The 72089-nt window shown below is 35.5% G+C and overlaps 5 protein-coding genes and 1 pseudogene across 7 annotated transcripts in view; 5 read left to right on the forward strand and 1 right to left on the reverse strand.

Moving 5' to 3' along the window:
• The window catches only part of LOC116306000 (uncharacterized), a 27624-nt gene extending 27056 nt beyond the window's left edge, over positions 1-568 (forward strand). The window contains exon 5 of the mRNA XM_031716023.2: positions 1-568. This exon is cut by the window's left edge and continues 151 nt beyond it. Within this exon, the coding sequence (XP_031571883.2) occupies positions 1-170 (170 nt within the window). The 3' untranslated portion in view covers positions 171-568.
• A 1707-nt stretch (positions 569-2275) lies between these two features.
• LOC116305999 (uncharacterized) lies at positions 2276-9960 on the reverse strand. Its single transcript, XM_031716022.2, has 5 exons — positions 9625-9960; positions 4944-5009; positions 4476-4728; positions 3667-3977; positions 2276-3469 (listed from the first exon to the last, which is right to left on the reverse strand). Exons 1-5 carry the CDS (start codon positions 9731-9733, stop codon positions 2496-2498), a joined length of 1713 nt encoding a protein of 570 aa, XP_031571882.2. The 5' UTR covers positions 9734-9960; the 3' UTR covers positions 2276-2495.
• Positions 9961-13408: 3448 nt separating this feature from the next.
• Positions 13409-24186, forward strand: LOC116306002 (glycerol-3-phosphate dehydrogenase [NAD(+)], cytoplasmic). Of its 2 annotated transcripts, XM_031716026.2 has the most exons (11): positions 13409-13501; positions 13589-13769; positions 14137-14205; positions 15570-15641; positions 17838-17960; positions 20736-20877; positions 21445-21557; positions 22279-22319; positions 22398-22587; positions 22798-22904; positions 23226-24186. In XM_031716026.2, the coding sequence occupies exons 1-11, from the start codon at positions 13452-13454 to the stop codon at positions 23311-23313; spliced, it is 1176 nt and encodes a 391-aa protein (XP_031571886.2). In that variant the 5' UTR covers positions 13409-13451; the 3' UTR covers positions 23314-24186. The 2 variants fall into 2 exon arrangements, with proteins under 2 accessions (XP_031571886.2, XP_031571887.2); XM_031716027.2 differs by lacking the exon at positions 17838-17960.
• Positions 24187-24760: 574 nt separating this feature from the next.
• Positions 24761-34708, forward strand: LOC116306003 (glycerol-3-phosphate dehydrogenase 1-like protein). 2 transcript variants are annotated; one of them, XM_031716029.2, is made up of 10 exons: positions 24761-25021; positions 25091-25274; positions 26715-26783; positions 27064-27135; positions 28643-28784; positions 29129-29241; positions 29668-29708; positions 30098-30287; positions 31025-31137; positions 33645-34707. In XM_031716029.2, exons 1-10 carry the CDS (start codon positions 24909-24911, stop codon positions 33748-33750), a joined length of 1143 nt encoding a protein of 380 aa, XP_031571889.1. In that variant the 5' UTR covers positions 24761-24908; the 3' UTR covers positions 33751-34707. The 2 variants fall into 2 exon arrangements, with proteins under 2 accessions (XP_031571889.1, XP_031571890.1); XM_031716030.2 differs by lacking the exons at positions 24761-25021; positions 25091-25274 and adding an exon at positions 25294-26333 and having other exon boundaries at positions 33645-34708.
• Positions 34709-45958: 11250 nt separating this feature from the next.
• On the forward strand, positions 45959-47541 carry LOC148906888 (uncharacterized; annotated as a pseudogene).
• Positions 47542-71057: 23516 nt separating this feature from the next.
• The window catches only part of LOC116289283 (protein FAM124A), a 4561-nt gene continuing 3529 nt past the window's right edge, over positions 71058-72089 (forward strand). Inside the window, exon 1 of the mRNA XM_031696177.2 lies at positions 71058-71288. The gene's annotated coding sequence lies outside the window, so the exon portion shown is untranslated. The remainder of the gene's footprint in view (positions 71289-72089) is intronic.

A 72089-nucleotide genomic window follows, 5' to 3' on the forward strand; every position in this document is an offset into this window, starting at 1 on the left:
GTTATCGATATGCTTTGGCTATCACGAGGATCGTTGTAGCGTCTGTTCTTCAAAAATACAAAATTAGTTTGGCCGATCCTCTTGGATCTCCTAAGATCAAAACCAGGGGAATGCCTTTCTTTACTCCTTATATATGTACAGATGTGGTGTTTACTGAGAGATCGTCTTAACAAGCACAGTGCACGCAAAAGACAGACAGACAGGCAGACAAAAACACAGAGAGAAAGAAAGACAGACAGACAGAGACACAGAGAGAAAGACAGACAGACAGACAGAGACATCGAGAGAAGGAAAGACAGGCAGACAGATAAATAGACAAAAGGACAAACAAGCGAACCAAAACTACACAACTTGGTAGGGTAACTGGGATTACATAAACTAAATTCCCTTCTAGATCCAATGAGGATTTAGAAGTTAGTCGACTTTTGCCAACCCGGCGAGGAAATTTGAGCAAAACATTTATATCTCTTATCTCTATTTAAAAAAAAAAAAAGACTTTAAGAAAGATAAAAAATACTGTAAAAAATCCAGGAAAATTGTCTGTAAAAATAAAGCTGCCTTGAAACAACTTGAGCAATAAAAAAAAAACCAAGAAAAATATAAAACAGAAAAGAAAATTAAAGGCGTATGCTTCCCGCGTCGCTTTCTTAGTTGCGCATTGTTTTTAATATATAACCATATATTGATATAAACGAAAGAAACAATGCTCAAAGAAAAGGCGAAGATGCACAGACCTTTTTGAGTTCCCAAATTACCGCTGTCTTTCTTGATCACAGACTCATGTACTCAGGGTTAGCCTTATTTTATCGTCAAAATATTCACAAATACCAACGGTAAAATGACAAATGCACAGCTTCGACAATACAAATTCATGCTTTGAAATTCCACGGACTTTCCGTAAATCACATGAATATTCTACGCAAAACCGAGGCTAACCCTGAGCAACAGAGAATAGTTTTACATTGTATTGCCTTTAAACAATTGCTGCATTTATTGACACCAATGCCTCGACTTAAAACTATTAATTGAAAACAATAGAGTGTAACTCTAATATCTGCTATTCAAAGCTGGAGTTTTCTTTGGTTTTTGGGTCGGCACAGAACGCGAGTTGGCTTACCAAACAGGCGTAACTTGAAGCCTCATAAAGATCACGCTACATTTTGATCCGAGGTATGGGAGTTATGACAGATTCCAAGTGATTCTTGTCTTGGGATTGATTATATTATAACCAAAAAGAATCGCTAGTCTTGAGCTTACTTCTGGTGTTACGAAATATTCTTCAAACTGGAACTAGCATTCACGAAGGCGTTTGTGTTAGGTAAAAGAAAACATGGTAATATTTACCACTATTTTCATTGCTATGCGCGGTAAACATATGCGCGCATCAAGACTACAATCACGACAGGGAAATCGGGCAATACACTGCCGTCAATCAGAGTAAAGCACCAAACAATTTATTTGATTCATGGCAGTCTATTATCTGATTTTCCTGCTGCACTGTTGTCTCGATCAGCACGTACCAATGAAGCTCTAGTTGATATATGTATGTTTGGGGAGTGGGGGTGGGGGGATGGGTAGGATGAGAGATGGAGGATATGAGAAGAGCATCATGGTCTGATCTTAAGGATAAAGCTAGCACATACAACCTTTGTGATAGCGGGTAGCGCTTAGAAGATGTTTTATATGGACTGTAAAAATCTAGTCTCGAGGCACAGATACTAGATTTGATGGTTGCTTATAGAGCCAAAAACTTGAAAACGATTTCAATATGAACTAGTCACAGATAAGTAGACCTTTTTAGCGTGAGTGTAATGATTTTTCCATTTCATACCACGTGTCATTCGCTTTAGTTGTTATTTATGTGTCTTTTAATGCGCAACCGTTAAACAAAGAAATCAGTTTCTCTAGAGAATGACACGTGGTCTGAAACGGGAAAACATTACCCAAACTAAAAGGATCTATTTCTATTCTACGTATTCTCGACTTTCCCATCCCCATAATCCTTTGCTACTTTGGCGGGTAACCAGAGGGTAAAAACCCACTTATTTTGCTGAAGGCTGATCAGACAATGTTGAAAATACCTTGTTTGGTATCCAAATATAAAATGAAGACGTAAAAAACAGAAAAAGATAGAAGCTTGAAGACGTTTAAGGTAAATTTTTAAAAAATTTTCGTAAGTCCATACTTTTTTGTAAGACCAAAACTCTTGATGATCTATACACGCAAAAATAACTTGGAATAAACTGATAATCAGTATTGTACAGATAAAAGCAGGTATAGTACAAATTCAATTAAGAAACCTTTTAATTTGGGACAGTTTTTTGATTGGTTACCCCTAAAAACGCAAGGCATTATGGGGATGTGAAAGTCGAGAATACGTTCTTGTACATGGCACCATTATTACTTGTGTTCCATTTTAATCAGTTAATTAATCGATGGTTGAAAACAATTTATTTCCTAGTTATTTGCCAATTCTATCTAAATAGTCAGTAGCTTTAATCTTCTCTATCCTCGTAGCATACCAGATCTTTATACCTAAATGTTTCATCGTAAGACGCTTTGATTTTTTCTTCAGTCCGAACTTCTTGGAGATCCTGAATCTCTTCGTACGAGATTCCCACACAACCGGGTAAGTTTGTTTCATGTACAAAATCTCCTGGACGCCACTTGGATGGACAGCCAGGGAGATGGTCCTTTACTTGAGGGTAATATTCATTCCTTTCTTTATCACCGCGCTCTTGATAATGCACCCAGATCTTGTCCAGAAATGCGTGATGTAACCAGAACTCGGGGGACTGCGACGAAGATTTACCACCCATCGTACCCCCAATTAAACAATGAAGTTCATTGTGGAAGACCTTGCGTACATTTTGTTCAAAATCACTGAACCTCGAAGCAATAGTCTTTCTGATAGCTGTTTTATCCCGTGGCTGCTTGTCGTATTGGAATCTTCTTTTTAAACAGCCAGAACCACTTCTTTTGCTCTGATACCAGTGACCCTCTCGAAATGGTCCTTCCGTCACGCAATCATCTACTTCCCGCCTTCCGTTTCCGCCAAGACCGTGAGGACCTGGGTTCCAGATATCGCGTGCGTGGTTTTCCCGCCAAATGGTCTCAGCAGCTCGTGCCCAGTCCCAATAAGGGATCGTGACTCTGCAGTCAATTTGACGAAGAAAGTTTTCAAACTCGTACAAATACCATCGATGCCACGGGAGAAAGAAGCTAACGTTATGAATTCCATGAAAGAATTGTTCCGTGTGAATATTTGATAATCGTGAAAATTCGTCTCTATATTTTGTGTCAAGGTTGGCCTGTTTAATGGTTTGAACATACCGCACACGTTCTTCGAAAGGCATTATGGTAAATTCTTTACGTATCCGATAGCAGTGGCTCAATTCTCCATCTTTACAGACGCACCGACGTGCACATTCGTCGTAGGTAAACTGTCTTTTACATCGTTTATTTACTCCTGTTTAAGAACGAATTACGTCAGAGATGTCAGTCCACGTAAATCCACCGTCTAAGTAACAAAAAACTTAGGTCATGACTGTGAAAATGATAGGCTGGTAAAATGCGTTGTCATGAAACTGTATTTTGGAAATTTTGATTTTATGTGTAGTATTAAGACATTTTTGAAATAACAGTGTTTAGTACAAGTCTGATTACCTTTATGCTTTATAGCTGAGAGTTTTTTCATCATTGTATAGTAGCTTTTAGCAGTAATAAAGTGCGAATAACGGGGCTTGCTTGCAAATCTAATCAAAGGACTATCAAGCCCTACTCTTGCACCAACTGCCATCACAAACACCTCCGTATCTTCCAAATAACGCGCCACAAAGTCATGAACCTTTGAGCCAAGACCCTGGTGTTCGCTGACAAAGAGGAGTAAGATCTTCAAAGCATCTTTTCTCCAGCCTTCAGTAGTTTCACTGAAAGCATTCTCGAGTTTAGAACTGGAATAAAGTCCACTTGCTGGCCTGTAAATAAAGCAAAAATGTTTTAATATAGTTGGTCATGGTGACGTCTTTTGTTATTGCGTAGTTTATGGAAAGACTCACTTTGCTTCCCGCTTCTTTTTTAGTTTCAAAAGTTTTCAATGGTTATCTGTGTGTACGTCTGCTTGGTTGATTTGTCCTTTATTTGTCTCATTTGTACATAGGGTTACCCTACCTTCGTGTGAACAAGACCTCGTGGAACAGTTTACGTAAAAAGTATAGTAACCCTGATGCTTTGGACAAGTCTTGTTTCGTGGGCATTCCATAGGGGACATAGCCTGCGCAGGGCAAGGGGAGAGAGCGACAATATACACCGGCGAAAGGGGACATTGAAAGTTGGCCTTAGCGCTAGCAGAAGTGACATCAACTGTAGGGGGAGTGGTAGGTGTTTAAGGTGTGTCATTTTATTCAGCACTTACCTCGTCTCCTTTATCATAATCAATTACCTTATAAGACTAGAATCATCAATCAAGGACTTACCTAATATTATTAATCGCTCGGATCGTGCACTCCTTATTCAAAAATTTGCTGAAGTCAAAAAATGTCTGTGGACGGCGAAAGAACGAGACCAAGCTCACTCTTGTCCCTGATGGTGAGATGCTAAACTCACTTACGACTAACGATGCGATTTTCTTTTGCAGTTCGAATTGATGTCGTCCCTGTTGTAAAGCTCTACTGTCAAGAGCGATCATAAGGTCTATCGCTAACGGAGATCCTCTTGCTGGGTCAGAAACTGCAGTGAGTCCACACAAAAAATTAGAGTTAGTTAACTAACGAAATACTAATATGCAGAATTTGACAGGACATATAGCCGTGTTGATACAGTACATGCGGAATTCCACGGGACATGTCTTGCGAAATACCCGCACACTATAGGCTGCATCCAGCATAGGCAATTACTGATACAATATGCTGCATTACACGATATATCGTACACCACATACTCACGTCGTTTAGTGTTTGCTAAATGTACGAGTCGTCTTAGCATCGGGTGCTCCAAGTGTTTTTGTTCATCTATGACAATTATGAGAAAAACTGTTATTATGCAGCTATGTAGACTCTTCCAGAGTCTCTCACTCGTCCGTTCCGTCTCCACGCTTAGAGACTGTAACGGTACAATGACCGAAAGGACTTGTGGGTCCCGAAAACTTGGACCCAGCGTGCTTTGGGAACCAAAATACTCGTCCACAGTCTCTCTCGTTTCAATATTTTCAAGATGGCGGCGAAAACGAGAGAGACTGTGGACGAGTATTTTGGTTCCCAAAGCACGCTGGGTCCAAGTTTTCGGGACCCATAAGTCCTTTCGGTCATTGTACCGTTACAGTCTCTAAGCGTGGAGACGGAACGGACGAGCGAGAGACTGTGGAAGAGTCTAGCAGCTATGTGGTATATGACTAATATTGTGTTGGAGACATTGCATTTCAGTTTTCATCCTGGCCCCTCTGGATTAAAAATTTCCCTCCTTTTCATTAGCTGCACTTTGTTTCCTGTTCTTCTGTTGTCACGCAACGGTTTATCTTGCTCAGTTGTCCTTATGGTCGTCACACAAGGCTCTCCATCTCCTAGTAAGAATGACTTTGTCAATCTTGACCTAGGATCTTCACATTTATTACTCATCTTTAACATCTCGATATGTCGTAAGATTTTCTGTCTCAGAGGTTCTTAACCGGTGGTAGTAGAATTTCCAAAAACTGAAGACGATGTCTCAATTTGTTATCAATCTCATATGGTGAAGTACAACAACTAAGGACTAAGGCAAACCTTACGAGAAAAATTGTGATGCGTTTTGTACACGACACGGTCACTGGGGGTGAAATCTAGACATTCATCGAACCAATCATTTTGAAGTCTTCATCATCCTTTAAAGATTTTTAGCCTAGTTTTCGCGCCACTAAGCCATCGTCAGGGTTTACAATGTGATCAAAGCCTTCTGCTATTAATTTTCCCATAACTTAGTATTTCCTTCGACACGTTACTTTATCCGATATGCTCCTGGAAGATTTGACACTTGCGTATAAATTATGGAGCTATGTAGAGCGAGAGCGAGACGGCCTTCATCCATAACTAAGGAAGACACGTATATAGGGGAAATGTTCACAATTATGTGAATCTGCATGTAGCAAGGAAGACATATACGTATATAGGGGAAATGTTCACAATGTGAATCTGTGTAGCAAGAAAAACATATACATATAGGGGAAATGTTCACAACTATGTGAACCTGTGTAGGAAGAAAGACATATACATATAGAGGAAATGAAGCTGTGTAGCAAGGAAGACACGTATATAGGGGAAATGTTTACGACTCTATAGCGATCATTATGCACATAACTTTCGTCTCCTGATTCTCGAATTCGATGCCTAGTCTTTCCCTTGATTCGAGAGTGATTCTAGTTTTGCGAAACCTAACTTGCTAAATTTTTCCAGTTCCATCTTTGAGTTGATTAGCCGTGCAGTGCCTTTGATCAGCCCACATCGAGAACTTTCCAGTGCTCCACAAAAATGATCGTTTGTTTGTTTGTTGTTATGTTTGTTTATTCGTTTGTTTGTTGTTGTGTTTATTCGTTTGTTTGTTGTTGTGTTTGTTATTGTGTTTGCTTGTTCGTCCATTCGCTTGTTTCCTTGTGTTTTGTGTTGTTGTTTGTTTTGTTTTTGTTCTCTTGTTAGTTCGTTTGTTCGTTTGTTTCTCTCTTTGTATATTTTTTTATGTTTTACAAATGTTTGTTTGTTTTTGCTTTTATGGTTTGTTCGTTTGGCTTTCTTTATATATTTGTTTTGTTTATTCGTTCGTATGTTTTCTTGTTTGTTCGTAAACGACACGTATATAGGGGAAATATTTACGATGAAAACTATCTAAGAAGAAACAACTTGAGTACAACACATTATTCATTAGCTCAAAGTAAAACTTTCCATAAATTTAATAAGGTCCGCAGTACTATGTATACGAGGAGCGAGAACCATTAAGAAATTTCAATTTCTTAAAAAATATGACATAGATAATGCAAGAATTTTAGTTTTTATAGAATTGAATAGTTATCTATTAGATTTTTTTTCTCTTAGTCATTTACATATACTATCCATTATTCGGGTGTCCAGGTTTTTTTTTTTTTATTTCATAAATTATTATATATTTATTTATTATTTTGTAATCAAAATTTATTAATTAATTTATTCAATATGCAGCTTATATAGTTTTTATAGATTATCGATAAAGTTTTTCACATCGTAAACGAAAACGCTATGTAGATGAAGTATTCAAGTAAGAATATAACTGAGCACATAAAGGAACAAAGTTACTCTCCTTGCTTCTATGTATATATATATAACGATAGACATCATATCAGCAATATCCTGTATGGTGGGCTTAAAAACTAGCTTCCTTCAGATCTCACCGACATTTTCAAGCGGTCAAGATATTAATCACTACATTAAAGAACTTCTAGCCGCCATGTTCGAGATTGAGGACGCCTGGTTATCAAGTGTTGGCCGGTTGTTACGTGCACTAATTACAACCGAAACGTATTTCTGGATACAAAGTCGACATGCTAAGCCTCTAGGGCTCTATGAAAACATCCGACTGTGCTGGATGTAATGATTTCCCTCTTCTTTCTTATTCAAAATAATGATAATAATAATAATATTAATAATAATAAACTGTATTTTATATAGCGACAATTCCAATGTTCAACACCGCTTTACAAATGTATTATATAAAAACTATGTACATAAGCGCTCAAAAATATGTCATAAATCGTAAATAATAAATTCTTATACAATATATATCATATAAATTCTGTATACATTGAATTTATGTATAGGCAGTGTAAACTCTAGGATAAAAATATTTAAGAAATAAAAATTGAACTTGACAAAAATTTGAAGATAACTAGGTAATTATCAAAAACAAAGTAAGAAAACTCATGAACCTTCACAAAAATAATGTTGATAAATCTAATTAATTAATCAGGATATGCTTGTTTGAAGAGCCAGGTCTTAAGTAAGCCTTTTAAAAGAAACAAGAGAAGTACATGCCGGATATTGATAGGGAGAGTATTCCATAGCTCGGGGGCTGCGCATGAAAAGGCTCTCTTACCATAGGAAATGAGATTGTAAGAGGGCTTCGACAAAAGATCGTAAAGTCCTTGTAGGTTTATGTGATGTAAGCAGATCAGAAACGTTTCTTCAAAATGTTTCAAAATGTTTCTTTTCGTCTTTTTTTTTTAGCCTTCAGGCTCGAAATGGACGGGAATTGAATAAAAATCAATATTGATTTTAAAAGTTATTCGGGTCTCGGCACAGATCTCATGGTTAATTTGTGTGTTAAAATAGTGTTTTTGCTTTTAAGCTGTTTTTTAAAAATCATTAAGCACTACAAGAAACAAAAAGAAACTACATTTTTGGGTTTTTTCCCCGATAGGCTGAAGTCAAAATCATAAGACCTATCGCCCCACTACCACCCCAACTTGGGTAGGGGTGTGCCGCCAGGACCTCAAAACCCTGACCCTATCCCAGACCTAAAATTTTGATTTTACATACCCTACCCCAGACTAAAATTTAAGAATTGTACACCCTATCCCAGACTAAAAGACGGAAAATACGGTTTTACAATCGATTGCAATCAATATTTACTAACATCTTTATTGTTTTTGTGCCGGCAGAAAGCGTAGCCTATTCGCCAGACAAAAACGACCAAATCGTTAACCCTATCCCAGACAAAAATGATACCCTATCCCAGACAGAATGTCAAAAAATGATACCCTACCCCAGACCCAAAAGCCGAAAAACCATACCCTATAGGGCGGCACATACCCGTATAGCAAATATAGGGGAGTACCCCCCCCCCCCCGGGACCTATCGCCGTCTACTACTTTTAAAACAGTTGAAACACTTCTTTGTGTCAAAAAATAAAAGATTTTGAAGAGGCAGAAAGCCATGTGTGTATCATGTTTATGACGCATCAGCTGATGTATGACGGGTCGTTATTTAGAATTTTAATTGAGTATTAATTATCGTAACAGATAGCTGTACTGACGTATCTCGTCATGGTGTCCAGATCATTGAAACTTGATGTCTATTAAAGTGAAGGACTTACACCAAATCGCACAGTTTTTGCCGATTTATGATGAGCCAGAAGCCTCTTCAGTCAAAGTTCATGTACGATTAATTTAAGATTTTCAGCGCAAATAGTTTTTGTTTTCTTTCTTTTTTTTGTGTGTGTGTGTAAGGAGGGTTGTAATCAGTTATTGTAATCATCATCATCAAATACTTTCAGTATTACATGGCCCAGTGTCCTTAAGTGACTGTGCGGTGTACTTGTGTCTCATATGTTGTTTTACATTGACGGACACGATCGAAATTCGCCCCATACGTACTTGTTGGCTCTGACAAACTTCTACAAACCCCCATGCAACTTCCTGATGCAATGGAACCATTTACTTTACGTTTGGTGAGAAGTTTTCTCATATCAGCCTTAATTTGTCATTTCATTGAGTATACTACTATTAATCACAGTATATAATAACTCTTGACAAGATACAGTAAAAATGGAGAAACGTTACTAAAAGTGGTTCACACAAATACACATCTTCGTTTAAGGGAAGTTAATCAGTATATATATTAGTATTTTTACCTTCATATTCGTTAACCAAGTATCGTTTTATTTCCAAACTTTCTGGCAAATGGTGTTCCGTCATGGTTAAGAATACCAATACCGTTAGGAGTAGCTGCTGCATGGTCATCGATGATCAGAAGTCACTTTCACTTATCATTCCAGTTTTCCTATTTCTTCAGACTCTGTGCGAGAAGTCCGTCGGGATTTATCTTCACCTTCACAATGAAAGAGATTTGAATTACCATTGAAAATTAAAAGTACAATATACATAAGCTTTGGACGGCAAAAAACAGCATTTTCGCACGGGAATTAGCCGGATTATTCGCGATCGATTCTTCAATCCCTATTAGTGAAAATGAGATGTTGGTTTGAGAAAACAGCACTTGTGAAAGGCCAGTCAATATCAGGAGTGTCTTAGATGTCGCTTTTCAAGTGGTTCAAGAACAAAGGAAATATAGACGCTTAGAAATAGCAAAGCGTAAGTGATAATCTATCGATTAAAAGCTTGTGTAAGAGCCGCCGGCTTGACGGCCCACGTTATCCTTCGTATGATTTCTCTTCCTGTTTTTTCTTTTTGATAGAGTAAATGGGCTCTTCAGCACAGTTACATCACTAGTAATTCATTCATTCTACATAATATGTTATTTTAGTCAATCGATCAGAGACAACTGATATCAGCGTCATCCCGCCGGATAACGAGATGCCTGTATCATTGACATCTTGGTGGCATTGTCTTGATATAGAACGGGAAACAGACGACAGAGTGCTCAACTTTAAATACATATATTACAAAACACTTGAAATTTTATACTAAGCAATCTACTCTACAGCAAAAAAAGCTTGGTGTTTATTTAGCCAGAATAACATTTACTCCTACTGCGCTCCTTCTCTCATTCTTCCATCCATGTATATTACCACCTATTCACTCCCATTCACATTCTACTCATCATATCCACAGTGGCCGTTCCAGCAATTTAAAAACGGGGGTTCCAAAATGGCCGCCACGCAGAAAAAGCAGGTAAGATTAACTTTACAAAAAGGGGGTTCCAATTTCATTCTACTGAGCGTAAAGAACATGATTGGCTTCAGAAGATCTCACAAAAGGGGGGGTCCATGGCACCCACGCAACCACCCCCTGGATCCACCACTGATCCATTCTCATCTACGTCACTCTCCGACACCTCATACCCAGTACCTCCTGTAAAAACTGACTATTAAAAAGTCTTCCGTGGAAATAGCATAATTATAAGTGTTAACTGGGTTTAATGAACACACCAAGACGAAAACTCTAGAAAACTCACCCTTACCTTTACTCAGGTCTTATATTCCTGTAAAAAAATGAAAAAAGAAGAGAGGTTGAAATAGAATATTTTTCTTTCATAAGTGAACAGTTGTTAGTTAGTAACATTCTCCTGATGTAACTTGGAGGAGTTAGATCCCAGAGGGTTTTAACAAGTGGGCATATTTTTCAGTGAATACTAAGGATAGACGACCAATGAAATGATATATGGACAAAAAATTCTTTAAACAACTTTTTTGAAAACATATTGAAAACAACAACGACGACGACAAAACTAATGTGAGGGATATGACCGGATTACCTGTTCATCAGATTTGGCTGGCGAGTTCGTCCGTAGAGTAAACAGGAGTTTATAAACTGATGAGTCGACTTCACTGAGTAGGAAGTTGGAATTGAAACATGAATCAAAGGGCAATATTACTCCGATATGGTGATGGTTTTATATTCAGCTCCGGTCTTGTAGTGACTAGAAACTTATCAACATATATATCTTTCCTTAAATAACCTAAGCATTCAATATCATGGTTTCGTAATCTGGACTTCTAAAAGAATATTTTGCAAAGATAACGAGAAAACCCAAGCCCGAAGCATGACGAGCTACACGGCTTAGTTACCGGCGTGAAGCAGCACTTTCAAAGTGCTGGTCTCAGATTTCATTTCTATTCATTGCATAGGGAATACTTGCGTAATGCATGTCATCGTACGGATTAACACAGCATGAGCACATAGCATGCCACTATCAATGGACGGCACATTACATCACTGAAACAATATTTACGTCGTTATAAGATATCATGTGACTCTACTGTGGCGCTTTATTTGAAAGGGTCACTGAGAACGTTTCGATGAACTATTGCCCAAGATCAAAGGATTTCAGGTTTTTCTTACACATTATCACTGCCTATCTAACCCTTTAGCTGTTATTTTATGTATGTGATGTGCGTTTATTGTCTTTGTATTAGATCTGTAGGCAGCATTTATGCTTAGGTACTCGTATACCTGTATAATTTGCATGCTTACTTAGGTCACTTTTCGTGTTATGTATTAGATCTGTAGGCAGCATTTATACTTAGGTACTCGTATACCTGTATAATTTGCATGCTTACTTAGATCACTGTGTTTTGTAATAGATCTGTAGGCAGCATTTATACTTAGGTACTCGTATACCTGTATAATTTGCATGCTTACTTAGATCACTGTGTTTTGTAATAGATCTGTAGGCAGCATTTATACTTAGGTACTCGTCATACCTGTATAATTTGCATGCTCACTTAGATCACTGTGTTTTGTGATAGATCTGTAGGCACATTTATACTTAGGTACTCGTATACCTGTATAATGTGTATGCTTACTTAGATCACTGTGTTTTGTGATAGATGTGACTCTGTTTCTGTTTTGTACATAATACGTCTGTTCTTAGCTTGTGTTGCTGGTGTTGTTCTATTGGGAGCGGGTTAAAGGTATATATTTTCATAAATGTTTATTTCAATCGAATTGTTTCATTGGCATTTTTAATGCTACAGGTAATAAGTGATTATATGACAAGTATATTATGTTTTGGGTGTCTTATTGGGACTTTCATAGCCGAGCGACATGGTTTATAACTCTAAATAGATCGAGTGTAGGCATATTTACAGATGCGTGATGTTTTTGCCTGGCATTCGTCATCTTGACATCACGGAAATCGGATTAACTATTATCTGTAGCAACCAAGACTACATGCTGTTTACCGTAAAATGGGCTCTCCAGCTCGTCATGAGTCGGCTTGAGGACCGCCGAAACGTCGGACTGAAACTTAAAACAAGAATTGCTGTGAGCTACCCTAAACGGCACAATAACTAGCATTCAATAGTATATTACAAAATATTCTGCTTGTTCCGTGACTGCGATGATAGTGAACCCGACTTTGCACTTTAAATCTATGGTTTGCTTCCCCGTTTCGATTTTCTTTGCTTATCCTTTTTTTTTTTTTCCCTTCAGTTTCGGCTTTTTCTTTTTCTTCAATTCTTCTTCTTCTTTTTCTCCAATTCTTCTTCTTCTTCTTCTCCTTCTTCTCCTCCTCCTCCTCCTCCTCCTCCTCCTCCTCCTCCTCCTTCTTCTTCTTCTTCTTCTTCCTGCCTCCTTCCTTTTCTTTTTCTTTTTTCTAGCTTCCTTTTTCCTTCTTTCTTTTTCTTTTAGATTTTTACCTTTTTCTTTTTACTTTCTTGTTTCTTACTTTTTTCTTTATTTTCCGTTTCGTTTTTCCTATTTGTTTTTCCTATTTGCTTTTTCTCCCTATCTTTCCTTATTGTTTCTTTTTGTTCCTTTTCTTTCGATCTTGCTTAGAGATTTCCCTACGGTTCTGACTTTCTTCTAAGCTAGGCAAAAGCAAGAATGAAAAGTTTTCTTTGTGTTATTTTTTTCCTGTTTGACGACCCTGAAGACCAAGCTTGTGATCACATGTTTGTTCGATATCATCACGTGATTCTCTTCAAACTGCGAACCCTATAGCGCGGTCACCCTGTGGTTCACAACGCCTTCAGTTCTTTATTTGACTTGTGCAAAAATGGCTGCTGCTGAGAAGAAAAGAGTAGCCATTATTGGCTCTGGAAACTGGTTAGTCTTAGTTTTTCTATAGTTCTCGTGTCAGGAAAATCTTTATAATTCTTAACACTTGCTTTTTTTGTATGTGTCTATGTTTAGGGGCTCAGTTATAGCGCGAATTGTTGGAGCCAACACGAAGGACCACAACGACGTCTTCCATGAAGAAGTCAAGATGTGGGTGTTTGAAGAGGAAGTTGACGGACAAAAACTCACTGAAATCATCAATACACAACATGAGAACGTCAAGTACTTGAAAGGATTTAAGATACCTGAAAATGTTGTAAGTAATAATGGTAGAATACATGTACTTTAATGAATGCATTTTTAACGTTATCGATATAAGCTTTTAAAAGCTACGTACGTAATAATACTTTATTGTAAACATTGCATATCTGTTTGGCATCCCACCGTCCTCATCCATTAAGCTTAAGTTCCTACAGAATTACTAAACTTAGAGATATGAAAAGAAAAACAATTATGCAGTCAATATCCACTTTTGACAAAGTAGTTTTTTCTTTATTTTCTGCACAAATTCTCAGGTATTCAACTGCAATTGAATGCGAATTAAACCCTCATTTGACATATGCAAACTGTACAAATAGATGTTTTCATTTCTAATGGTTGTCTTTTGGTTTTCTGGTTCTTAGATAGCTGTTGCAGATGTTGCAGAGTGTACGAAGGATGCAGACGTTCTAATTTTTGTAGTCCCACATCAGGTGATGAGTCCTATTCAAACGAAACCATTCAAACCTATATAAATTACTTAAAACCAGTAGGTGATTGAGATTTTTCACTGTGTCGTCATGCTATCAAAAATTTTTATTTCTTGTTTTATCCGAAAAAGAAAATTTTCCTATCAAATCTTTCATAGATACAGTAATGAGCTTCATTAAGGGTTAGGGATCAGAGAATGCTCAGGCTTTGAGTGAGCAAAATTCTCCAGCTAAAAATACCATATTTTATAGCTTATTCATTTGTAAAATGCTCACTAACCACTAATTCGTGACCTTCTCCTATATTTAAAATAATAATAATGAGACCCCTGTAGATATTAGTAAAATTATAAAGCTTCTTGAAGATTGTTCAGAATCCAGAGAATGTACAGCCCTATTAACTTATTAATTTTCACAAAGAAATTAATGAAGTCAAATTTTGCCTGCCAACTTTACATTCATTTATAAAGCTTTATTTTTTCAAAAAATATTCTCTTAGATAGTTTACATGTACATGCAATCTTCATGAATCTAAACAGTTTTACAAATATCTGCATGAAAACTTTTACAGAGCAGCACGCAAAAGTATGATAATGTATTCGCATACTTCTATGCACAGGCTTTTTGCTGTCAAAGGAGTGTTTACACGCCTTATTTGGTAAAACCATCCAGCTTGGCATTGAAATGTGTCAGTTCAACGTACAGAACCTGTGCATACAGTAGAAGTATGCAAATAAGTCATACTTTTGTGCATTGCGCTGTAATATATGAACTCTTTTTTTCAGTTTAAACAAATCTGTCTACAGTGTGACATCACATGAAAAACCTCTATTCCTAGTTTCCTTGTAGTGTTACTAGCTGGGTAGAAGAAGTTAGAGAAAAGCTTTGTAGTTATTTGCTGTCTATTGATAAACCTACACTATCCTTTCAGGGCTTAAAATGACCGCTGGACATCAGACAATGTCCAGCCAGTATTGGGACATGTCAGGTCAAATCTTTGCCTTGCCGGTCATTTTGAGCAATAACCTTCAGTCAGAAATGAGGTATGGCTAAGCTAAAACTCCAGTTTGTAATTTGGCCTGTGATCATGACCAGCGACTGATTTGGCAGTTATTTTAAGCCCTGCCTTTATCTTATGAGCTCATATGGTTATGGATTTACCAGTGTTGTAATTCTTGGGATGCTACCATGTGAATCAAATTTGTTATAAACTGATTCTCTGTAATGACCACCATGTTGGTTGACTTAAGAGAAGCTAATTAGGAATGCTTTGTTAGCGTCAACCAACATAGCACCTAAGATAATTATACTGTAACATGCATTCCATTCCAAGATTGGTCTTTTGTCAACTAACCCTTCTTTTTTAGTTTATCAGAAAAACCTGTGAGATGATGAAAGAACACATGAAGCCTAATGTGATAGCAATTTCTTTAATTAAGGTAATTTGAATGCACTTTATATTTTTAGGATATGGTAAATGATGGGGTTGTGATATTAGACATTATCCACAGATATACATTGATTATCCCACACCCAACACATAAGAAATATAAGAATAGGACGTTTGTACACATGAACAGATCATAGGGCTTGACCCCCACTTTAACTTTGAGACTTACTAAAATTGAGGATTGGGTCATGTGGTGTATTTGTGCAAAAAACCTATTTAATCTTCCTAGACCCTTCCCTCTGATTCCATTGTTTTTACTTAAAGTTGGGATAACAACCCAATTAAACAAAGATCTACATACTGCAATTTATTAGCTATGAAAATTATCTGCTGAAAGTAAAGTGTAAGTTTGTTTGTCTGAGTTTTACCTTTGTCTTTGTTTTTATGACATCATCTGTGCGCTGTGCTATTCAATGCTTAAATCTAAACAACCCTGATAACCCATATACTACTCCCGGGGGGGGGGGGGTACTCTGCCAGAATTTGGGTAGGGGTGTTCCCCCTATTCTGAAAGGGGTACCCTGTTTATGACAAAAAAAAATCGTATTTGTAGACCCTGTTTATGACAAAAGATATAGTTAATTGCACTGAGTTCCTGTTTCAATTATCATGTCATCTCACGTATCGTTTTTTTACAACCATGGTAACCAGTTTCAGTCAATACGAAAGTAGAAATCCTGAATATGACAAGAAACTCAGGAAGAATTTGGACCTTGAATGAAATTGCATACCCTGTTTATGACAAGAAGCTCGAAAAACCATACCCTGTTCAGCAGATCATCCCCGTATAGTTCACATATGGGAGTACCCCCCCCCCCCCCCCGGGATACTACTATCATAAAGAGTAAAGCACATGTCAAATGTCAAACTCCACATGAGCTGTACACATTGAAAACAATAGAAAATAATGCAGTCCTGTTTTATGTCATTTTTGAAGTTCAATGTTTGTAATGGTTTAATGGTTTAAAAAACTGTTCATGAAACTGTTCATATAATTATGATATTTAAGATAGTTGACGAGAAATAATTGGTAAACATTTTAATTTTTATTTCAAGTTTCTTCTGTTTGTAATATTGGTAAATTTCTTTAGCCTGAACATCATCCTTGTAAAGGTTCCTATATTGTTATAACTACCATTATTAAGAACCCTGCTATAAAAAGTAAATTTCAAAAGTTTCTTTTTTCCCCCAACTTTTTTTATCCTTCCTCTGATTAATAATGTATAAATGGTTCCTTCAGATCTCAAAGTACTAATAGCTATATATGTATTACCATATGTTTTTAAGATGGTAAACACCAGCTGTCAGCATGTTTTTAATTTATTGTCATATCATGATCATTAGTTAGCCATCACCTATTTCTTCCTCTCAACATATTATTTTATTTCTCATTATTGAATATACTGATATTTCCTTTGCTAGGATGCCAAAAGATTTAGTTAAATTTCGTGATACGACGTTCTAAACCTTTAAGAAAAATCTTTTAGGCATTAAAAATCAAGACTCTTTACAAAAACTAGTTTTGTCTTTATAGACATTTTCAATCATAATATACGTTTCTGTTGGTAAAGAATATTGATTTTTAATGCGTAAGAGATTATATTAAAGGTTTAGAACCTCATAACATGACATTATCTAATAAGATACCATAATTAGCCAAAAAAATTAATTCAATGCACATCCCTTTTCATATTCAGTTCGTTGAGCTAATTACAATTGATCTAAGTGTTTGAATTTGATCAATTAAAAGGTAAAAACTATTAGATTTTAAATTGCTTTTGCCAATTTGCTAATGCAGTAGAGTGGGTAGACTCACCCCACTTGGACTACACTGTTGATCAAGTGACAAGTTAATTGTGCTGATTGGTATACTGGCAATCATACAAAAATAGATCTGTTAATAACTAAACTCTCAAAAATCTACTAAAAATCTTGCTCATGTTCATTTGGCTGTCTTGAAAATAGTGATTACAAATTTCCATAAAACAAATGTTTTTCATGGTATACTATTTAAATACACTGTATTTATGCAATTTTGCATTGGAAAAAAGACGACTCTATTGATCTAGTCTTGAGACATTCTTTTAAATCATTTAATAAATCTTAATACTGCTATGTCATTTAGTGACAAAGCAAACCCTTCATGACTAGTTCCAATTATAGGCTTTTTTGTTTTGATTGACAGTTCGGAATCCCTTGTTTGTATATGAAAATTGATGCTCATCATGCTCAGATCACAACATGGAAGCAGCACAGACGAGATAGTGTTAACAGAACAGCTGTCCTTAAAAGGCAAAGGAGCATTAGGGCGAGTACAGTAGACTTATCTCTCTATAAATGTTTTATTATTAACATTAATTAGAAAGTATGACTGAAATTGTCTACTTGAAATCTCATACAGGCACTTGTCAAAAAAATGGTTTCTTTCCTTCAGTGACCTGAGTTTTATTTAAATTGCATTTTATTTCTTTTCAAAATGGCTTTTTTGGAAAGCTTTTGCAAGACATCAGTGTTGACAAAAAACCTGTACATTATTGATCCAATTGGATTAAACATGAAATCAAGTGTTAAAATGTTGACCATAATCTTAGTGTGCAGTTGTGACCATGTTAATGATCTGAGTATGCTGTCAATTTTTTCATAACTGGTTGTGGTTTTGATAAGAAATTCTTTACGTGCCATGATATTTTTATCTTAAATTCAAGATTCTTTTACTGTTAAGAATCATGGTACTTTTAAAAAAGGGATTTCATGGAGGAGACATTAACAAAACAAGGGTGTGGTATTTAATGAAGGATTAAAATTTAATTTAATGTCAACAGAAATGTCAAAAACATTAAATATTGTCTTTTTTTTTTAAATATTTTTTTAGCTTTTACTTTGTACACTTTTAATAATTTATTGTCATAATGTTTCTTAATTGAATTAATAGCTAAGAATCTTCTTATTTGGGTTCTCAAAAGGATAACAAACTTCTGCTGTCCCTATTTCTCTCCCTCATTCCTCCCACAAACCGATGGCTCTCATTCCATGATTGAATTGGAATTTAGAAGTTGATCTTTGTAGAGGGAGGAAAACTTGGGAACCAAGAGAAAAACCTTCAAACCTTTGAAAGCAATGGAGAGAACCACCTAAAAATCTAATCACATATGACACCAAGTTTGGAAATCAAACCTGGGTTGCTTAACTGATGAGCACCTCTCTCACCTCTTAAATGCCACCCCTGCTTCCAAACATCTGTTTTTTTTCTAAATGCCCTATGATTTCCAGTGTTTTCATTGCTTAGCCCTGATCAAACAATAGTCATGACAAGGAAAATGGGCGACACACTACCCTCAATCAAATCGTGGAGTAGTTTCTCACAGTTTCTTTTATGCTATATGTACTTTAATCATTTATTTGTTTGTGTATTTCCTAAGTTGCGACTGTTACCTCGATCAGGGTGTAGCAATGAAAACAGTGGTAATATATCTAAAGAAGTTATAAATTATTAAGGACCTAAAAATTAAAGGAGTAATCAAGCTTTAATCAAGTTTATCTTAACTTTTAGGTCAGTTTCAAATGATCAATGAAAACAGAACGATTTAGGAAAATTGGACTTACCAACAAAATCAATCCTGATATTTCCAGACTCCAATCTCATTGATGACTTCACAGAGTATAATTTGTCTACCAGAAATGGTTAAAAAATGAAATAAATAATGAATTTTGTCATCATTATCCCTGCATATTGTTACTGATATTTGTTATCTACAGTACATCATATTAATTGCTATTCTTACGATCATATATTATCTACACATGGCACTAAGTGTTTCATTTGAGAATTGCTAACAAAATCCATGAACAAAAGTTGACAGACATCTGTTTGAAACTTAAAATGATCATAATCTCAAGATTTTAGACCAGAATTCTATTCTGACAGTTTCAAAAGTTGGCAAAAATTGAATTGCCTGAATTGGTGGATTAAATGATTATCTTTCTAAATTCTGCATCTAGTTCACCTGTACATTGTACATTATTATAATTGTTTTTGCCGGTGATTAAATTTGTAAGTGTTAACAAAATCCTTGATCAAAAACAACTTGTCAGATGGCCATATGTAATTCAAGATCACAGGTATTAATTAACAGCTGGTCATTGAATAATGTTCGTCCAGAATTGGTACTGTACTTGTGTGATCAAATCTTTGCTATGCGGCTCATTTTGACCAGTAACATTGAGCCAAAAATGAGGAATGACCAAGATAAAACTAATTTGGCCGGTCATCATGCTGTTTATAAAAAAAGATGAAAACAAGCTATAAGAAATTCCACTCGTTAAAATGTATTTCAAGGGTGTTGTAGCTGAGTACTGCACTTACTTATTATTTTTGGGGCCATTTCCCTCCGGTTTGATTCTTGGACTTGGGATCCAATGTGATTAGAGTTTGTTGGGTGTCTCCCTTGATTTCAGGATTTTCCTCCAGTGTACCTCTGCAAAACCTAAGAAGTTGAATTTTAATTCAATCTGTGATTTATTTTAAAGAATGATTTAGAAGGTTTTTTTAAATTTGAAACTGAACCATTTGCTCCGATGGCTACCTCCCTTTCTTGTGGTACATTTATTAAGTGTGTTTAATTAATAGCATATTACATACTATGTTTTTATTTTCCTGGCTAATTCATAGTAGCATGTGCTGCTAATGTGCCACCTCTCACCAAGGCAACCTGGGGTGGAGCCCTGGTGGGCTTGGCATTGTATGTGATTAGAGTTAATTGCTGGTTCTCTCCTGTGCTTCAAGGGTTTTTCCTCCGGGCTGGGTTCTCTGCTTTTTTTCTCCCTACACAAAAACAAACTTCTAAAATTTAATTTCGATCTATCAGATGCCTTATCAACTGCCTTATCAACTGCCTTATCAACTGCCTTATCCACCAAAGAGTATCAAATAGCACTTTACATACTGTTTTTTATTATTTTCCTGATTCATTCCATTCGTTTTAATAATTGCATTGCCCTCTCTGGTGGTACATTTATTAGGTGTCATATTACATACTGTGTTTTTATTATTTTCCTGACTCATTCCATTTGTTTTGATAATTAGGGTTTAGATCACACAAAGACAGGGCTCAACTTGGTATCCAATGTCATTAAAGATGCTCTTGATCTTTCTGAAGTCAGCGTGTTAATGGGTGCCAACCTTGCTGGAGAAGTAGCTAAAGAGCTGTTTGGTGAAGCCACTATTGGTAATTTGTTTTTAATATTTGTTTGTATTTTTGTTTGTTTGTTTGACATTTTGTCTGTTTCTTTATCTTGTTTGTTTTCTCATTTATTGTATGCATTCAAATAAATTGTGTTCATGATTACACTCTACGTGAAACGTTTTGCCCTTCAAAAATACCATTAATCTGATTGGAAATTTAAAACGTCCAATTAGATTAATTCTTTAAAGGCAAAATTTTTCACATATTGTATGCATTGTTACTGTAATTACACTTTGCCATAATCCTCCATGATAATGTCAATTTTGATCATTTTCTCAGTAAACTTGATCATACTGTATCAGTATATGGTACACAGTGTAGGTTAAGAAATACCCTAAAAATTAATTGATTTTAACTTGAGAATATGCTCAGCTGGTAGAGCATTGGTAGTACAATTCCGAAGGTTGTGGGTTCGATTCCCAGCGAGGTCGGAAATTAATTTTTCTGAATTTAATTCCAAGGGTCTTTCGCCCGGAATAACCTCATTCCCAAGCACTATAACTTTTCTATATCTCTATATCTTCATGATTTTAACTTGATGTTTTACAGGTTGTCGTAATATGGATCACGCCCAAGTTCTCATAGACCTCTTTCATACCCGGTACTTTAAAGTAAAGGTAGTGGAGGATGCTGATACTGTAGAACTCTGTGGTGCTCTCAAGGTATGCAATTAGTAATAAATATAGGTGTAAAATTGTCAGCTAATGATACAAGGTTGTTGATAGGTTTGTGCCCTGGAAAACCTACACTTGCCTCTCTCACTCTTGGGGTCTCCAATTTGATGTCCGTACTCAGCATTATAATGCAAGTTGAGTTTGCTATGTCTCTTTCTTAATTTGAGGATATTTTACCAGGCTTTTATTTCTCTTTCTGTAACAAGCCAAGAATTCCAATTTGAACTGTTAGTTAGCCATACCTTGATGTAAACCCAGTAGTTGTTTCATGGTATCAATGATTGAAAGTAGGTTATTGGTAGTATGTTGCTAGGCTAGGAATGAAATAATATTCTATTATTATTCTTTTCTTTTTCGAGCTCTTGTATATACAATGGATATATATGTTTTGTGGATGCGGGGTTTTCGTGTTTCTGTGTATATATGTATATATTATACTTTATTTTCTCTTTTCTTATATTTATACTTTAATGGTTCTCAATCGCAGATTTTAGTATAGATTTTATTTAGATTTTTATAGATTTTATATTGCTGATCACCGGTTCATACCAGCTGTTCTATTGTGTCCAGCTGATCGTTTTTTTTAAAATCAGGGTAAATAAAGATATTATTATTCTGGTGAAGACTGCTATAGCTTAATTCAAAACTTCATGTTAGTCAGACACTTTTCCAACATGTGTCTTAAATTCTCTTATTTGCACCCATACAGAACGCTGTGGCCTTGGGTGCTGGTATGGTTGATGCCTTAGGGTATGTGTTGTTTTTGTTATATTCATCCATTTAACATGATCAATCATTTACTGAACTTCTCTGGGTTTTAATTTTAAGATATGGAGACAACACCAAAGCTGCCATTATCAGAATTGGCCTTAAGGAGATGATAGATTTTGCGAATCGTTTTTATGAAGGAGTCAGAGTAGAGACATTTTATGAATCTTGTGGTGTGGCAGATCTTATTACGACATGCTATGCTGGTAGAAATCGCCGAGCTGGAGAAGAGTTTGTTAAATCCAAGAAGGTAGAGAGAGAGCACTTAAAAATTATAAGTTAAACTCTTTTTTATTCATTATGGATCTTGTCATCTATCAATTCATCCATCCACTACCTCACATGCATTCCTCCATCCATTTCATCCATCGACACCATATATATCCATCTATCAGTTTGTTCCATCATTATTGATTCCATCTGTACATACATTCTTTCATTCTGTTTGTATTTTTCAAAGTCATTTGATCAAGTGGAACAAGAAATTCTTGGTGGCCAAAAATTGCAAGGACCACACACAGCATATGAAGTCTACCAAGTCTTGAAAGAAAATAATCTAACAAATGAGTAAGTATACTCTGACGAAGGACTAGCGTCCGAAACGTCAGTAAGTTTTTTCATCTTTTCACGGTGTATAATTTACCTTTTCATCATTACTGTTTCATTAGAAACACCGATGCAGCTCACACTAGTTTTTAGCTAGTTATATCTTTTTACATAAAAAATGATATGATTTATCTACTTCATTTTTGGCTGAACATTAAGGTGGTGTTGCAAGAGACAAATTCAAGGATGATTTCTTGCACCACATTGCCTTTATTGGTCTTATGTAACATGGCTCACAGTTAAAATTTATTTATTTATGACTTTCTTCTTTACTTTTTTCAGTTATCCTTTGTTCACAGCCATTTACAATGTGTGTTTTGAGGGACACACACCATCGGAGATGATGGAGGTGTTAATGACACACTTCTAGGTCAATTTTTTGTTAGTAAAAGGACCAAGCTACACCATTCATATTCCCAAAAGAATTGTGTGAAATTGATATCCTGAGAACCAACATTAGGAATGTAGAACAGGCTTGCACTATCATATAATGGCAGCACAGCCATATATAAATATGCCAGAGGGGGAGAGAAAAGGAGGAACATTTATTTTAAGGTTACACAAGTATTCTATATGCCTGGATGTTGTTATAATGATTATTGTTTTATGTTATTTGCACAATATTAAGAAAAAACAAACAATTTTGTATGAAAAATATGTAAGATTTGTAAGACTCCTATTTATTCGATTTTTACTAATTATCATATGCATTATCAGTATTAACTGCTATTAAGTGTTATTACGCATTGATATCTAAAAATATTTTAGAAAGAAGCAATTAATAATGACTAATATTATACTTTTAATATTGATTCTGTATAATAAGTAAATAGTTGAATTGTGAAATATTTTTCAATCAGTTGAGTGTTACATCTTCAAGTTATAATGGTTTAAACTTTTGACTAAGCAAAACATTTTTAAAAAGCATCATTTTACTCATGGTTTACACAATTATGCTTATGTATATTTGATGAATCAATACTGAAATTATTTCTCATTCGTTAGGTTAACCTTAAAAGGTTTTTGTCTGAGATTAACAAACAATATGTTGCTGTTTATACCCAAACTAGAATTACAAACCTTATTTTACAGTGATCTAGTTTTAATGAGTGATGCATGTACCATCTAGTTCCTGGTAATGTATGTCATTTGAAGGATATATTTTTATGACTTGAAAATGACATTTTGAATTTGTTGAAAAAAATGTAAATTTAGAATGGTAACAAAAAATGTTCAGTGTAAAGTTCTGTGTTGTTTTTAATGCTAGATCAATATATAGATGAATGGTGGTTGAGATGCTGGTTAGCTGCTCTGCATTGTTTTGGACGACAGGCATGTAACCAGTCAATTCGCCCATGAACCAACTCGGCCACGCCAAGTCGGCCACACATAAAATCATCGATATTGCGTTTGCCAATTTGCCCAAGCCAGAGGCCCCACCCCAAATAAAAAATAAAAACAGAGCCATCATAGGATTGGCCAGTGTATGGTTAGCCATGTTAAAGAGGAGGAGAACACAAGGGTTTTCATTGATGAAGTAATATATCATGTGAAAGAGTGTTTCACTAGATTTCCAAACACCCAAAGTGATCTGAAAAAAAAGTTGGGTAGGGACATACCCTACCCATCCCCACCCTAAGTGGGGGTCATGCCTTTTAAATGATAAAGACCTTGATGAAGTGTATAGGGATACCTATCTTATTATAGTAATGATAAAAAGGTAAATTATACATAAGTCCATATATATAAGTCCCAAAAGTTGTATGCAAGACTCTGTAAGCACTCTACAACACCGTTATGGGCTTCCTTTGGAACTTTATTCTCTCTAGTAACCACAGGAAACCCAGTAGGAAGTAAAAAGCGCAGTCAAGATGGCGGCTCCATCTGCTGGCAAACATCAGTCAGCCGGTACTGTGTAATGGAAGGTTTCTTCCCTCAAAAACGAATGAAAAATATACAGAGAAGATGATGAGAGTTCATTTGAAAGGGTTAGCAGGTGCTTTGCGAAAGATATCACGAAATCCAAGATGCTTTCACAATTCGGCAAAGAAGGTTGCTGTCATCGGGTCTGGCAATTGGTAAGTCTTACTACAAGATACAAGCAGCTGAGATTACCCTTTCTTACTGTGCTTCTTTGCTTCACTAAGGGGTACAACAATGGCGAGAATAATCGGCAGCAACGTGACGAGAAAGCCAAACTTGTTTCAAGACGAAGTGCAAATGTATGTGTACGAATCTGTGCACGAGGATGGAAGAAGGTTATCAGATATCATAAATACAGAACACGTGAATGTGAAGAACTTGCCGGGTTATGTCATCCCAGAAAATGTGGTAAGATTTTAAAATCTGATTTTGACTTTCTACTCCAAAGGTAGTACTATACAGTGCCTACAAATGCACATGACAATATGAGATATGGAGTATGAAGTACATGTAGCTGAAAAAAATGACTTGTGGACAGCAGTATACCCGTGCGCAGGGTTGGGTGTGCGGGTTATGCGCAATCTTGATATCATGAGAATGAATATGTGCAACTACAGGATTGGCTGTAATTTATACGATGCAAATTAATGTGGGAAATCTATTGTAAGAGGATTGTGGGAAATCTATTAACTTCATGTTTTATTTCTGGCACTTACATGTAGAATAGGAGGAGGTGGTCCACCGACCCAACCCCCACCCCCAAAGCATTGACACCTCTTTAGGTACCAAAAGAAAATCTTGTGAATTTTTCTTTATGTTGTTGTTAAGGAATAGTCAATGCTTAGTGTGCGTATATCATGTTCTAGGTGTATGCTGGAGGTTTATAAGAAAGAAAGAAGAGTAAGAATCACACAAGGCGTAGCCAAGTGCAACTCTAGCTTCTTGAGTGTATAAACAACCTCCCAAGTGCATCTAGAACTGGATATATGCACAATTAAGCATTGACCATTGCTTTTATAACATACCATAGTAAAACTGGAAAAAATATTTGTTAATCAAAAAAAAAAATTGTTCTAATGAAATCTTCATTAAATAGATTCATTAAATGCACGATACTTAATCATGTCAGTGTGCACTATCAATTTCTGGATGCAAGCTCGCTCACGCTAATTAACCAACCAAGTTATATCATGGCTATGTTATAATAAATTATTGGTGTCCTATCGTCCTCCTTCTTGTTGCTAACAGCTTTCAAACCTCACATGAGCTTAGAGTAACTGAGACTTTCTAATTATTCCTGTTAACTATCATACAGGTTGTTGGAGTCATAGTCTGTGTAGCTGAGCACATTGGGGTGGGGGATCCCAATGTACTGCTATGCAGTCTACAAGATCATCTCGGAGATGTCCTCATCCTCGTATATTCTCCAGTTTCAGGGTCCCATTTGTTTACGCCTTACTCTCGGTTGTGAGTTATAATATTTAGCTATTCAATCAAATCAGTGGCATTTAAATCAGCTTGTATTGCTCCATAGTACCTACATTTTTTTCTATAATATGAACCTTAATAAAAGGAAATTGAACACATTTGTACACAATCCAGGCTAAGACTGAGCAAAGGCGAACTCAAAAAGGGAGTATTCTCAAGCATTGCCTGGACCAATAAGGAAATAATACACTGAAAATATAATACCTGCACTAGAGAATAGGTTTAATATCAGTAATAATGATCTCCATGTAAGGAGATCTGAAACCCAGATAAGGATTAGATTTGGGAAAGCAAAAGAGTTTACATACAGTCACATATGGAAGACACTCTAACTCAATACCTGTGTGTCTCTGCTTCCAGATTGCTAATCCAGATTTGGTGGATTCTGTTAAAGATGCAGACATTTTAGTGTTTAATTTGCCACCTATGGTAAGTACCTAACAGTCGTATATTAATTAGTAATTAGACCCACAGCCCAGGGCAAGATTTCTAATTGTTTTAGTAATTAAGTGAATACAAACAATGTTGGAATTGCGGCTTCTTGTAAAACCACAATATAACAGGTTTAAATAAGAATTACTGCAAAACTGCATAAAAAAGGCAATACTGTATCACAGCCAACCCTTACATCCCCCTCCTTTGGTACTGTATTTTACTCCCATAGAAATGATTTAAAACCAGCAATATTTAGGTTGACTTTCTTTTCCAGTTCTTGAAGAAGACTTGTTTAAAGTTAAAAGGAAATATCAAGCCTGATGTACTGGCCATCTCAATGATTAAGGTAGACATGATACTTGATTTACATTGAACTTGAACTATATACACCTGTTTCAAAAAATGTTGTTGGTCGGAGATCTGAAATGACGATATGAGACATTTTTGTGATTTAGTGTTTTCTGGCTAAAATAAGAAAAATCACATTTCTAAAAGGAAACTATGTGGTTGGTCTGCGAATATATTACAATTTGCAGTGTGCTACTTGGTCCCAAATTTCAGATTTCACATCTCCGACAGACAAAGTTTTTTTGAAATAGGTGTATGTATATATACATATATATTCATAAAAGTGTGCCTGCAGCTAGGATGTTGATGGTGTTCATCTTATCTCCTCACTCCATCACCACTCCATTCAAAGGGTAACCAGTCAATTGGCCCACAAACCAACTCGCCCACGCCAAGTCGCCCACACATAAAACCATCGATCATGCGTTTGCCAACTCGCCCAAGTCAATTCGCCCACATTTAGCATCACTTTTAGAAATATGTTACCATATGTTAAAACTAAATTAAAGTAGTTGGTGATTTACCTTACTTGAATCTTAAGCTCAAGACTTCAAAGCGTGGACTTTTTATACGGCATAACTCACAAAACATACAGTAAAGGTATCACATGCTGTAAATATTATGGAAATCGGCCGACCTCCATCCGTTGACCCTGCCCAGTTTTCTCAGACAACGGCTCTTAAAGTGATTCTAAACATGGGCGAATTGGCGTGGGCGAGTTGGCAAACGTATGAACGATGATTTTATGCGTGGGCGACTTGGCGTGGGTGAGTTGGTCCGTGGGCGAATTGACTGTAAACCATTCAAAGGGTAAATGGACTACAGAGAAGTAGAAACATTAGTATGTGAGATCAAACAACAGGTGCCTTGTCTTGGTATCTAATACATAAAAAAACTTAATATAATTTACAACCCAGGGCTGTAACCAGGGGGGAGCACAGGGTGCACATGCACCCCCCCCCATAAAAGCTTAAGGTCTGCCCATTTATCTCCTTTTGCTTTAAAATTGCATCTAAATGTTTTTTGATTAAATGAAGACCACTTTCCATCTGCATATTGTAGCATCTTTATGAATCACCCATTATTCCTTTCTTTTTGGTTCTGCTTTCTTTTTCTTTGGTTCTGCTTTTTTTTTTTTTTTTTTGGCTACCTTTTTTTTTCTTTTTTCGGTTCTGCAAATCATTGCCTGTGCCCCTCCCCTGCAAGATCCCTGGTTACACCCTTGCAACCATCACTCACTCTTCAGTGAGGTTCACTCTACATGCACTACCATTATACCAAAAAAAAGACAGCAATTCAACCCACAAACCCACGGGTGAACTACTCAGTGATGAGAGACAGCACTTTAGCAGCACATAAAACAACCCTACCACCCATACAGCCCAATCTCTGAAGCCTGTAATTTAAATGCTATTAAAATTGGAGCATCAATGATGAAGAAAGGTGAGGTGTGGTGCGCAGTCAGCTTCCTGTTTGTATATGATGGTATATATTTTATGTTACAGGGTCTTGATCATAGCAAAAAGGGATTTCACCTGATTTCACAGCAAATAAAAGATATACTAAACATTCCAGATGTGAGCGTCATGATGGGTGCAAATATTGCTGAAGAAGTTGCCAAGGAAATGTTTTCTGAGTCAACTATTGGTAAATACAGTATTATTTTAGTAATCCAAACATCATTTTTTAAATTTCCAACAAACCAAAAAAGTGATGCAGAGTCCAGGAATCAAACCCGATACCCCAGAGATGAACGTCCTACTTCTACGCCACACTTCTACACACTTGACTCATAAAGGTCAATGTGTTGGTACAGAAAATCTTGATTTCCTCAATCAAAAGACTTATTTTTTACCCCTAATTAAGAGATTAATGTATTGATTTATATATAAAAACATCAAAACCCCAAAAACTATCTTTAAAACAAATGGAAAAGCAGAGAAACACTTCCGTCATCCATCCATCTATTTATTTATTCCTCTTGCTTTTAGGTTCTAATTCTCTTGAGCATGGCTACATATTCAAAGAACTTCTTAGCATGCCCTACTTTAAAGTCCATGTGATATCTGATGTGGAGAGTGTTGAGTTCTGTGGTGCTATTAAGGTAGTTCAAGATACATATCAGTAGCTACACTACTTCTCAAGATTATGTTCATCTTACTGTAATATATCACTATCCTCCTTTAAAAGACATTTTCCAGTACTACATCTCAGCTCTTCAGTGCTCATACAACCCAGATGATCCTTGCTCATGGAAGTCAATTTGTTTAAAGTGTAATTCTGCTCGTCTAAGTCCTTTAATGTGCTGCTCCTAAATGTATTGACAAGACACTGACTTCATTATTTTGATAAGGGTCCACAGTAATTGGCATTAGCTGATGCGGTTTCCCTGCCTTAGAACATGTACATCTATTTTTGTATCAGTTTTTCCCCTTCGTATTTTGAACTGGAGACAAAGCTAGATAAACAAAGAAAAATATAATTATATATATTATGTAACCTGTTTACATTTTCTGGTTTTTTTTTGAAGAATGTAGTTGCTATTGGTGCAGGGATCATTGATGGTCTTGGGTGAGTTCTAAATATTTGAAATTTAAATAAAATTTAACAAGAAATAAAATGAAAATAAATAAAAAAGCAAGAAAAAAATGTTTATAGTGGCATTGAATGTGACTGGAATGAATTAAATGTTACTAGATTACCACAAGTCATACTCACTGTGTGTCCATGGAAAGTAGTTGAAAGCTTTGGATGTGGATGTGACTGGAATGGATTGGATGTGACTGGAATGGATTGGATGTGTCCAGAATGAATTACATATGACTGGAATGGCTTGGATGTGACTGAAATGGATTGGATGTTATGTTTTTAGGTTGTCGGCAGTTAGTAGATTGTTATATGTAGATTATTGATTACAGGGTATGATCATTGGACATTAAGGTTTTTCTCTGTTGTCTTAGATATGGTGACAATACTAAAGCAGCCATCATAAGAATAGGTCTGGAGGAGGCCTTTGAGTTTTCCCGTGCTTTTCTGCCAGGTTCAAGGATGTCAACATTTTTTGAATCTTGTGGGATCGCTGACTTCATTGTGACATGTTATGGTGGAAAACATCGGCTCGCTGGAGAGGCTTTTGTTAAGACTGGGAAGGTAAGGAAGCCAGCTTAATAAAAATCAGACTGTGTAATTCCTACAAAATTCAATCCTTAATATAATAATAATACATGTAGTAATAATAATAATAAAGTCCATAAGACAATGCTTTCACAAACGATCTTTAAATATTATTGAAACCCTGAAACAACCTCTGGGCTGATTAAAGTCAGGGCAAAACTGTCTATCTTAAGCTTGCTGTACTGTATAGCCCATTGGCTGTTACAGCAAGCTTATATTTTACGGAAGTTGTAAATGATATCTTAAATTTGTAAATGTGGTGTGAATAAAACCTTGTCATATCACTGACCGAATTGGAATTGAGTGTTTAAGGTCAGTTTTTTTAGAAGGGGAAAAACTAAGAAAACCCTCCCTTGGTCTGCGATCAAACGTGAGGAGAGTTCTTGGCAAGGGCGGATCCGGGGGGGAAGCTGCTGAAGCCCCCCTTCAGCAGAAAAAAAAACAGAACTGAAGAATTATATGTTTTTTTAATTGTTTTCTGTTGTGTTGACGGAAGAAACTCAATTAGCCGCACCCCCCCCCCACCCCCCCTAAAATTTTGGCTGGATCCGCCCTTGCTTGGAGGGTTTTTTCTCTGGATTCTCCATTTTTCCTCCTCTGCAAACTTGAACTTCTAAGTAGTAATTCAATCTTTCAAGGACTTAAACCCAACTAGGTTCCCCGTTCATCCTCAAAGTGCTAAACTAATAAAATGTTAAATATCTGTCTTTTAGCCATTTAAGGAATTGGAGTCTGTTGTTCCTGAGCTGAGGTTTAGAAAGCTTCCTGGTCCAGACACGTTAGAAGCAGTGTTCAAAGTGGTGCAAGATAAAAAACTAGAAAAAAAGTAAGTAAAAACTAAAAAATACTACAGGCATGTCCACTAGTTGAATCAAAGAATCCAAAGCGTTTTGGTCATTCATAAAATCCAAAACAAAGAAATAATCCATCCCTTTGACCATGAAATGGGATAAGCGTGACGTTATAGCATCGTCAGGCAAAGAAAAAGCTGAACTATTTAATAACTTTTTTGCGTCAACATTCTCCACTAATTCTGACTCAAGTATTGATGCCCAACCGCTTTACACTGATGACATCATTGCAGATCTTGCGTGTTCTAGTGCAAACGTTGAGAAATTATTACTTGGACTGAATACTAATAAAGTTACTGGCCCTGATGGTGTAACAGCACGATTGCTTTGTGTTGCGGCTCCTTCAATTTCGACCTCACTTTCATGCCTCTCAACAGAGGAAAGTTATTATGCGACTGGAAGCGTGCTAATATTACTCCAGGGCCGGGTTGTTCAAAGCTGGATTAGCTCTAATCCAGGATTAACTCTATAGGTCTTTATATAGAGTTAATCCAGGATTAGCACTAATCGGGTTTTGAACAACTGGGCCCAGTGTTTAAAAAAGGCGAGAAGGAACTTGTCACGAATTATCGACCAATTTCTCTCACTTCTCTGGTTGTGAAGACCCTCGAAAAGCTTGTTGTTAACCACATCCTGTCATATCTCCGAGAATCACATTCTGCTTAGTCAAGTTCATTATGGGTTCCGAGTTGGCCTTTCGTATACATCCCAACTTATTCACTTATTCCACACATGGGCGTCAGCTCTGGATAAGGGCAAAACATCAGATGTTGTCTTTTTGGATTTCGAGAAAGCTTTTGACTCTGTTCCGCATGTTCATCTCATTTCAAAGCTACAGCAGTTTGGGATTCGTGGTCAAATTCTTGAATGGCTGAGTGACTTCTTACATGAACGATATCAACATGTTGAATTAGAGGGTGAAAGTTCGAACTGGACTAATGTTTCGTCTGGAGTGCCTCAGGGAAGTATTGTCGGACCGATGCTGTTTTTGTTGTACGTAAATGATATACCAGAGAATCTAACATGTGCCAGTGAAATATTTGCAGACGACACACTATTATTCAACTCTAGCAAACCATCTGATGTCTCCCACCCTATCCAAGAAAGTTTATCGCGTATCTCTGCTTGGAGCAACGAATGGCTTCTGAAAATTAATGCCGAGAAATGCGAATGTATGCGAATCACCAGAGCTAAAACACCAACATCTTGCTCCTGCAACATAAACTCGACATCACTTAATCAAGTTCATACCCATAAACACCTTGGAGTCACACTATCATCTGATTTATCTTGGAAAACTCATGTACTAACAGTTGCTGCTAAAGCGTGCAAAATTCTTGGTCTTTTGAAGCGTACTTTTGGGAAATGTTCGGAGGCAATAATAACTGGTTTTAAAACTATGGTTCGTCCAATCATGGAGTATGCGTGCCCTAAATGGAATCCACACCAACAATACCTATCTGATAAACTTGAAAGAATTCAAAGGAATGTCACAAGATGGATTTTAGGCAGTTCCATTGAGTACAATGAACGTTTGAAATACCTGGGATGGCCAAGTCTTCACTCTGGTCGTGACTTTCTTAGCTTAGTTCAATTATTTAAGTTTATAAATGGCTTTTCTAAAGTTAAATTATAAGGTTACTTTTCTAAAGGTCGTACTAGGTCTACTCATGACCACAAAATTTGGACACCATATGCTCGAACTAACATCTATAAAATACTCCTTTTGGATTCGGTATATAATAACATATGGAACGATCTGCCAGTACATTAAGTTCATTGTAATTCTCTTATTAAATTCAAGGAAGGTCTTAGAGATTATTTGTTCAAGGAGAACTAGTAAATTTTTATCCTATTCATTTTCTTTCTTTGTAACTAGTATTACATTATTTCCATATTTTTAGTTCCAATAACTTTTAACGATTTTATAATATATTTATATAGTTTCTTAATCTTTTTTATAATTTGTAATTTTTTTCTTTTCTACCAGAGATTTCACTGTTATTAGGTAGTGGGGGCTGCCGTATATGAGGATTCAGTTCTTCCCTGGCAGCACCCTTTTTGCAACTTTTTTTCTATTATTGTTTGTTTGCAAATAAAGTTATTATAAAGAAATAAATAAATAAAAACGATGACAGCCTTTGATTATCCTATTGTTTACCAATACACTGCACAATTGTTTTTTTTTGAAAAACAAAGTGTATACATTGAGTATAATATCAGGTCCATATCACAACGCTTTCACACTCAACCTTTAAAATTTATCAATATTGAAATTTAGCGAGTTTTGTGGGGGGAGGCCAAAGCCAGAGAACCAAGAGAAAAACCCTAGAATTGAGGTAAATACCCGACAAACTCTACTCAAGTGATGTGGAGTCCAGGAAGCGAACCAGAAGCACTACCCCTAAGCCACCATCAATTTAATCAAAACAGTTTCTTTTTTGACGCAGTTCAAGATCTTATATTGCGATTTGCTTTTCAGATTTCCATTAGTGACAGTCTTACACAATATCTGTTTTGAGGGAGGATCTCCGAGCGACATCATTGAAGCTTTACAAAGACACGATGAATTCCCAGCAAACCTGTAAAAATAAAACCCATTATTTTATTAGCTTTTGAGTCATCCAATCACAGAGTATCTAGTTGCATTAACTGTATCGTTTCCAACCCATAAAATATACTCTATCATTATTTATTTTAAGATCATTAAAATCATATACTGGTTTTGGTTGATCTGTTGAGTAATGTGCGCCAGGTCTTGCTCAAAGTTTTATTTTACGAAAAGTGTTAATTTCTGGTCTAAGGTATTAATTTCCGATTTTGGCGCGAAAAAAGTCAACAGTTAAAGATTTTATTTCAGAAAATAGGAGGACAAAATCATATTTATATTATTGAGTGATTTGCATAAGCTCATGAAATACTGACATGTCAGTGTATTTAGCACTATTGCCCTCTAGCTGTTTCGTTTTCTTATATCGTTCTAATAAATAAATTTTGTAGCATAACTATATTCTTCACTCGAACTGAACTTTCAGCTAATTAAGGAAGCTAAAGGCACGGGCACACGGTGCAACATTGCGCGCAACATTGCAGGCAATGTTGCTGAAGTAGGATAGTTTTTTTAAGCTACGGACATACGGTGCAACATTGCGCCCAATGTTGCATGCGATTGATGTTGCGAGCCCTGACACACGATGCAATTTGTTGCACGCAACGTTGCTGAAGTAGAAAACTATCCTACTTCAGCAAGATTGCCTGCAATGTTGCGCACAATGTTGCACCGTGTGTCCGTGCCTTAGGATGTTTTTTGATTTGTTTTTTTTTAACAAATTGCGTCGTGTGTCATGGATGCAACATCAATTGCATGGAACATTGCTCACAATGTTGCACCGCGTGTCCGTAGCTTAACACTAGGTATATACAAATTATTGCAATGTAATAAAATATCGTTTAATTTTTGATCGTTTTTCTTAATAATTTATGAAATATTTACTGCTAAGTTTATGAAAGAAAGAATAAAAGTATATTATGGTTTTTCTAAATAGTAATATATCTATAATTGATTAAAACTAAATAAATCATGTTCAACTCAATAGTTTACCTAATGTCTATTTTTTACCAAATTTTAAAGAAGCGCCATTTTTAGAGGGTTTTGCCCCCAAAAAACATGCCTTTTATTATAGCTCCATTTAATATTATTATGACCCTTATAAAAATGTTATGCACTAAACCAAAAAGCATGGATTTTACCCCCACGGTTTTGATCGCTTTTGGACCACTTTCAAACCTTTTCCAATATGATGCATTATTTATAAAGGATGCAAACTAGGTGATTTCTGACCATTTTCAGCCAAAAAGAGTGGACTATACCTCATGCTTTGATTGATTTTGGACCATCTTGTAAACTTTTCAAATATTGTGCATTATTTATGAAGAATGTGAAAAAGGATATTTTCGCCATTTTCACCCAGAAAGCAATATACATGGTTTTGACATATTTTGGACAATTTTCACACCTTTTCCAATATGATGTATTATTTATGAAGAATGCAAAATGGGTCATTTCTGGTCATTTTTAGTCGGAAAGAGTGGGCTATAGCCCATGGTATTTATCGATTTTGGACCACTTTCACACCTTTCCAAATATTATTTATGAAGAATGCAAAATATCTTCCCCTGGCACTTTCCAACGACACTCAACACTGAAAACTTGCTAGACTTTCGAGAAGTTGTTTGAATAAATGAATCTAGCGGGAGACAAGAGAGGTCGACTTGGGGCAAGTCTAAAAAGTTGCACGCTTAGGGGTTCCGTTAACACGGGACTGAGCTAGCTATCCGAACGAAAATTCGTAAACCTAGCCGTCCAAATCATAGTTAATATTAACTATGTCCAAATTTGGGACATAAAACATCGAGGTCGAATTTTTGACTTGCATGGATAAAAAATTGATCGGCAACGTGTAAAAAACTTGTCCGCATACCTTTTCGTAGGGATACCTTTTCTTACGGTACGGTAGGGTGAACACCTTGTACAGATAACTTTTCGTACGGAAAGCCGTAAATAAAAACGTCATTTGATCTGGTTCCGTGTAAACAGCACGTATTTTTTATACGATTAAAGTTGATGGTTCGTACGGGTTGAATTTTTGAGCGGTTAAAAATTCCCCGGTTATACTGTAAACGCAGCCACAGACTCGCCGAAAGTCCCCGCCTGCGCCGCTCCCTTTTTCGGAGTCGGCTGTTAGTCGGTCTTTGGCGAGTGACAATCGATTTGTTCGCGACGGTTTCGCGAAAGTTTTTCCAAAGATGTGGGTAACACAATTTACAAAATGACGAAACGTTTAGAAGGAATGAAGTAAATTTTTTAAAATAGTGTGTGCTTTTGATTTGTGCTAGAAGATGCCCTCTTACTTGTACTTTACTTCAGTCATTCAAGATATTAATAAATGCGTATGTCGTAAAACCCAGGTGTAAAAAGACATAGGAACACTTTGTTCTTTGAGAATAATTCCATATTTTTCGGATATATGTACGGAAGAGATGTGAAGAAAGACAAAGAAGATTTGATGTCCGAAGAAATTTAAAGATATATTACCCGTGAGTAAAAGTCCTTCTGGAATACGAAGATAGAACGAGTAAGGCCTGTTAACTCTTACTAGTTAAAACTAATTATGTTTGTTTGCTTGTTCCAGACTGGTTTATAATAGTGATACAAGTGCTTCTGCATTGACAAGCAGCTTACACCTGTAAGCGTATTCCAGGTCATTATGGCCTGTATGTCTATTTTGGAGTCTCCTCTAGGATTACGTCTCTCACGTCTTGTCACAAGATAAGAAAAGGTGTTTGGATACACCAATATGAAATCTTTAGCTTGGCAAGCAGATAATTCCAGGTCATTAAATGTCCTGTATGACAAAATCTCTGTTGGAATCTCCTCCAAAATTACATCTGTCAAGTCTTGTTATAAAATAGGAAAAGTCATTTGGAATGAAATCAATAATTTTTCTATTCCTGTAAGTGCTGAATTCACATTTAGTTCTAGTTCTAATAATTCACAAAAGTTAAGTTAAGTATAAAGAATTTCCTTAATAATAACACCAACAACAACAACCACAACAACAACAACAGCAATAATAATAATAATGATAATGATAATAATAATGGTTAAAGGTTATTGCACTAAGTGGGTCTTTCATGACCATGACTAGTCTAATCTAATCTAATAATCTAAGAGAGTAATCCAGAGACAGTTAAGGGAAGTTTGAGGGGACACCCAGGAGACTCTGGGATGTACTATGTTGGGGACAGGGGACCCTTAGGACAGTACTAGACATCCCTGTTTACCACCCTGCATATAATTGATCTAGAATGTAAGTTAGCATGGTTTTGTTGCACATATTATTTAAGAAATATTATAATTAGAGGTAGGATCTGGAATACTCAGTGCTAAGACAAGCTCTGTCCTTTAGGTATTAAGAAAATCTCAGTTGCACAAAGCAAGGTCTATATTAACAACAGGTCATTGCTGGATAGATTGATCTTCACTTGCACAAGATGATGAGGTAATGTTCAGATATATTTTTATGACAGATCTAGCATGATTTCTAGGAGGTGACAATCTTTAGAAAGCCTATAAAAAGATCCTCTCCCTGTTTAAATATTCCCTTTTTCTTTAGGATAGGATCTGGAATACTCAGTGCTAAGACAAAGTCTGTCCTTTAGGTATTAACAAGATCCCAGTGCACAAAGCAAGGTCTGTATTAACAACAGGTCATACTTAAACAGATTGCTGGATAGATTGATCTTCACTTGCACAAGATGGTAAAGGTAATGTTCAGATATATTTTTATGACATGTTGCATGATTTCTAGGAGGTGACAATATTTAGAAAGCCTCTAAAAAGTTCCTCTCCCTGTTTAAATTTTCCCTTTTTCTTTGGCTTCTTTTAGTTAACACCCACACAATGTCCCAGTGTATCTGTGTTATATATTATATAATATATTCTTAACTATGCACATACTGGATGGGTGTGGTCATCTTAGTGTTGCTATTGATCCATTAATAGTATGGAGGTGATATATAACCATGTAGGATCTATGCACATATTGGATGGGTGTGGTCATCTTAGTGTTGCTATTGTTTCATTGACAGTATGGAGGTGATATAACCATGTAGGATCTATGCACATATTGGATGGATGTGGTCATCTAAGTGTTGTTATTGTTCCATAGACAGTATTCTGGTGACAAATAATATATGCTTAATGTCTGGTAGCAAGTAAGGGAAATAGTTAGCTTTGTTTTCCTGAGAGTCAGTCTCGATGTTTCACGAGGCGAAGCCGACGGAACAGACATTAAGTGGTAGTCTTGACATTAAGTGTTTTGTTATATAGCAATTGACAAATATTGAGAAGTCAGTTTACGAAATAAAAACTTTATTTGGCAAGCTAAGTGCATGAAAACTGACCATGATTTTACAAATACAACTCACATACGGTCTTGTATTTCTCTACCAAAAAGCGAGGAGAGTAGCAACAGCATTTTTAGTCGCTTTTTTCATATTTTCTGAATCCTTTTTCTCAATGAAAGTCTGTAATTTCTCTGTAGAAACACTGTAAAATCTCTATTATTTCACTTCGAGCTCAATATGTACTGAAAATTCAAGCAAAATATCTGCTCCTCCTTTGTTGTTTGTGATTGGTGCAAAAAATCACTCCATCAGCGATTTTCACGTTCTGATCACTTGCACTTGTTTATTTTCACAATTATTGTCACCTGCAACTTATTTCCCGACCGGGAAAGAAGTAACTTATTTCCTGGTTGGGATACATTTAGATCTAGCTAGTGTCGCATGGTCATCTTTCAACCAATGAGAGTGTTTGTTATATTGGAAAATTTTGTAGCTACATGACAACAATGTATGATCTATGTACATATTGTATTGCTTTGATTGTCTTTGTGTCCCTAGAGTGCAATATGTCACTCCTTAAAGAAAACAGTTATTTGGAGACTTGCAAACAGACAGTGTGCCATTTAGTTTTTAGCTCAAAAATAATTTTTCACAAAACAAGCCTAAAATGGAAACTTTATTTCCAACTGTAGTGAGGAAAAATCTGATTTTTAAAAGGTCACTAAATATGCTCTGTTTTACATTTGAATTAATAGCAAACAAATCATGAAAGACATTAAGACAATGGACAAAGAGAGAGTCTACCACATGTTTTTAGCTCAAAAATATTTTTGATGAAAATTCTTGATGAATGGCTTTTTGGGGCAACTTCATTTTTGTGATATCGATCTCCCCTGATTTTAACTTCGAACGTTAGCGAACTATTCGAACATTAGTCCATTTTTGGGACCGATCTGAAAAATAGCTTTTTTTAACTTGAAACATTAGGAAACTATCCAAACATTAATGAGCAATCGCATAGAGCAGTTCTTATTAGGTTTTCAACTCCAAAAGGATATTCATGAAAATCACCCAAAACTGGAGATTTTCGATGACCGGCCGGTGGGGCCAAATTCCATTTTGGGGACCGATCTGAAAATTAGCTTTTTTTAACTTGAAACATTAGGAAACTATCCAAGCATTAATCAGCAATCACAGAGAGCAGTTCTTATTAGGTTTTTTAGTACAAAATGATTTTGACCAAAATCACCCAAAAATGGAGATTTTCGATGACCGGTCGGTGGGGCCAATTCCATTTTGGGGACCGATCTGAAACTTAGCTTTTTTTAACTTGAAACATTAGGAAACTATCCAAACATTAATCAGGAATCGCAGAGAGCAGTTCTTATAAGGTTTTGAATTCGAAAATGATTTTAACCAAAATCACCCAAAAATGGAGATTTTAGATGACCGGCCGGTGGGGGCAAATTTCATTTTCGGGACCGATCTGAAAAATAGCTTTTTTTAACTTGAAACATTAGGAAACTATCCAAACATTAATGAGCAATCACAGAAAGCAGTTCTTTTTAGGTTTTCAAGTCCAAAAGGATATTCATGAAAATTACCCAAAAATGGAGATTTTCGATGACCGGCCGGTGGGGCCAAATTCTATTTTGGGGACCGATCTGAAACTTAGCTTTTTTTAACTTGAAACATTAGGAAACTATCCAAACATTGATAAGGAATCACAGAGAGCTGTTCTTATTAGGTTTTCAAGTCCAAAATGATTTTGACCAAAATCACCCAAAACTGGAGATTTTCGATGACCGGCCGGTGGGGCCAAATTCCATTTTGGGGACCGATCTGAAAATTAGCTTTTTTTAACTTGAAACATTATGAAACTATCCAAACATTAATCAGCAATCACAGAGAGCAGTTCTTATTAGGTTTTTCAGTGCAAAATGATTTTGACCAAAATCACCCAAAAATGGAGATTTTCGATGACCGGGCGGTGGGGCCAAATTTCATTTTGGAACCGATCTGAATCTTAGCTTTTATTAACTTGAAACATTAGGAAACTATCCAAACATTAATCAGGAATCGCATAGAGCAGTTCTTATTAGGTTTTGAAATCTAAAAGGATATTCATGAAAATCACCCAAAAATGGAGATTTTCGATGACCGGGCGGTGGGGCCAAATTTCATTTTGGAACCGATCTGAATCTTAGCTTTTATTAACTTGAAACATTAGGAAACTATCCAAACATTAATCAGGAATCGCATAGAGCAGTTCTTATTAGGTTTTGAAATCTAAAAGGATATTCATGAAAATCACCCAAAAATGGAGATTTTCGATGACCGGCCGGTGGGGGCAAATTCCATTTTTAGGAGCGATCTGAAACTTAGCTTTTTTTAACTTGAAAAATTAAGAAAGTAAGCAAACATTATTCAGGATACAGAGAGAGCAGTTCTTATTAGGGTTTTGAAGCCCAAAATGACTTTGACCAAAATCACTCCGAAAAATGGAGATTTCCGATTTTCTTATGTATGTCGATTGTGACGAAAGCTTACTTTAACTTGGAAATATCACATGTCTGTTAGTTAGGTTAAGCCTTCTTTCTTTCCCTTTTATTTGTATACCCTGAATTTTTTGTTTTTTTTTTGTTTTTTTTTTTTGTTATATATATTTTTTTATATTGTCTTGTTGCTCACTACAATGAAAAAATGTTCTGATTTTTCCGTAATATAACACAATAATGTACGTATATCGTATCATTTGTATTGCTTTATATTTTAATTGTGTATAAGTAGCGACTTAGTAAAACATTTAACTATGAAATTCAGCGATAACAAACTATATTTTAAAAACATTTTAATAAAAGACGACGTTTCAACGTTTACGTAACTTCATTATCAAGTCAATAAGAAGGGATTGGCTAAAGGATGAATTACAAGTTAAGTTGAGCTAGAGTTGAGTTAGAGTTAATATTGAGTTACGGTTGAGTTAACACAAAATCCATTTCTTGATCTAGAAATTACATTTTAAACACGCCAACAACACTGACAACAGCAAAAAAAGATAAAAAACATTCGATCACCAAAGGATTCAGCGAAAGTTGGTGCTCAGGTTTCGCATAGGTTTTGCAATTCCGCTATTGCACAGAGAAACTTCTTGATTGGACTGAATTCAATATTCTCAAGACTTATCTCACGTGAACTTATCGCTGAGAGCTTTACACTTTTTTTGCTTTATATTAAATTGTTCTGCTATCACACACCAGCCGAATCGACAACGTCCACGACCCGGCGCCATATTTACAATTATAATACAGGAGGCCCGCCCAACCACAATTGATTTTGTAAAATGTTTTGTAAGATGCCAAAAAAATATGTTGTCATTTATATTAATCAATATGAGTATGAAGACTAAAAAAAGTTATTTTAAATAGTTTATATCTTATAAAATTTATTTCAATATCCACGTCATCTTATTCATGAATAAAAACGGAAAAAGTACTATGAAACAAATTCCGTTTATTTGCTGCAGTCAAAAAAAAAAGAAAAAGAAAGAAAGATAAGAAGAAAAAGATAAAGAAAAAGAGAAAGGAAAAAAAAGAAGAAAAAAATAAAGGAAAAGAAAAAAGTGCAAAGAGAAAAAAATCATGAGTTTAGTAAAAGCGAGAGGTGGGCTTCCTGTCTCCTGGTGTGGCACCTTTTTTGCTCTTTCCGACGACTCTTTTCAGCGACTTCCTTGGATCAAGATCACTCGAGTTTTTCCCCGCGTGGTGTATCAGTATTGAGGTAAGAAAATAGAATTTAATAGCTTAATTTGCATTGATGTTTGGCTTACCAGTGACTAAGTAAGTTATTTGAGCGATCAACTACGTTTGAATTAAAAACAACAACCAGAGACATTGTGTGGGCTTCCTGTGTTATGATTGTCAGAATGGAGAGCCGTAGACCGGAGAATCGGCTGTGTGATATGGGAACAGAAAATTTGTAAACCTCTTTTTATAGCGATAAGTTATTATAGGTGAGTCGCTAGAATATTGAATGTAGTCCAGTAAAGAAGATCCTCTGTGCAAAAAAGAAACAAAATTGAATCTTAACTCTAACTCAACTCAACTTGTAACTCGCTCATCTTATCTCCAATAAGAATACGAAAATACAAACTATATATAAATCATTGAACAATGAAAGATAATTACAAAAGGAGATATATGTACAAGAATAAAAGATAATAAACAGTGATATCATGAATAAAAGGGAAAGTTAAAAAACGGGTAAAAAATGTTATTAAACAAAAAGTTTAGCTTTAAGCCTTAGAAATAAATTAGTTTTTATGGAGATAGCAGCAAATGACAAAGTTCTCTGAAGAAGATGTAGATGGAATAACGAAATTCGCATGATCTCACTTTTCAGTCAGTTTTGGCAAAAGCACTAGACAATTGAAACCCCTAAATGAGCCAGGCATCTATATAGCAAAGATTTTAACGCTCGAACAGAAATGGGTATTACTTTAATTGAAAGGCTAGTTTCTCACAACTATAATATTTAAAATATATAACAGCTTATATAGAATAAATTATAGCTAGAGTATAGCTATAAATAAACAGTGAAAGATGGTTGATGCCAACACCTGCCCGGGAAATCACGTTATCGAGAAAATACGGAGCCAGATTAGTGCCATGCAAATTTCGTGATTGTTTTTACTTTCCTCGACTTTTTTCACGACTTTTTTCTCGACTTTTTTCTCGACTTTTTTCCCGACTTTTTTCTCGACTTTTTTCTCGACTTTTTTCTCGACTTTTTTCTCGACTTTTTTCTCGACTTTTTTCTCGACTTTTTTCTCGACTTTTTTGACCGCTTACTAGCTGGTATTGCAGGCTCCGTTGTTTAAGGAATACAAACATGACTCATGTTTCGTAACGTTGCCTTCAACCGAAACACTTTTATTCTTAACTCAATATTCATTGTACGACGTACTTTATCGTTTACTGTACCATTGCTACCTACCTTTCTACGATACATATCCATGAGTGTACCATTGCTACCTACCTTTCTACGATACATATCCATGAGTATACTCATATAAGTCTCGTACGCTCAACTCGTTACAATCACCCACTGCCTTAATATTTATTTATTTATTTTATGCTATTCATTTATCTTTTCTTTTTCATCATTTTTCTTAAAATCAATCACTTTTCACATACGTACCCCCCCCCCCCCCCCCCACCACCACCATCTCCCGTGCTTGAGTGCGAATACCTGTGTCAAACTTACGTACCCCACCACCATCTCCCGTGCTTGAGTCCGAATACCTGTGTCAAACTTAGTGTAGTTGGGTTTTTAATACCTAATAATAAATAATGTAAATATAATAATAATAATAATAATAATAGTTTATTATTTGTATTGCGCAATTTAACATGTTAATATGATCAACTGCGCATTACATATAGGTACACTAAAATACAAGGCATAAAATCTCTAAAAAACTACAAAAAGAGTATATAAAAGATTTTATAACTAAGGTCCAGTTTAGACGTCGAATCCCGCACGCGCCGAATCCAATGCAGACAAACCAAACATTAGTTTGTCCATCTGCACTAGACCCGACACGCGCGAAATTCCACGTCCAAACCGGGCCCAACACGTTAAAACAAATGGGAAACTAATTTGTAAATATTAAGTAAAAGGAAATCTAATTAAGAGCTAGTCTAAAAAGGTGGGTCTTTAACAACGTCTTGAATCTATTAAAATGTCTCTCGTTACGTATCTCTTGAGGTAAATTGTTCCATAACTTCGGAGCAGCCGCCGAAAAAGCACGGTCTCCTAGTGTCTTTTTGGTCAAAAAGCTTGGCGGCTGCAAAAGCAAACCTTTAGAAGACCTAAGATTATAAGAATTGTTATCCTTAATGCTAACCAGTTCACATATATATCTTGGGGCAAGCCCATAAATTGCTTTAAAAGTAAATAAGATAACTTTAAAATCTATCCTAAATTTAACTTATATTGTAAATAATGTAAATATTGTACAATACATGTATACTACACGTATTTTTGACCTGTATTTTACCCCATACAGAACTTGCATTTGCAGCTCGCCAGATTGTCCATGCTCTCAGCATAGAATGAGCCTGCTCTACTGTTGTTCAGCGGTCAAAAAAAGTCGAGAAAAAAGTCGAGAAAAAAGTCGAGAAAAAAGTCGAGAAAAAAGTCGAGAAAAAGTCGAGAAAAAAGTCGAGAAAAAAGTCGAGAAAAAAGTCGAGAAAAAAGCCGAGAAAAAAGTCGAGAAAAAAGCCGTGAAAAGTAAAAACAATCACGAAATTTGTATGGCACTAATCGGGCTCCGTAAGAAAATGTATTTTCTTAAGGAGTGCGTGCGGACTTAATGGACGTGCATTCTCATATGCACGTGTATGCAAATATCGGAATTCACGTGCTCTTAGGAGTTCTATAAAAGGTTAAGTTAGTTCGTTTTCTAGTTATCCAGGTATCGTATACAGCACAACTATCATCTTCTCTTGATGATGTCAAGCGACGAGTTACTGATATGAAGAGGGTTCAGAGAATCAAAGCTCTAATCCGTTAATTGAAAAGGTCTTCGATAAGTTCAAAGGCTATCTTGATAGCCGATTGGAAGCTTTCACGAATGCTCAGACCAGTTCAAAAACGCAGAATCCAGTTGATAAAGAAACGAAGAAGCTACATAGAGAAGCTGTGGTACAAAAGTTGAGGGAAAAAGACAACACCAAACAATTTCTGTTCAACGCAGAAATTCTAGACGAGCTAAAATCGCTGACAGAGGATTTGGAATCTGAAAACATAGATTCCGCTACTAAGACTACGAAACGGGCCGCAAAGTCAATTGAAAGACGTCAGAAGTTGATCAAACTCGCCGACAAAAGTGAAGCGGGCTGGTGGGCAGTTGATGAGTACGAGAGCGACGATTTAGCTGAGAACTCGGCAGATGAGAAGAGAATAAAAAAGGCACAGGAGAAAGCCGCTAAAAAGAGTGCTTGTTCTCCTATTGGTGTCCAATCATCTGGAAGGCGACAAGACAACTTACTTTTTCAAGGTTTGACTGATTTTGCTTTTATCAATGCTTTCTTTGTGATCCAGGTTGTATATCATACGATCAACCTAACCCAATTTGTTGATGTGTTGTTGTTGTTTATAAGCGGGGAATGAGAAAATAATTTTCATTCGGACTAGCTGGCTAGGTAGAATGAAAATGTATTTTCTTAAGGAGTGCTCTAGCGGACTTAATGGACGTGCATTCTCATAATCACGTGTATGCAAATATCGGAATTCACGTGCTCTTAGTTCTAAAATAAAAATGCAAATAATATACCCGTGAAATAGTTAGGATGAAATAGGAGATAGTTAGCGCTTGATTAGAAAAGGCATAGGAATTCAGTGAGGCACGGGCGTTTACTAGACTGACAACTCAATACGCAAATAAATAGATACGAAAATGCGAACATGTAAAATAATACGAAGGAAAAGCATGTACAGCTGTACAATAAAATGTTGTTTCAGTTTTTGAAAGTGCGTTTGAAAATATTTAAAAATGCGCGCCCTTAAGTAGCACACGTGCATTAGTTTACCTGTCACGGCTCGCCTATTTCTTTAACTAATTACTGAGATTTAGGCAACCAATAGCACAAAGTTAGTAATTAGTTAGTTAGCTATCTATTTTACGGGTATATTATTTGCACTCTAGTTCGTTTTCTAGTTACCCAGTTATCGTATTCACCACCACCGGCGGTTTATCTTCTTTTCATCGATGTTTATAGGTATTCTCTTATTTCATTTTGAACCTTACTGCTCCCTGTGTTTTTATTCCAAGGCCGTATGGAGACTTCGTCCTGACGATATCTGTTTCTCCTGTGGATATACATGTCACTGGAGCAACACCTGCAGAGTTCCCCCATACAAGCACAAAAGACCACAGGCAGCGCGGCAAGCCAGGATCCTACCCATGGCTCTCTTCACATACAAACAACCCGTCACAGTCTTGAGTTAGACTCCTTGTGTGATGATTTGTGTTCAGAGTCCAAACAAGATATTGTTCAGGTAGCAGATGATGCAAGTGTCAATGTAAAAGGGTTAGCATTGGGGCTCCACATTACATATTAGGCCCCGTCCACACGCAACCGCACATTTTTGTATCCGCAATTGTTGTTTTTTTTTTGCGGATACGAAAATGTTCGCGTCCACGCGCAGCGTATTCCAATCGTTTTCACTGTCCACACGTATCCGGAAATTTATTGATCCGCCCTGATGCACGCTAGTGCCTAGTGCATTTGACAGATAGTTTTCCTTATTGAGCATGCGCAAAATCATGTTTACGTCAGCGTATTCAAAAATTTGAGGATACGACCGTCCACACGTATCCGTACTCGGAGCGCATTCGAAAATTTCCTCTCTGGAGACCGTTTTCGAAAATTTCCGGATACGGGTACGAAAATTTCCGGACACGTGTGGACGCAACCCGTATCCGAAAAAAAAAATTGCGGTTTAAAAAATTCCGGATACGTGTAAACGGGGTCTTAAAAACTGTATCAGAAGGTTATAAACTCCCATTATTACACTCGCCACCTAAGTCGTTAAATAAGAATAACTTCTCAGCTTTAAAAAATAGTGAATTTGTTGGCGAAGCTATTGGCGAATTACTGGCTTCGGGTAGAATTGTCGAGTTTAATAAGAATGCTTTGCATGTGATTAATCCTCTATCGGTTTCAATACAGTCTTTGGGGAAAAAGCGGTTAATTTTAGATTTGAGGATTGTCAATCAGTTTATGCAAAAAAACTAGGCTAAATTCGAGGATTACAGATATGCTTTACATGTAAGATCCGTGTATCTGTTCACGGTCAGCGGTATACCACTGTATGCATATCATTATAAGTTTTCATTCTGGGCATCGTTCAGATTGTGTTGGAGAATTTACCACGAGGTATGTAGAGAAATATAGCGTTTAATGTCCTTATGTTTGTAGCGAATGTATTGTAAACTGATTGTAAATGTTTCAGAACCGTAGATGAGCTGTTATTGAAGTGTATATGGATCGCAGATGAATGAAGAGAATTATTAATGTAAACGATCCGGAGCATTACAAGTAAACAACCAAGTACGATGCCATTACATCGATGCAATTACATATTTTCAATTGGGGGGTTATGCGTGCAAATTTGATCTCAATGGTGGCTATCATCACGTTAAAATTTTTCCTCCCCATCAAAGATTCTTAGGATTCTCATGGAAGTTTACAGACGGAATGATCCGTTATTTTGCCTCTACGGTTCTCTCTTTTGGGCTTTCTTCAGCTCCATACATATTTACAAAATTAGTAAGACCGTTCGTTAAACATTGGAGATCTCAGGGTCTTTATTGAGTTGTTTATCTCGATGACAGATTTATTTTAGAAAGCAATTTAGACAAAGCTCATTTTGCTTCTCAACTTATTCGTGTCGATTTATAATCAGCAGGTTTTGTGTTCAACGAAGAGAAACATAACCCCAGTCCAATTCATAGTACTATATCCTCACTGAATAACATTGTCACGTCGCAGTAATTAAGTTATGGGGCAAGATCCGCGACGTGATGAGGTAAACAGCAAGGGGAAAGAGGTACGCCACCGTCACCAGGGGAGGGGGGTGGGCGAACTTGCCCTTCCGATGTCTTGCGAGGTAATGCGACGAAGCACGTGTTTCGGGTTAATTCATACTGCTCCGAGCTAATTTATTCAGTGAGAATAGTACTATATCCTCACTGAATACCATTGTCACGTCGCAGTAATTAAGTTATGGGGCAAGATCCGCTCCTCTACTTCTTCTCCAGTAAGGAAGAAAGGTCCCTGGCCATAGACCCCTCAATTGATCATTCCAACACTCAAACCTCGTCACTCAACAACTGTCCTTTATTGCCGAAACAGGCCTAATTGTGCCGGTGAATCCTTACTAATCCATCACTCAACACTCGTACACTCTAAACATGAACAGACAAAGTGAAGCGTGTGCGTGTAAACTGCCAGCTTGGAAATTATCTGGTTCTAGAAAACGCAACGTTTTCATATCGGCTAAGGCGGGGCTGGCTACGATCAACTCCGGGGGGACCAAGGGGCCAACGAAAGGCTGGGGTTCCCCAAACACATTACAGTATTTTCTTTCAAAGGTTTCTGTGGTCTGAAGAAGGCAGGAGGGGAGAGGCTCAAATACGCTCTGAAAAAAGAGAAAACGAAGCGCGTTTTAAAACTGGGTATGAGGACCCCCTAGAGTCAACCAGGAGCGAGAATAAAGCGCGAGACACTAGAGATCCAACCATTCAACAAACAAATTTATTTCAATTTCAAATAAAGACGAAATTTAAAAGGAATCGGACAAAGAAAGGTGTGATATAACAGGCCCGCAATTAAGTGTATTGTGAAAATATGCGCCAAAATGTGGAAAGGCATTTGCATCTTATACACCGTGTAGACTACCGAAATTAGTATATACCATACTATATTGGTCAGCGAAGAAAGTGAATACGAGATAGAAACGGCACAATAAAGTTGCAATCAAAGGGAACCCTAAAGCGCTTAAAATCAACTATAGAAATGGGAGTATCGCCTATCGAGAACGTAAATGAAATTTTAAAACTTTGGAGAATTAGACCACGTATGTGCCCGAGTTCATATTCATTACCTTCTTTACTCGGCTTCTCGAGCCACGTTATTAATTCGTATCTAACTCTCAGAGTTTACGTCATTTCTCGCGTATAAACTCGGCTCCCTGAGCCACGCTGCTAATTCGTATCTAGCTCCCAGAGCTCACTTTTTCTCGCGTATAAACTCGGCTCCCTGAGCCACACGCTAATTCGTATCTAGCTCCCAGAGCTCACGTTTTCTCGCGTATAAACTCGGCTCCCTGAGCCACGCTACTTCGGTTTTGCTCAAGTTCGTTCTAACTGTATAAGCTAACTAGCCCAACCCCGGCTGCAGCGGCAAGAGTTGCAAAACTACACGTGAACCCGACGTTCTAAAGGACTGATAGAATGAAATTAAAGACTATACCTCTCCTGGCGGGTTTTGACCATCACCTTCGTTGTGCGCGGCGGGAATTTGACCAGGAATTTGATCAGGAATTGGACCAGGAAACAGGGCCAGGAACTTGCACAGGGGCTTGACCAGCTGGGCCGACGGGTGCTGGTGGGTCTAAGGCTGGTGGTAAATCATCTCGGGCGGCCATAACTCTCTCGCAAGCTGGTGACGGTGGCGAAATAATTTCGAACTTGCCCTTCCGATGTCTTGCGAGGTAATGCGACGAAGCACGTGTTTCGGGTTAATTTATACTGCTCCGCGCTAATTTATTCAGTGAGAATAGCATTGTTTGGGATTCTCAGAAAGGAACCCTTGCTGTTACTAATGCAAGGATAGAAAAATTAGAAAACCATCTGTTCAGTATTGTGAATAGACAGTTAGCAGCTATTACAGGGGGTATTATCTCATGTGTTCGGTCATTTGACTAGGATTATGATTATGACCGGCGATTTTTGCTGCGATTTTTGTGGCAATTTTCGGAAATATGACATCTTTTGTCTTATCCTTCAAAAGAGACATTCGTCTAGAAAAATCTTAGCATCCTGAAAAAAAACTTTACAAGTAAATTCTTTACCATTATTTATTATGGACAAAATCGGAAAAAATCGCCGCAAAAATCACTAGTGTGAACGGGGCTTAATAGTTTTATCCTCAGCTGATTCTTGGTTTATTGGAAAAGAGGAGTCTTATTCAAGATTGCTTTGAATCCAGAATCCCTTCAACTGTATCTGCGTATGTCCGTGAAATTCCACAGTTTGTCGATTATCAGCAGGAGAAAGGCTTTTCGATTTTTTTGCTCGCCCAAGTTCATCATTTAGCCTTGTTTCTTTCTAATTTATTACATAAGAATAAAAAGAGCCTATGGTTTTGATCGATTTTCGACTACTTTTTCCCACCTCTTTCAATATCAATCATTATTTATGAAGAACGGAAAACAGATCATTTTTGGCCATTTCTGACCAAAAAGCATGGACTATACCCATGGTTTTGATCGATTTTGGACCATTTTCACACCTCTTTCAATATCAATCATTATTTATGAAGAACGGAAAACAGATCATTTTTGGCCATTTCTGACCAAAAAGCATGGACTATACCCATGTTTTTGATCGTTTTGGACCATTTTCACACCTCTCAATATGAAACATTATTTATGAAGGACGCAAAAGAGATCATTTTTGGCCATTTTTACCCAAAAGGCATGGACTATAGCCCATGGTTTTAATCGATTTTGGACCTTTTTCTCACCTTTTTTAATATGATGCATTTTTTATAAAAGATAAAAAATAGGTTATTTCTGACCATTTATAGCAAAAAAGCATGGACTATAGCCCATGGTTTTGATCGATTTTGGAACATTTTCAACCCTTTTTTTATTGATGCATTTTTTATAAAAGATAAAAAATAGGTCATTTCTGGCCATTTATGGACAAAAAGCATGGACTATAGCCCATGGTTTTAATCGATTTTGGACCATTTTCACACCTATTTATTATGATGCATTATTTATGAAGGATGCAAAAGAAATCATTTTTGGTCAGTTCTGACGAAAAAGCATGGACTATAGCCCATTGTTTTGATCGATTTTCGAATGTTTTCGCCCCTCTTTCAATATGATGCATTATTTATGACTGAAGCAAAAGAAATCATTTTTGGCCATTTCTGACCAAAAAGCATGGACTATAGCCCATGGTTTTGATCGATTTTGGACCATTTTCAACCCTTTTTTAATATGATGCATTTTTTATAAAAGATAAAAAATAGGTCATTTCTGACCATTTATACCAAAAAAGCATGGACTATAGCCCATGGTTTTGATCGATTTTGGACCATTTTAACACCTATTTATTATGATGCATTATTTATGAAGGATGCAAAAGAAATCATTTTTGGGCATTTCTGACCAAAAAGCATGGACTATAGCTCATGGTTTTAATCGATTTTGGACCATTTTAAAACCTTTTTTAATATGATGCATTATTTATGAAGGATGCAAAAGAAATCATTTTTGGCCATTTCTGACCAAAAAGCATAGACTATACCCATGGTTTTAATCGATTTTGGACCATTTTCACACCCTATTTAATATGATGCATTATTTATGAAGGATGCAAAAGAGATCATTTTTGGCCATTTCTGACAAAGAAGCATGGACTATAGCCCATGGTTTTAATCGATTTTGGACCTTTTTCTCACCTTTTTTAATATGATGCATTTTTTATAAAAGATAAAAAATAGGTTATTTCTGACCATTTATAGCAAAAAAGCATGGACTATAGCCCATGGTTTTGATCGATTTTGGACCATTTTCACACCTATTTAGTATGATTCATTATTTATGAAGGATGCAAAAGAGATCATTTTTGGGCATTTCTGACCAAATAGCATGGACTATAGCCCATGGTTTTGATCGATTTAGGACCATTTTCACACTTTTTACGATATGATGCATTTTTTATAAAAGATAAAAAATAGGTCATTTCTGACCATTTATGGACAAAAAGCATGGACTATAGCCCATGGTTTTAATCGATTTTGGACCATTTTCACACCTCTTTCAATATGATGCATTATTTATGAAGGATGCAAAAGAAATCATTTTTGGGCATTTCTGACCAAAAAGCATGGACTATAGCCCATGGTTTTAAGCCATTTTGGACCATTTTCAAATCTTTTTTAATATGATGCATTATTTATGAAGGATGCAAAAGAAATCATTTTTGGCCATTTCTGACCAAAAAGCATAGACTATACCCATGGTTTTAATCGATTTTGGACCATTTTCACACCCTATTTAATATGATGCATTATTTATGAAGGATGCAAAAGAGATCATTTTTGGCCATTTCTGACCAAGAAGCATGGACTATAGCCCATGGTTTTAATCGATTTTGGACCTTTTTCACACCTTTTTTAATATGATGCATTATTTATGAAGCATGCAAAAGAAATCATTTTTGACCAAAAAGCATGGACTATAGCCCATGGTTTTAATCGATTTTGGACCTTTTTTACACTTTTTTTAATATGATGCATTACTTATGAAGGATGCAAAAGAGATCATTTTTGGCCATTTCTGACCAAAAAGCATGGGCTATAGCCCATGGTTTTAATCGATTTTGGACCATTTTCACACCTTTTTTAATATGATGCATTATTTATGAAGGATGCAAAAGAAATCATTTTTGGCCATTTCTGACCAAAAAGCATGGACTATAGCCCATGGTTTTGATCCATTTTGGACCATTTTCAACCCTTTTTTAATATGATGCATTATTTATAAAAGATAAAAAATAGGTTATTTCTGACCATTTCTGACCAATAAGCATGGACTATAGCCCATGGTTTTGATCGATTTTGGACCATTTTCACACCTATTTATTATGATGCATTATTTATGAAGGATGCAAAAGAAATCATTTTTGGCCATTTCTGACCAAAAAGCATGGACTATAGCTCATGGTTTTAATCGATTTTGGACCATTTTAAAACCTTTTTTAATATGATGCATTATTTATGAAGGATGCAAAAGAATCATTTTTGGCCATTTCTGACCAAAAAGCATAGACTATACCCATGGTTTTAATCCATTTTGGACCTTTTTCACACCCTATTTAATATGATGCATTATTTATGAAGGATGCAAAAGAGATCATTTTTGGCCATTTCTGACAAAGAAGCATGGACTATAGCCCATGGTTTTAATCGATTTTGGACCTTTTTCTCACCTTTTTTAATATGATGCATTTTTTATAAAAGATAAAAAATAGGTTATTTCTGACCATTTATAGCAAAAAAGCATGGACTATAGCCCATGGTTTTGATCGATTTTGGACCATTTTCACACCTATTTAGTATGATTCATTATTTATGAAGGATGCAAAAGAGATCATTTTTGGGCATTTCTGACCAAAAAGCATGGACTATAGCCCATGGTTTTGATCGATTTTGGACCATTTTCACACTTTTTACGATATGATGCATTTTTTATAAAAGATAAAAAATAGGTCATTTCTGACCATTTATGGACAAAAAGCATGGACTATAGCCCATGGTTTTAATCGATTTTGGACCATTTTCACACCTCTTTCAATATGATGCATTATTTATGAAGGATGCAAAAGAAATCATTTTTGGGCATTTCTGACCAAAAAGCATGGACTATAGCCCATGGTTTTAAGCCATTTTGGACCATTTTCAAATCTTTTTTAATATGATGCATTATTTATGAAGGATGCAAAAGAAATCATTTTTGGCCATTTCTGACCAAAAAGCATAGACTATACCCATGGTTTTAATCGATTTTGGACCATTTTCACACCCTATTTAATATGATGCATTATTTATGAAGGATGCAAAAGAGATCATTTTTGACCATTTCTGACCAAGAAGCATGGACTATAGCCCATGGTTTTAATCGATTTTGGACCTTTTTCACACCTTTTTTAATATGATGCATTATTTATGAAGCATGCAAAAGAAATCATTTTTAGCCATTTTTGACCAAAAAGCATGGACTATAGCCCATGGTTTTAATCGATTTTGGACCTTTTTTACACTTTTTTTAATATGATGCATTACTTATGAAGGATGCAAAAGAGATCATTTTTGGCCATTTCTGACCAAAAAGCATGGGCTATAGCCCACGGTTTTAATCGATTTTGGACCTTTTTCTCACCTTTTTTAATATGATGCATTTTTTATAAAAGATAAAAAATAGGTTATTTCTTACCATTTATAGCAAAAAAGCATGGACTATAGCCCATGGTTTTGATCGATTTTGGACCATTTTCACACCTATTTATTATGATGCATTATTTATGAAGGATGCAAAAGAAATCATTTTTGGCCATTTCTGACCAAAAAGCATGGACTATAGCTCATGGTTTTAATCGATTTTGGACCATTTTCACACCTTTTTTAATATGATGCATTATTTATGAAGGATGCAAAGGAGATCATTTTTGGCCATTTCTGACCAAAAAGCATAGACTATAGCCCATGGTTTTGATCCATTTTGGACCATTTTCAACCCTTTTTTAATATGATGCATTATTTATAAAAGATGAAAAATAGGTCATTTCTGACCATTTATAGCAAAAAAGCATGGACTGTAGCCCATGGTTTTACTCGATTTTGGACCATTTTCCCACCTATTTAATATGATGCATTATTTATGAAGGATGCAAAAGAAATCATTTTTGGGCATTTCTGACCAAGAAGCATGGACTATAGCCCATGGTTTTAATCGATTTTAGACCTTTTTCACACCTTTTTTAATATGATGCATTATTTATGAAGGATGCAAAAGAGATCATTTTTGGCCATTTCTGACCAAGAAGCATGGACTATAGCCCATGGTTTTAATCCATTTTGGACCATTTTCAAATCGTTTTTAATATGATGCATTATTTATGAAGGATGCAAAAGAAATCATTTTTGGCCATTTCTGACCAAAAAACATAGACTATACCCATGGTTTTAATCGATTTTGGACCATTTTCACACCTCTCAATATGAATTATTTTTTATGAAGGATGCAAAAGACATCATTTTTGGCCATTTCTGACAAAGAAGCATGGACTATAGCCCATGGTTTTAATCGATTTTGGACCTTTTTCACACCTTTTTTAATATGATGCATTATTTATGAAGGATGCAAAAGAAATCATTTTTGGCCATTTTTGACCAAAAAGCATGGACTATAGCCCATGGTTTTGATCCATTTTGGACCATTTTCAACCCTTTTTTAATATGATGCATTATTTATGAAGGATGCAAAAGAAATCATTTTTGGCCATTTCTGACCAAAAAGCATGGACTATAGCCCATGGTTTTGATCCATTTTGGACCATTTTCAACCCTTTTTTAATATGATGCATTATTTATAAAAGATAAAAAATAGGTCATTTCTGACCATTTCTGACCAATAAGCATGGACTATAGCCCATGGTTTTAATCGATTTTGGACCATTTTCCCACCTATTTAATATGATGCATTAGTTATGAAGGATGCAAAAGAGATCATTTTTGGGCATTTCTGACCAATAAGCATGGACTATAGCCCATGGTTTTAATCGATTTTGGACCATTTTAACACCTCTTTCAACATGGTGCATTATTTATGAAGCATGCAAAAGAGATCATTTTTGGCCATTTTTGACCAAAAAGCATGGACTATAGCCCATGGTTTTGATCGATTTAGGACCATTTTCACACTTTTTACGATATGATGCATTTTTTATAAAAGATAAAAAATAGGTCATTTCTGACCATTTATGGACAAAAAGCATGGACTATAGCCCATGGTTTTAATCGATTTTGGACCATTTTCACACCTCTTTCAATATGATGCATTATTTATGAAGGATGCAAAAGAAATCATTTTTGGGCATTTCTGACCAAAAAGCATGGACTATAGCCCATGGTTTTAAGCCATTTTGGACCATTTTCAAATCTTTTTTAATATGATGCATTATTTATGAAGGATGCAAAAGAAATCATTTTTGGCCATTTCTGACCAAAAAGCATAGACTATACCCATGGTTTTAATCGATTTTGGACCATTTTCACACCCTATTTAATATGATGCATTATTTATGAAGGATGCAAAAGAGATCATTTCTGACCATTTCTGACCAATAAGCATGGACTATAGCCCATGGTTTTGATCGATTTTGGACCATTTTCCCACCTATTTAATATGATGCATTATTTATGAAGCATGCAAAAGAAATCATTTTTGGCCATTTCTGACCAAAAAGCATGGACTATAGCCCATGGTTTTAATCGATTTTGGACCTTTTTTACACTTTTTTTAATATGATGCATTACTTATGAAGGATGCAAAAGAGATCATTTTTGGCCATTTCTGACCAAAAAGCATGGGCTATAGCCCATGGTTTTAATCGATTTTGGACCATTTTCCCACCTATTTAATATGATGCATTATTTATGAAGCATGCAAAAGAAATCATTTTTGGCCATTTTTGACCAAAAAGCATGGACTATAGCCCATGGTTTTAATCGATTTTGGACCTTTTTTACACTTTTTTTAATATGATGCATTACTTTTGAAGGATGCAAAAGAGATCATTTTTGGCCATTTCTGACCAAAAAGCATGGGCTATAGCCCATGGTTTTAATCGATTTTGGACCTTTTTCTCACCTTTTTTAATATGATGCATTTTTTATAAAAGATAAAAAATAGGTTATTTCTGACCATTTATAGCAAAAAAGCATGGACTATAGCCCATGGTTTTGATCGATTTTGGACCATTTTCACACCTATTTATTATGATGCATTATTTATGAAGGATGCAAAAGAAATCATTTTTGGCCATTTCTGACCAAAAAGCATGGACTATAGCTCACTATAGCTCTATATTGCGATTAATGGAACTAACGTTAAACAAGTTGATCACACCAAATCTTTGGGTGTCACTATTGATAAAAACCTTAATTGGTCAGAACATGTTAACGACATTTCGAAGAAAATCTCATCAAGTATAGGGGCTCTAAAACGTGTTCGCCCATTCATTTCGACCGATAGTGCCATCCAAATCTACGAAGCCTTGATTCTACCCAAACTGGACTATTGTAGTGCAGTTTGGGATGGATTAAGTGATAAACTATGTGTTCAACTACAAAAGCGTCAAAATCGAGCGGCTAGAGTTATCACAAGATCTAACTATGACATAAGATCTAGCCATCTCCTTGACCAATTAAACTGGGATACACTTGCAATTCGTCGTAAAAAACAAAAAGCCCTACTAATGTTTAAAACGATGCAGGAACGTACACCAGTTTACTTACAAAACCTTTTCTCCGACTACCATACTAAATACAACCTTCGAAATCATGATAAAAAACTGTCAATACCTAAGCCACACACTGAATATCTAAAACGATCATTCAGTTATAGTGGGGCAAAATTGTGGAATGACCTACCATTAAATATAAAAGAGGTCATGTCAATACGAAAATTTAAAACGGAAATTGATAGTCTATACAGTAAGAAAAGTTGTAACTAAGGGCTCCACGGCAAACATGTAAAACAGTAACTAGCTTTTTATTCGTAAATCTTTACTTTTAAATATTTTTAGGCAATCGACTGATGTTTTTACCGTGGTAAAATAAAGAAGCTTCCTTCCTTCCTTCCTTCCTTCCTTCCTCATGGTTTTAATCGATTTTGGACCATTTTCACACCTTTTTTAATATGATGCATTACTTATGAAGGATGCAAAAGAGATCATTTTTGGCCATTTCTGACCAAAAAGCATGGACTATAGGCCATGGTTTTGATCCATTTTGGACCATTTTCAACCCTTTTTTAATATGATGCATTATTTATAAAAGATGAAAAATAGGTCATTTCTGACCATTTATAGCAAAAAAGCATGGACTATAGCCCATTGTTTTAATCGATTTTGGACCATTTTCCCATCTATTTAATATGATGCATTAGTTATGAAGGATGCAAAAGAGATCATTTTTGGGCATTTCTGACAAAGAAGCATGGACTATAGCCCATGGTTTTAATCGATTTTGGACCTTTTTCACACCTTTTTTAATATGATGCATTATTTATGAAGCATGCAAAAGAAATCATTTTTGGCCATTTTTGACCAAAAAGCATGGACTATAGCCCATGGTTTTGATCCATTTTGGACCATTTTCAACCCTTTTTTAATATGATGCATTATTTATAAAAGATGAAAAATAGGTCATTTCTGACCATTTATAGCAAAAAAGCATGGACTATAGCCCATGGTTTTAATCGATTTTGGACCATTTTCCCACCTATTTAATATGATGCATTATTTATGAAGGATGCAAAAGAAATCATTTTTGGGCATTTCTGACCAAGAAGCATGGACTATAGCCCATGGTTTTAATCGATTTTGGACCTTTTTCACACCTTTTTTAATATGATGCATTATTTATGAAGGATGCAAAAGAAATCATTTTTGGCCATTTCTGACCAAAAAGCATGGACTATAGCCCATGGTTTTGATCCATTTTGGACCATTTTCAACCCTTTTTTAATATGATGCATTATTTATAAAAGATAAAAAATAGGTCATTTCTGACCATTTCTGACCAATAAGCATGGACTATAGCCCATGGTTTTAATCGATTTTGGACCATTTTCCCACCTATTTAATATGATGCATTATTTATGAAGGATGCAAAAGAAATCATTTTTGGGCATTTCTGACCAAGAAGCATGGACTATAGCCCATGGTTTTAATCGATTTTGGACCTTTTTCACACCTTTTTTAATATGATGCATTATTTATGAAGCATGCAAAAGAAATCATTTTTGGCCATTTCTGACCAAAAAGCATGGACTATAGCCCATTGTTTTGATCGATTTTCGAATGTTTTCGCCCCTCTTTCAATATGATGCATTACTTATGAAGGATGCAAAAGAAATCATTTTTGGCCATTTCTGACCAAAAAGCATAGACTATACCCATGGTTTTGATCGATTTTGGACCATTTTCACACCCTATTTAATATGATGCATTATTTATGAAGGATGCAAAAGAGATCATTTTTGGCCATTTCTGACCAAGAAGCATGGACTATAGCCCATGGTTTTAATCGATTTTGGACCTTTTTCTCACCTTTTTTAATATGATGCATTTTTTATAAAAGATAAAAAATAGGTTATTTCTGACCATTTATAGCAAAAAAGCATGGACTATAGCCCATGGTTTTGATCGATTTTGGACCATTTTCACACCTATTTATTATGATGCATTATTTATGAAGGATGCAAAAGAAATCATTTTTGGCCATTTCTGACCAAAAAGCATGGACTATAGCTCATGGTTTTAATCGATTTTGGACCATTTTAAAACCTTTTTTAATATGATGCATTATTTATGAAGGATGCAAAAGAAATCATTTTTGGCCATTTTTGACCAAAAAGCATAGACTATACCCATGGTTTTAATCCATTTTGGACCTTTTTCACACCCTATTTAATATGATGCATTATTTATGAAGGATGCAAAAGAGATCATTTTTGGCCATTTCTGACAAAGAAGCATGGACTATAGCCCATGGTTTTAATCGATTTTGGACCTTTTTCTCACCTTTTTTAATATGATGCATTTTTTATAAAAGATAAAAAATAGGTTATTTCTGACCATTTATAGCAAAAAAGCATGGACTATAGCCCATGGTTTTGATCGATTTTGGACCATTTTCACACCTATTTAGTGTGATTCATTATTTATGAAGGATGCTAAAGAGATCATTTTTGGGCATTTCTGACCAAAAAGCATGGACTATAGCCCATGGTTTTGATCGATTTAGGACCATTTTCACACTTTTTACGATATGATGCATTTTTTATAAAAGATAAAAAATAGGTCATTTCTGACCATTTATGGACAAAAAGCATGGACTATAGCCCATGGTTTTAATCGATTTTGGACCATTTTCACACCCTATTTAAAATGATGCATTATTTATGAAGGATGCAAAAGACATCATTTTTGGCCATTTCTGACCAAGAAGCATGGACTATAGCCCATGGTTTTAATCGATTTTGGACCTTTTTCACACCTTTTTTAATATGATGCATTATTTATGAAGGATGCAAAAGAAATCATTTTTGGCCATTTTTGACCAAAAAGCATGGACTATAGCCCATGGTTTTAATCGATTTTGGACCTTTTTTACACTTTTTTTAATATGATGCATTACTTATGAAGGATGCCAAAGAGATCATTTTTGGCCATTTCTGACCAAAAAGCATGGGCTATAGCCCATGGTTTTAATCGATTTTGGACCTTTTTCTCACCTTTTTTAATATGATGCATTTTTTATAAAAGATAAAAAATAGGTTATTTCTGACCATTTATAGCAAAAAAGCATGGACTATAGCCCATGGTTTTGATCGATTTTGGACCATTTTCACACCTATTTATTATGATGCATTATTTATGAAGGATGCAAAAGAAATCATTTTTGGCCATTTCTGACCAAAAAGCATGGACTATAGCTCATGGTTTTAATCGATTTTGGACCATTTTCACACCTTTTTTAATATGATGCATTACTTATGAAGGATGCAAAAGAGATCATTTTTGGCCATTTCTGACCAAAAAGCATGGACTATAGCCCATGGTTTTGATCCATTTTGGACCATTTTCCCACCTATTTAATATGATGCATTATTTATGAAGGATGCAAAAGAAATCATTTTTGGGCATTTCTGACCAAGAAGCATGGACTATAGCCCATGGTTTTAATCGATTTTGGACCTTTTTCACACCTTTTTTAATATGATGCATTATTTATGAAGGATGCAAAAGAAATCATTTTTGGCCATTTCTGACCAAGAAGCATGGACTATAGCCCATGGTTTTAATCCATTTTGGACCATTTTCAAATCTTTTTTAATATGATGCATTATTTATGAAGGATGCAAAAGAAATCATTTTTGGCCATTTCTGACCAAAAAGCATAGACTATACCCATGGTTTTGATCCATTTTGGACCATTTTCACACCTCTCAATATGAATTATTTTTTATGAAGGATGCCAAAGACATCATTTTTGGCCATTTCTGACAAAGAAGCATGGACTATAGCCCATGGTTTTAATCGATTTTGGACCTTTTTCACACCTTTTTTAATATGATGCATTATTTATGAAGCATGCAAAAGAAATCATTTTTGGCCATTTTTGACCAAAAAGCATGGACTATAGCCCATGGTTTTGATCCATTTTGGACCATTTTCAACCCTTTTTTATTATCATGCATTATTTATAAAAGATGAAAAATAGGTCATTTCTGACCATTTATAGCAAAAAAGCATGGACTATAGCCCATGGTTTTAATCGATTTTGGACCATTTTCCCACCTATTTAATATGATGCATTATTTATGAAGGATGCAAAAGAAATCATTTTTGGGCATTTCTGACCAAGAAGCATGGACTATAGCCCATGGTTTTAATCGATTTTGGACCTTTTTCACACCTTTTTTAATATGATGCATTATTTATGAAGGATGCAAAAGAAATCATTTTTGGCCATTTCTGACCAAAAAGCATGGACTATAGCCCATGGTTTTGATCCATTTTGGACCATTTTCACACCTTTTTTAATATGATGCATTATTTATAAAAGATAAAAAATAGGTCATTTCTGACCATTTCTGACCAATAAGCATGGACTATAGCCCATGGTTTTGATCGATTTTGGACCATTTTCCCACCTATTTAATATGATGCATTATTTATGAAGGATGCAAAAGAGATCATTTTTGGGCATTTCTGACCAATAAGCATGGACTATAGCCCATGGTTTTAATCGATTTTGGACCATTTTAACACCTCTTTCAACAAGGTGCATTATTTATGAAGCATGCAAAAGAAATCATTTTTGGCCATTTCTGACCAAAAAGCATGGACTATAGCCCATGGTTTTGATCGATTTTGGACCATTTTCACACCTCTTTTAATATGATGCTTTATTTATGACTGAAGCAAAAGAAATCATTTCTGGGCATTTCTGACCAAAAAGCATGGACTATAACCCATGGTTTTGATCGATTTTGGACCATTTTCGCACCTCTATCAGTATGATGTATTATTTATGAAGGATGCAAAAGAGATAATTTTATGCCATTTCTGACCAAAAAGCATGGACTATAGCCCATGGTTTTGATCCATTTTGGACCATTTTCAACCCTTTTTTAATATGATGCATTATTTATAAAAGATGAAAAATAGGTCATTTCTGACCATTTATAGCAAAAAAGCATGGACTATAGCCCATGGTTTTAATCGATTTTGGACCATTTTCCCACCTATTTAATATGATGCATTATTTATGAAGGATGCAAAAGAAATCATTTTTGGGCATTTCTGACCAAGAAGCATGGACTATAGCCCATGGTTTTAATCGATTTTGGACCTTTTTCACACCTTTTTTAATATGATGCATTATTTATGAAGGATGCAAAAGAGATCATTTTTGGCCATTTCTGACCAAGAAGCATGGACTATAGCCCATGGTTTTAATCCATTTTGGACCATTTTCAAATCTTTTTTAATATGATGCATTATTTATGAAGGATGCAAAAGAAATCATTTTTGGCCATTTCTGACCAAAAAGCATAGACTATACCCATGGTTTTAATCGATTTTGGACCATTTTCACACCTCTCAATATGAATTATTTTTTATGAAGGATGCCAAAGACATCATTTTTGGCCATTTCTGACAAAGAAGCATGGACTATAGCCCATGGTGTTAATCGATTTTGGACCTTTTTCACACCTTTTTTAATATGATGCATTATTTATGAAGCATGCAAAAGAAATCATTTTTGGCCATTTTTGACCAAAAAGCATGGACTATAGCCCATTGTTTTGATCGATTTTCGAATGTTTTCGCCCCTCTTTCAATATGATGCATTACTTATGAAGGATGCAAAAGAAATCATTTTTGGCCATTTCTGACCAAAAAGCATAGACTATACCCATGGTTTTGATCGATTTTGGACCATTTTCACACCCTATTTAATATGATGCATTATTTATGAAGCATGCAAAAGAAATCATTTTTGGCCATTTTTGACCAAAAAGCATGGACTATAGCCCATGGTTTTAATCGATTTTGGACCTTTTTTTACACTTTTTTTAATATGATGCATTACTTATGAAGGATGCCAAAGAGATCATTTTTGGCCATTTCTGACCAAAAAGCATGGGCTATAGCCCATGGTTTTAATCGATTTTGGACCTTTTTCTCACCTTTTTTAATATGATGCATTTTTTATAAAAGATAAAAAATAGGTTATTTCTGACCATTTATAGCAAAAAAGCATGGACTATAGCCCATGGTTTTAATCGATTTTGGACCATTTTCACACCTATTTATTATGATGCATTATTTATGAAGGATGCAAAAGAAATCATTTTTGGCCATTTCTGACCAAAAAGCATGGACTATAGCTCATGGTTTTAATCGATTTTGGACCATTTTCACACCTCTATCAGTATGATGTATTATTTATGAAGGATGCAAAAGAGATCATTTTTGGCCATTTCTGACCAAAAAGCATGGACTATAGCCCATGGTTTTAATCGATTTTGGACCTTTTTTACACTTTTTTTAATATGATGCATTACTTATGAAGGATGCCAAAGAGATCATTTTTGGCCATTTCTGACCAAAAAGCATGGGCTATAGCCCATGGTTTTAATCGATTTTGGACCTTTTTCTCACCTTTTTTAATATGATGCATTTTTTATAAAAGATAAAAAATAGGTTATTTCTGACCATTTATAGCAAAAAAGCATGGACTATAGCCCATGGTTTTGATCGATTTTGGACCATTTTCACACCTATTTATTATGATGCATTATTTATGAAGGATGCAAAAGAAATCATTTTTGGCCATTTCTGACCAAAAAGCATGGACTATAGCTCATGGTTTTAATCGATTTTGGACCATTTTCACACCTCTATCAGTATGATGTATTATTTATGAAGGATGCAAAAGAGATCATTTTTGGCCATTTCTGACCAAAAAGCATGGACTATAGCCCATGGTTTTAATCCATTTTGGACCATTTTCAAACCTTTTTTAATATGATGCATTATTTATAAAAGATGAAAAATAGGTCATTTCTGACCATTTATAGCAAAAAAGCATGGACTATAGCCCATGGTTTTAATCGATTTTGGACCATTTTCCCACCTATTTAATATGATGCATTATTTATGAAGGATGCAAAAGAAATCATTTTTGGGCATTTCTGACCAAGAAGCATGGACTATAGCCCATGGTTTTAATCGATTTTGGACCTTTTTCACACCTTTTTTAATATGATGCATTTTTTATGAAGGATGCAAAAGAGATCATTTTTGGCCTTTTCTGACCAAGAAGCATGGACTATAGCCCATGGTTTTAATCCATTTTGGACCATTTTCAAATCTTTTTTAATATGATGCATTATTTATAAAGGATGCAAAAGAAATCATTTTTGGCCATTTCTGACCAAAAAGCATAGACTATACCCATGGTTTTAATCGATTTTGGACCATTTTCACACCTCTCAATATGAATTATTTTTTATGAAGGATGCAAAAGACATCATTTTTGGCCATTTCTGACCAAGAAGCATGGACTATAGCCCATGGTTTTAATCGATTTTGGACCTTTTTCACACCTTTTTTAATATGATGCATTATTTATGAAGGATGCAAAAGAAATCATTTTTGGGCATTTCTGACCAAAAAGCATGGACTATAGCCCATGGTTTTAAGCCATTTTGGACCATTTTCAAATCTTTTTTAATATGATGCATTATTTATGAAGGAGGCAAAAGAAATCATTTTTGGCCATTTCTGACCAAAAAGCATGGGCTATAGCCCATGGTTTTAATCGATTTTGGACCTTTTTCTCACCTTTTTTAATATGATTCATTTTTTATAAAAGATAAAAAATAGGTTATTTCTGACCATTTATAGCAAAAACGCATGGACTATAGCCCATGGTTTTGATCGATTTTGGACCATTTTCACACCTATTTATTATGATGCATTATTTATGAAGGATGCAAAAGAGATCATTTTTGGCCATTTCTGACCAAAAAGCATGGACTATAGCCCATGGTTTTAATCGATTTTGGACCTTTTTTACACTTTTTTTAATATGATGCATTACTTATGAAGGATGCCAAAGAGATCATTTTTGGCCATTTCTGACCAAAAAGCATGGGCTATAGCCCATGGTTTTAATCGATTTTGGACCTTTTTCTCACCTTTTTTAATATGATGCATTTTTTATAAAAGATAAAAAATAGGTTATTTCTGACCATTTATAGCAAAAAAGCATGGACTATAGCCCATGGTTTTGATCGATTTTGGACCATTTTCACACCTATTTATTATGATGCATTATTTATGAAGGATGCAAAAGAAATCATTTTTGGCCATTTCTGACCAAAAAGCATGGACTATAGCTCATGGTTTTAATCGATTTTGGACCATTTTCACACCTCTATCAGTATGATGTATTATTTATGAAGGATGCAAAAGAGATCATTTTTGGCCATTTCTGACCAAAAAGCATGGACTATAGCCCATGGTTTTGATCCATTTTGGACCATTTTCAACCCTTTTTTAATATGATGCATTATTTATAAAAGATGAAAAATAGGTCATTTCTGACCATTTATAGCAAAAAAGCATGGACTATAGCCCATGGTTTTAATCGATTTTGGACCATTTTCCCACCTATTTAATATGATGCATTATTTATGAAGGATGCAAAAGAAATCATTTTTGGGCATTTCTGACCAAGAAGCATGGACTATAGCCCATGGTTTTAATCGATTTTGGACCTTTTTCACACCTTTTTTAATATGATGCATTTTTTATGAAGGATGCAAAAGAGATCATTTTTGGCCTTTTCTGACCAAGAAGCATGGACTATAGCCCATGGTTTTAATCCATTTTGGACCATTTTCAACCCTTTTTTAATATGATGCATTATTTATAAAAGATGAAAAATAGGTCATTTCTGACCATTTATAGCAAAAACGCATGGACTATAGCCCATGGTTTTGATCGATTTTGGACCATTTTCACACCTATTTATTATGATGCATTATTTATGAAGGATGCAAAAGAAATCATTTTTGGCCATTTCTGACCAAAAAGCATGGACTATAGCTCATGGTTTTAATCGATTTTGGACCATTTTCACACCTTTTTTAATATGATGCATTACTTATGAAGGATGCAAAAGAGATCATTTTTGGCCATTTCTGACCAAAAAGCATGGACTATAGCCCATGGTTTTGATCCATTTTGGACCATTTTCAACCCTTTTTTAATATGATGCATTATTTATAAAAGATGAAAAATAGGTCATTTCTGACCATTTATAGCAAAAAAGCATGGACTATAGCCCATGGTTTTAATCGATTTTGGACCATTTTCCCACCTATTTAATATGGTGCATTATTTATGAAGGATGCAAAAGAGATCATTTTTGGCCATTTCTGACCAAGAAGCATGGACTATAGCCCATGGTTTTAATCCATTTTGGACCATTTTCAAATCTTTTTTAATATGATGCATTATTTATAAAGGATGCAAAAGAAATCATTTTTGGCCATTTCTGACCAAAAAGCATAGACTATACCCATGGTTTTAATCGATTTTGGACCATTTTCACACCTCTCAATATGAATTATTTTTTATGAAGGATGCAAAAGACATCATTTTTGGCCATTTCTGACAAAGAAGCATGTACTATAGCCCATGGTTTTAATCGATTTTGGACCTTTTTCACACCTTTTTTAATATGATGCATTATTTATGAAGGATGCAAAAGAAATCATTTTTGGGCATTTCTGACCAAAAAGCATGGACTATAGCCCATGGTTTTAAGCCATTTTGGACCATTTTCAAATCTTTTTTAATATGATGCATTATTTATGAAGGATGCAAAAGAAATCATTTTTGGCCATTTCTGACCAAAAAGCATGGGCTATAGCCCATGGTTTTAATCGATTTTGGACCTTTTTCTCACCTTTTTTAATATGATTCATTTTTTATAAAAGATAAAAAATAGGTTATTTCTGACCATTTATAGCAAAAAAGTAGGACTATAGCCCATGGTTTTGATCGATTTTGGACCATTTTCACACCTATTTATTATGATGCATTATTTATGAAGGATGCAAAAGAAATCATTTTTGGCCATTTCTGACCAAAAAGCATGGACTATAGCTCATGGTTTTAATCGATTTTGGACCATTTTCACACCTTTTTTAATATGATGCATTACTTATGAAGGATGCAAAAGAGATCATTTTTGGCCATTTCTGACCAAAAAGCATGGACTATAGCCCATGGTTTGGATCCATTTTGGACCATTTTCAACCCTTTTTTAATATGATGCATTATTTATAAAAGATGAAAAATAGGTCATTTCTGACCATTTATAGCAAAAAAGCATGGACTATAGCCCATGGTTTTAATCGATTTTGGACCATTTTCCCACCTATTTAATATGATGCATTATTTACGAAGGATGCAAAAGAAATCATTTTTGGGCATTTCTGACCAAGAAGCATGGACTATAGCCCATGGTTTTAATCGATTTTGGACCTTTTTCACACCTTTTTTAATATGATGCATTATTTATGAAGGATGCAAAAGAAATCATTTTTGGCCATTTCTGGCCAAAAAGCATGGACTATAGCCCATGGTTTTGATCCATTTTGGACCATTTTCAACCCTTTTTTAATATGATGCATTATTTATAAAAGATAAAAAATAGGTCATTTCTGACCATTTCTGACCAATAAGCATGGACTATAGCCCATGGTTTTGATCGATTTTGGACCATTTTCCCACCTATTTAATATGATGCATTATTTATGAAGGATGCAAAAGAAATCATTTTTGGGCATTTCTGACCAAGAAGCATGGACTATAGCCCATGGTTTTAATCGATTTTTGACCATTTTCCCACCTATTTAATATGATGCATTATTTATGAAGCATGCAAAAGAAATCATTTTTGGGCATTTCTGACCAAGAAGCATGGACTATAGCCCATGGTTTTAATCGATTTTGGACCTTTTTCACACCTTTTTTAATATGATGCATTATTTATGAAGGATGCAAAAGAAATCATTTTTGGCCATTTCTGACCAAAAAGCATGGACTATAGCCCATGGTTTTGATCCATTTAGGACCATTTTCAACCCTTTTTTAATATGATGCATTATTTATAAAAGATAAAAAATAGGTCATTTCTGACCATTTCTGACCAATAAGCATGGACTATAGCCCATGGTTTTGATCGATTTTGGACCTTTTTCCCACCTATTTAATATGATGCATTATTTATGAAGGATGCAAAAGAGATCATTTTTGGGCATTTCTGACCATCAAGCATAGACTATAGCCCATGGTTTTGATCGATTTTAGAATGTTTTCGCACCTCTATCAGTATGATGTATTATTTATGAAGGATGCAAAAGAGATCATTTTTGGCCATTTCTGACCAATAAGCATGGACTATAGCCCATGGTTTTGATCGATTTTGGACCATTTTAACACCTCTTTCAACATGGTGCATTATTTATGAAGCATGCAAAAGAAATCATTTTTGGCCATTTCTGACCAAAAAGCATGGACTATAGCCCATGGTTTTGATTGATTTTGGACCATTTTCACACCTCTTTTAATATGATGCATTATTTATGACTGAAGCAAAAGAAATCATTTCTGGGCATTTCTGAGCAAAAAGCATGGACTATAACCCATGGTTTTGATCGATTTTCGAATGTTTTCGATACTCCTTCAATATGATGCATTATTTATGAAGGATGCAAAAGAGATCATTTTTGGGCATTTCTGACCAAAAAGCATGCAATATAGCGCATGGTTTTAATCGATGTTGGACCTTTTTCACACCTTTTTTAATATGATGCATTATTTATGAAGGATGCAAAAGAGATCATTTTTGACCATTTCTGAATAAAAAGCATGGACTATAGCCCATGGTTTTGATCGATTTTGGACCTTTTTCAAACATTTTTAATATGATGCATTATTTATGAAGGATGCAAAAGAAATCATTTTTGGCCATTTCTGATCAAAAAGGATGGACTATAGCCCATGGTGTTGATCGATTTTGGACCTTTTTAACCCTTTTTTAAAATTATGCATTTTTTATAAAAGATAAAAAATTGGTCATTTCTGACCATTTATGGCCAAAAAGCATGGACTATAGCCCGTGGTTTTAATCGATTTTTGACCATTTTCACACCTTTTTTAATATGATGCATTATTTATGAAGGATGCAAAAGAGATCATTTTTGACCATTTCTGAATAAAAAGCATGGACTATAGCCTATGGTTTTGATCGATTTTGGACCTTTTTCAAACATTTTTAATATGATGCATTATTTATGAAGGATGCTAAAGAAATCATTTTTGGCCATTTCTGATCAAAAAGGATGGACTATAGCCCATGGTTTTAATCGATTTTGGACCATTTTCACACCTATTTATTATGATGCATTATTTATGAAGGAGGCAAAAGAAATCATTTTTGGGCATTTCTGACCAAGAAGCATGGACTATAGCCCATGGTTTTAATCGATTTTTGACCATTTTCACACCTTTTTAAATATGATGCATTATTTATGAAGGATGCAAAAGAGATCATTGTTCCCCATTTTCTAAAGAAATATATTGCACTATAGCCTATGGTTTTGATCGATTTTGGACCATTGTCACACCTCTTTCAATATGATGCATTATTCATGAAGAATGCAAAAGAGATCATTTTTGGCCATTTGTAATCAAAAAGCATGGACTATAGACCATGGTTTTGACCGATTTTGAATGTTTTCGCACCTCTTTCAATATGATGCATTATTCATGAAGGATGCAAAAGAGATCATTTTTGGCCATTTCTGACCAAAAAGCATGGACTATATATAACCCATGGTTTTGTTCGATTTTCGAATGTTTTCACACCTCTTTCAATGTGATGCATTATTTATGAAGGATTCAAAAGAGACGATTTTTGGCCATTTCTGACCAAGAAGCATGGACTATAGCCCATGGTTTTAATCGATTTTTGACCATTTTCACACCTCTCAATATGAATTATTTTTTATGAAGGATCGAAAAGAATTTATTTTTGGACGTTTTTCACCAAAAAGCATGTACTACAACCCATGGTTTTGATCGATTTTGGACCATTTTCACACTTCTTTTAATATGGTGCATTATTTATGAAGGATGGAAAAGAGATCATTTTTGGCCATTTCTGACAAAAAAGCATTGACTATAGCCCATGGTTTTAATCGATTTTGGACCATTTTCACATCTCTTTCAATATGAATCATTATTTATGAAGAATAGAAAACAGATCATTGTTCCCCATTTTCTAAAGAAATAGATTGCACTATAGCCTATGGTTTTGATCGATTTTGGACCATTGTCACACCTCTTTCAATATGATGCATTATTTATGAAGTATGCAAAAGAGATCATTTTTGGCCATTTGTAATCAAAAAGCATGGACTATAGACCATGGTTTTGACCGATTTTGAATGTTTTCGCACCTCTTTCAATATGATGCATTATTTATGAAGGAAGCAAAAGATATCATTTTTGGCCATTTCTGACCAAAAAGCATGGACTATATACCATGGTTTTGATCGATTTTTAACTATTGTCACACTCCGTTGAATATGTTGCATTTTTTATGAAGGATGCAAAACAGATCATTATTAGCCATTTGTGACCAAAAAGCATGGATTACCTCTTTTAATTTGATGCATGATTTATGTTGGATGTAAAAGAGGTGATTTCTGGCCATTTTTCACCAAAAAGTCGTCGTCTTTCGTTGAAATCAAGGATTATTGAGTTTTGATGGTTATCGGAATGTGTAAGGGATTTGCATCGGAATTTCATCCATTGAAGATAGACGAGCTGCGCTACGGAAAACAGGTCGTAGTTTATCTTACTTCCTTTGTTTGTCCTTGCATGGCCTCGGCGTTTTGTTTGAGGAAAACTTTGAGTCGCACTACAAAGGTAGACGATGTCTTACCTCAAGGAAGATCAAAGTATGAACTTTTCACAATGCTAATATTTTCGCATGCTTTCAGTTTAGTTTTCAAGAAAGATTTGTTATTCGTGGAGTTTAATAAAGTATTTCACAATAGAACCTCTCAAGTCTTTATCAAACATAATTGAACAACTACAAGCCTTATATAAACTATTGTTTGTTTAATCTAAGTCCAATGTCAAGCCTTCAGACGAACGTATGACGGTTGAAGAGTAGGAAATGACAACAAAGATACGTGCTTGATATGGTTATAAAGGCATGGTATAGCGTGGTATATCAGTTATGTACATGATCTCTCCTTCGAAGAACTTCAATAAGCAGTATCAGACTTTCTAACAAGACAAAATACTTGATATTTTGATTTCTTTCAAGTGTTTCAAAGACCTTTTTTCTCGTGGTTCTGGTTCTCGTCGATTAATCAGTAAACAAAGTTGTTTGGTGTGGCTACATCTGAGCGTGAACTGTTTCTGTCGCTAAGAGTATCATCAGGTCTTCCGAAATTGGTGAGTTGAGAACCGTTTGATGAGATCTACAGCACTACAATGCGTCAAAGGGTCACTCTAATATACTTGATTTGCATTATTACCCTTGGTTTGAAAGACATGATTGATGTAACTTTCATCGGAAAAGTCTTCACTAAACATGTGCTCATTGTTTTTTTTTTAAATTGCTAATATAAACGATATACAGTTAGTAGTTTATTAAGCTAGAGCCGTCTAGATGTCAATTTTTTGTAGCAAAAGTGTAAAATAGTGTGTTACATTTAATTGTTCTTAGACTTCTTATCTTAGATTCGGTCTTTTCAGCGTGTCACAAAGTCAGTTGCAGTAGTTTTAAAGCACTTGCTGTTGTCGATACACCGGAGTGCTTAGTTTGTTTCTAAGGTCAACATAGTCCATCATTTCAACTGAACGCGCAGTTTTGATAACCCTATAGTCTGCTCTACCAAAATAGTCCGATCTAACAAAACGAAGGAAATTACAAAACCTTTGGAAGTATTAATGCTGATCAACCCATGCCAAAGCCTTTTACATTATTTGAAGTACTCAGTTTCATAAGTGGTCGTAATTGGATTTCTTCGTAAACATCGAGTCGTAATCACCGCGTTGGTTAGCTAACTATTGACATTTATAATCCCCAAACTCTTTTTATCAAATTTCAGTCCCCGGACGATCCGCCTTCAGCCTTTCGTTTTAATCCCACACTTACGAGTTCAGAAATCCTTTAGACAGAAAGATTCAAAAAACAGCTTAGAAACTATTAAATAATTTGTTAAAATGGTTCGAAAGTGGCTTAACAAGGGA

This window comes from Actinia tenebrosa, unplaced genomic scaffold (genome assembly GCF_029948245.1).
Source record: "Actinia tenebrosa isolate PJP-AT-01 unplaced genomic scaffold, QUT_ActTen_1.0 PGA_scaffold4__44_contigs__length_22323623, whole genome shotgun sequence".
Classification (NCBI taxonomy): domain Eukaryota; kingdom Metazoa; phylum Cnidaria; class Anthozoa; order Actiniaria; family Actiniidae; genus Actinia; species Actinia tenebrosa.

Bases quoted from the DNA above. Each gene is read 5' to 3' on its own strand.
- LOC116305999 (XM_031716022.2), bottom strand. From the start codon at position 9,733: ATGACCATGCAGCAGCTACTCCTAACGGTATTGGTATTCTTAACCATG. The intron at 5,010-9,624 runs GTAAAAATACTA...TAATTGTCATAG, and splicing joins CTTGGTTAACGAATATGAAG to ATGAACAAAAACACTTGGAG. The intron at 4,729-4,943 runs GTGAGTATGTGG...GACTCACTGCAG, and splicing joins TTTAGCAAACACTAAACGAC to TTTCTGACCCAGCAAGAGGA.
- LOC116306002 (XM_031716026.2), top strand. From the start codon at position 13,452: ATGGCTGCTGCTGAGAAGAAAAGAGTAGCCATTATTGGCTCTGGAAAC. The intron at 17,961-20,735 runs GCGAGTACAGTA...TTTGATAATTAG, and splicing joins AAAGGCAAAGGAGCATTAGG to GGTTTAGATCACACAAAGAC. The intron at 22,905-23,225 runs GTAAGTATACTC...TACTTTTTTCAG, and splicing joins GAAAATAATCTAACAAATGA to TTATCCTTTGTTCACAGCCA.
- LOC116306003 (XM_031716029.2), top strand. From the start codon at position 24,909: ATGATGAGAGTTCATTTGAAAGGGTTAGCAGGTGCTTTGCGAAAGATA. The intron at 29,242-29,667 runs GTAGTTCAAGAT...TTTTTTTTGAAG, and splicing joins AGTTCTGTGGTGCTATTAAG to AATGTAGTTGCTATTGGTGC. The intron at 31,138-33,644 runs GTAAGTAAAAAC...TTTGCTTTTCAG, and splicing joins GATAAAAAACTAGAAAAAAA to ATTTCCATTAGTGACAGTCT.